General features: G+C 43.5%; 3 protein-coding genes, 2 long non-coding RNA genes and 3 pseudogenes across 7 annotated transcripts; 5 read left to right on the plus strand and 3 right to left on the minus strand.

Moving 5' to 3' along the window:
• Positions 1-6833: 6833 nt before the first annotated feature.
• Positions 6834-14832, minus strand: LOC120685624 (alpha-dioxygenase 1-like). 2 transcript variants are annotated; one of them, XM_039967665.1, is made up of 11 exons: positions 14617-14832; positions 12277-12373; positions 11329-11589; positions 10568-10717; positions 9989-10122; positions 9612-9825; positions 9300-9445; positions 8909-9136; positions 8331-8533; positions 7609-7852; positions 6834-7301 (listed from the first exon to the last, which is right to left on the minus strand). In XM_039967665.1, exons 2-11 carry the CDS (start codon positions 12364-12366, stop codon positions 7118-7120), a joined length of 1854 nt encoding a protein of 617 aa, XP_039823599.1. In that variant the 5' UTR covers positions 12367-12373; positions 14617-14832; the 3' UTR covers positions 6834-7117. The 2 variants fall into 2 exon arrangements, with proteins under 2 accessions (XP_039823599.1, XP_039823598.1); XM_039967664.1 differs by having other exon boundaries at positions 12277-12368; positions 14617-14831.
• Positions 14833-16853: 2021 nt separating this feature from the next.
• Positions 16854-19102, plus strand: LOC120685627. The gene is made up of 3 exons (XR_005679664.1): positions 16854-17178; positions 17267-18765; positions 18866-19102. It is a non-coding gene; the product is annotated as an uncharacterized LOC120685627 (long non-coding RNA).
• Positions 19103-20018: 916 nt separating this feature from the next.
• Positions 20019-22280, minus strand: LOC120685626. Of its 2 annotated transcripts, XR_005679663.1 has the most exons (4): positions 21926-22280; positions 21754-21851; positions 21024-21083; positions 20019-20354 (listed from the first exon to the last, which is right to left on the minus strand). It is a non-coding gene; the product is annotated as an uncharacterized LOC120685626 (long non-coding RNA). The 2 variants fall into 2 exon arrangements; XR_005679662.1 differs by lacking the exon at positions 20019-20354 and having other exon boundaries at positions 21023-21083.
• A 4466-nt stretch (positions 22281-26746) lies between these two features.
• LOC120686038 (protein PSK SIMULATOR 1-like) lies at positions 26747-32727 on the plus strand. Its single transcript, XM_039968197.1, is given in 18 exon segments — positions 26747-26874; positions 27003-27245; positions 27506-27707; positions 27799-28054; positions 28238-28463; positions 28557-28701; positions 28792-28983; positions 29084-29324; positions 29326-29392; positions 29474-29554; positions 29670-29766; positions 29938-30004; positions 30559-30644; positions 30730-30900; positions 31399-31515; positions 31611-31684; positions 31832-31876; positions 32335-32727. Coding segments are annotated over 17 exon segments (2274 nt in total). The 5' UTR covers positions 26747-26874; positions 27003-27228; the 3' UTR covers positions 32525-32727.
• Positions 32728-44545: 11818 nt separating this feature from the next.
• LOC120685663 lies at positions 44546-45779 on the plus strand (annotated as a pseudogene).
• Positions 45780-46171: 392 nt separating this feature from the next.
• On the minus strand, positions 46172-51381 carry LOC120684713 (protein-tyrosine-phosphatase PTP1-like). The gene is made up of 10 exons (XM_039966608.1): positions 51228-51381; positions 50070-50425; positions 48959-49052; positions 48797-48864; positions 48561-48695; positions 48330-48452; positions 47493-47632; positions 47260-47401; positions 46732-46823; positions 46172-46574 (listed from the first exon to the last, which is right to left on the minus strand). Exons 1-9 carry the CDS (start codon positions 51379-51381, stop codon positions 46752-46754), a joined length of 1284 nt encoding a protein of 427 aa, XP_039822542.1. The 3' UTR covers positions 46172-46574; positions 46732-46751.
• A 20-nt stretch (positions 51382-51401) lies between these two features.
• Positions 51402-52089, plus strand: LOC120684714 (annotated as a pseudogene).
• Positions 52090-64388: 12299 nt separating this feature from the next.
• Positions 64389-70068, plus strand: LOC120684715 (annotated as a pseudogene).
• The last annotated feature ends 1305 nt before the right edge of the window (positions 70069-71373 follow it).

Raw genomic sequence — 71373 nt, forward strand, 5'->3', positions numbered from 1 at the left:
TCAATACCACCAAACATCACAAAACAATATACTTGGATGATTGTACATGTGCCACATAGGATAAAAAACATCATAAAGTTTTTACCCCATGTGATATGGCGACGACTAGGATATGATGTGGCATCTCCATTATAACAATTTGATTCGTCATAAAATATTTAATTTTTTAAATTCAACCCATTTTATCAATCTTATAAAAGATCGAACAACCAAGACAGTCTTACAAGCAATTATAAGAAATGGATAACCGGTAGATAAACTAAGTTAAATTACAATGATGCGTCCGTAATTAAAGCTTAGTAGATCTAATAAAGATGATACTTACGAGCGAACCGGAGGTCGGACTTAACTTACACAGCCCTGCTCACCGAAGAATGTTTGAGTTTTACTCTACTCCTACTCGTAGGGTTTGGCGTGACGCCGAACAAAAGTTGTATTGATGTTGTGTGTTATTTACAAAACCCTCAGGTCTACTATTTATAGCCTGGTACTTTGATTCCTAGCTTAACACAATTTTAACAAACTTGTCCCGAAAGAGAGCAACTAAATCTACCACATTTACATGATACTTCTCAAAACAATCAGACTCCTTGATTTTCTGATGACATCACCATCTTGACAGATTCACGCCTCATTGCTGCGCGGCTTTGACTGGTCCCTAACGGCTTCTTGACCATGCTGGCGTCAGCTTTGACCATCCCTTTCATCATCCTTGGCCGAATTGGCTATCGGCATTCTCTAAATTACCCATCGGCTCCCTTTTTTACTTACTAAAATTATACTTGCAAAATTTTGGCATCAACACTCTCTAAACCTTAACTTTTCCAAATCCTAATTCTATTCTCCTTGCATCTCTATGATGTTTGAAGGCGTTCTATGTGGCCTACCAACCTTAGGACAACTCTAGCTCCATACTCTCAATGGGTTCATCCCGGACTTATGGATCTAGGTCTTCGCGCTGCCCTAGAAGGACTGGACAGACCGATCGACATATCCCGTCAGACCGGTGTGCGTGTGAGCATTGCAGGTGACTATCATATGCGATCCACGTATTCTAGTGCTCTTGGTGTGTTGACCAGATTTGCATCAAAATACTTTTTGGCGACTCCACTAGGGAACACTAGTGAGCTTGACAAGGACAACATCATCTCCGCAAACATCGAAGAGCTTAGCAAGGAGGAGCACCAAGATTACTTGGTGGCCGAGGAACATCATCTCTGCAAACCGATTACTTGAAGGGCTTCAAGAAGACTCGGCAAGGCGAAGTCACGAGGGTTCAAGATTTCGTGATGCCCTCCTTCACACTCGAAAAGAAGCAAGTTACGGTAGTAAGCAATGTAAGCACTTCATCTTTTGACACTAGTAGAAAAGATGACATCGGTCCACCTCAAAGGTACCAAAACCAAAATGACCCGGTCCCAAAACTTCTTTTGAGGTGCATGGAAAGATCCAGGGATCCTCCACCCGGTACCAAAGGCTAGACATTGGTACCGGGTGGTGTTACCACCCGGTACTAATGGATCCTTTCACATTAGTACCGGGTGAAAACATCACCCGGTACCTATGTCTAGCCTTTGGTACCTGGTGGTGTCTACCACCCGGTACTAAAAGTGCTTCACAGGTTACTTCAAAAGGAAAATATCTTCCCCTCAATCACAACTGCGTCGTAGATGAGGTGGTAAAGGAGATACACGTGAGACAAGAGGTCACGGGTTCGAATCCTAGCTATTACAATGTGCCCCTATTTTATTTTGATGCAGTGCAAAGGTACCCAAAGGTACCGGGTCATTTAACCGGTATTAATGGCTAGAGCCATTGGTCTCGGATGCCTAGTACAGGTTGTAAGAACCGGTACCTAAGGCCCTCCGTGATCGGTGCCAAAAGACACTTTTTCCAGTAGTGTGACTTGCTTAGCCAATTATCATCTATCATGGACCAGAAAATTGCGGATTCATATAAGTCTACAAATGATTTGCTCGTTAAATTAACCAACGAATTGCAAACAATTAAAAAGTGTAAATCGGAAGATGATAATTGTTCTTCCCAGCAGACCCTAGTTCATCGGCTATGATAGCATCTACTCAGCAACCATTAAACGGCATGCCGATCGGCTATTTTGCAGGACAAACACCGCCACTACAGCCGTCGCAGCCGAGAACAGCTAGACCGGTCAGACCGGTGCACTGGTGGTCAGCCCAGCAGCATCTACACCGATTGCTTCTGTACCTTGTTCGGCAGCCCCAAGCCGAACGAACGATGTCACCAATTTCATGCCGCCTTATTTCTACAGTAGCATTTCTCCACAAGGAATGGGCGTTTCTCGCAGGCCAATTCCTAATGATATATATGATAGCGATTTGAGGTGTGCACTTGTGAGTTCGATTCAGATGATGGTGTATTCGAAACCGACTGCACATCATCTTGCTTCCACATCACATACCCCCATGAATAGTAAATACGAAGCCAATGGTTTAAAATTAAAAGAAGATCCGGCTAATATGATAAAAACCAAACTTGCCATGGATTTGGGTAGTTCTATATTATATCAAAAACCATATTTTGCTGAATTCAATTTGGTTTCTTATACCATTGGTTGGCGTGTTCCTTATTTTGTAAAATTTAGTAGTGATAGTAATAGAACTACATGGGGACATATTAGCCGGTATATTGCTCAACTGGTAGATGCTAGTTTTCATGATGCTTTGCGCGTTCTCTTATTTTCTTTGTCTCTTATTTGAACTTCTTTCTCTTGGCTCTCTTCATTGGCCCCTAACTCTATTCATGCAACCAATTGGAACAAAAATTCCATGATCATTTTTATAATGGAGATAATGAAGCGAAATTGATGTTGGCATTTCATAACGTCGCCACTAGATTTTATGTTCCTAGCAACGACGCCAAGAAATGTCGTGCGGTACATCTTAACATTTACAGATGGATCCGCAGACATATGGATATACCATTATAGTATTTCACCTGGAGAGTATTCGGGTATCATTATTTATATTTTTCCAAAGGATGGTATGTGGTAAAGGTACTTTACTTGGTACATAATTAGGACAATATGTTTAGGATAGTCCACATTTGATACATGGTAAGTCATAAGAAGTGAATATCAGGGTAATGTGACACACACACACACACACACACACATAGCTAATCTTAAGGATAAAAGAGGTAAAAGAATAAAGAATAACACTAATGTTAGTGGAAGCTTAGGCATAGAAAAGGGTCCTATGGGAATTATCTAAATTAGCAATGGTTGTATGAATAGTTAGGACTAGACTTGAAGCCGTAAGCAGAAGGGGAGACTACCCAGCACTAGTCTGCTAGCAAGGGAAGCTAACAATTTAAGACACCTACACCGTACCTAAATGTGAAGGAATTCTCAAGACCCGCTGAAGCATGCCGGGTGGACAAGGCTGTCACCACCTACCGTCTACCCCTACTACTCCATGGGGGCACAGTCATATCTTATGGGTCCATAATACCCGAGCACCACGCTCGTATATACAAAACCTACTCTAGTCCGTCCGGGACTCCCACCATTCGGATGGACAAGTAAAGGATTAGAGCAAGCCCAAATGGCGCACCAAACCTTTACTTTAGCTTGAATTTTTAGTCAACATATGATTAGCATAACTTATGAAAGTACTTATCATGGCATGAAAAACTATCAAGATAGCAAGGCAACCATAAAGATACTCTGAAATGTAGATAAAACCCTGACAAGTTGAATACAAACCACTACCAAGGCCGACGGTCGCTCACCAACTCTAAGGATGACTTGTATTCGGTAAGAAGAATTCTAACCTAGCTCCACTAGCCTAACGTTACAAGTAGCAAGAGAAGGGAGAGGGAGAGAGGCTCAAATGTGGTGTGTGTGTGTGTTGTGAATGAGAGATCCTCCTCCTTTTATAGCTTCCAAGGGTGGTTCCCACCATCCCTTCACATGAAAACCTGGCAAACCGACGTAGGGAGGATAAGATCAAATCTCTGACCAAAGTTCTGGATCAGTCGAACCTGGTGGGCCCTCTAGCCACCACCTTCGGCCCAGCGACTGATAGGTGGATCTTAATCTTATCTTTGGGTGCTTGCACTCTGGTAAGGCGGTTTGCTCTGTCAAGTGAGCCCTCTTTTTAAGTGTGACGTATGATGGGATCTCCTATTCATTTCTATTGCATCTTCTGCATATTTTGCTTTTATTCCAAACTTCTGAACCTAAAATAGCTAGATGTGAAAAATAACTGTGGAACTAGGTTAGTGATACAAATATACAAGTAAGATGTATTATTCCTTTATTTATGAGTATAGTTGATCGTCAAATTTCGCACTTAAGAACCATCAACAATTGACTAAACTTGACATCGGTTAGATAAGGAAAAGATCAAAGTGTAGAAGATTACTTCAAGAGATTCAAGGACACAAAATAACATTGTTTTGATTTGTCAATTTTTGAAAAAAAGATTTGGTTGATCCAGATTTTGGTGGTTTGCGTTTGCATTCTAAGGAGAAACTTGAAGGTTTTTATTTTCTTTCAATTAACCAACATCAAGTTAGAGCCATGAGCAAGGAATACAAGCTTAAAATTGCGAAAGAAAATTGTAAGACTCATCCATCCAACACACATGTTGTTGATTGTGAATCTGATAATTCGGATGATGAGGGAAAAGAAGTTTATGTTGCTGAACTTGTATAGCCATCCAAAGCTACAACATATTCTTGTTCATCACTTAAGCTGACTCAAAAGAATCGACAAGAATAAGTTTGTTTTACCTTTGATGTTTCTAATTGTGATCGCATATTTGATGAATTGCTTAAAAACGGTTACATCAAGCTTATGGATGTAATATTTTTTGTCGACAGGTACATATTGCAAGTGGCATAATTCTTCTTCTCATGCAACTTATTATTGTAATATTTTCCATCGAGTGGTATAATCGGCTATTAATGAAGGACGATTAGTTTTGCATGAGATGCAATAAATTGACAAGATATTGTTCCCTATTCATACCATTGATCTGAAAAATGCCAAGGTGCTCATTTGGCCGAAACAAGCCGAATGAGCTAAAGGAAAGAATATGGTCATTGGTGAGGAGAGGCCAAAAATGTCATAAACACTACTACAAAAAAGCATTAATAGAGGCCTTTTGAAAACCCCTTTGCGACGGGCACAAAAATTAACCGCCTCTATTAATGCCCAGCATTAACAGAGGTGGTCATTTCTTATTAACCGAGGCAGTCACGAAAACCACCTCGCAAAACATATTAACCGAGGCGGACAGAATTAAGACGACCACCTTAGTTAATAGTCCTATTTTCCGAGGCAGTTCTTAGTAAGGAACCCGTCTCAGTTAAAAAGCCTAGCCCAGAAAGCCCAACTCGACCCGATAGATGGCTCCAAGTATATATATACTGTAGCACTTAGGGTTTTATTCATAGCTCAACCAGACCCGACCCGACCCTCCCCATCTCCTCTCCTCCCTCTCTATCTCTCTCCCATGGCGGTGGCGCCTCCCTGCCTCCCTCGTGACGCGACCCAACCCCTCTCCTCCCCTGCCTCTATCCCATGGATCGGCAGAATCCGGCGGCCGCGAGCATGGAGCCGTGGGATCCGGCCGTGGAGCCGTGGGCGGGTGTCGGCGCTGAAGCAGGCCGGCGGCGCGGACGCGATAGTCACTGGGCGTCGACGGCGGCGGGCATCAGCGCAAACGTGGGTGGGCGATGGGCAGGTGGCCGCAGTCGCAGAGGGTAATGGCACGACGGTGGCAGCGCCCGATGGGCTCGACGGGCCTGATGAGCTTTTCCATTTTTTTTTGTTTTTTCTATTCCATTAATAGAGGCGGGTGTGCAACCGCCTCTAAAAATGCGTCATCTACAGTGACATTTACTCAGAGGCGGTTAGGTCTGCCTGACTTTGAAAATCATTTTCAGTCGCCTCTGAAAAGATTAATGTAGTTGTGACGATAATAAGATTTTTGCTAGAGAAGTGGTGCTTGAGAAGACTCCCGATGAGAATGAGTCACTGCAGATTACTATGAAAGCTTCTAGACTTGTGGGGCAAGCAAGTTCCTCGGCGCCCTGCTGCTCAGGTGCAACCAATCAGGTCGCCCCGAACGGTTTTGGTCAGGGTTGGCTGCGGATGATCGAGCCCAATCGCCCGAAAGTTGGTACTTGGAAGGTTAATAAGTCAGAGGTGCAGGGGAGATTTACAAAATAGAAACCTACCTTTGATCAGCTCCTGAACAAGTACACATTTTGCATTGTTGGAACCGTGTGTACACATCTGAAACAAGGCCAGGTCACTCTCTATACAGAAAAGGCATGGCAGAGGTGATACACAATCAGATTGATCGATATACTAAAAATAGTTCAACAAGAGAAGTTTTTTACTTTATAATTAAAACAAAGGAAAAATAGAGGAAATTCTGTTTTTGGATTGTCATATTACTTGAACTGTTCACCACTTATTTGCATTAGATCAATATTTTGTGATTTGTCAAATCATCTTCATGAATTGTTCTCTCTTAGAAGTATCACTTGTATTTAATCATTTTCGCATTGAGATAACAGGAAGATATAGCGTACAGAATTAAAAAAAGGTATGTTTAATGGTGTATTAGTGTCTTATTTTTTTGGTTAGAGAGGAAGAATTAGGGGGTGTCAATAGATTGGGCCAAATAGACAATATATCATCAATTTTTTTAGGCTTACATTTGAGATCGATTTGATTATTTTAAAGAAAAAGATGATCAAGCCCAAGATTTCTTTAATTATAAGTAGATGTACAAGTATACACTGTAACCAAAACCAAAAGAGAGAAAAGAAAGATGTAATCAAAGAGAAGATTGAAGGAAGATGTTATATGATCTCCTCCTACTTATTTTCCCAGCCATATTTAATTACAATGAACAAATAATAATGTAAAATAAATTGTAAGTAAATAAGCATTCAACTTGTGTCATGCAATAATGAATCCTATTACATATATTACACTGACATATTTAACTATATTAACACTGAACAAATACCATAGTTCTGTAAACAAATAATACTTCATAAAACTTGCCAAATTGCATGCAGTAATAAATATGACAGGGGCCCTTTTATTTTTGCACTAGTAGTCTGCATCCCACACAGAGAAAGCACTAGAGGACTTCATCCACTTGGCAGTGATTTCAGGGTAGTGCCGGTTCATCACATCTCGTAGGCCTTCAGTTGTTTTGATCCATTGCATCCCCTTCTTCGTGTATGTTTTCTCATTGAAATTGCTTGTAAAAAATCGATCTGCTTCAAGCCTCCTGTTTATAAAGATGTCAAATTAATATTCATATCTTAAGTGAGTGGTTATCATCTCAAATTATTAATACTTCCACATTTAATTTAACTTCTTTTTTTTCTGGCAACATTCTGGATCTACCAGTAAAGTACCCATAATGGTCACATCGTTATGTTTTCTTGCCTTTCTGAACTTTGGTTTGGGTAAATTTTGAATCAGTCAAAATTAACTTAAGTCAATATCAGTTGTTGCCTAATACATTTAGCAAGGGCTTAAATCAAATTTGGTAATTTGTCTAGCATTCAATATCAGTTAAAACTAAATGTCACCTTGATGCCATTATAAGGAAAATGTTGAATGCTGTTTCACTTATGGCAAATCCATTGATTTTTTTCTCCGCCATAAGACCAACAAGAAGATCCAATTTCTCTACGTCATCTCCATATATTGCTCTTATGGCTTCAATTGCATCCTTGTCACTTGTCAGATCCTCCCAGCTTTTTATTGGAATCAGAAATAGTCTCCTCCTGAACTCATTGTACCTCGGTACACTTCTCTCCCTGTCTCGGTATACTTTAATTTGGAGGAAAAGAAAATGACATTAATCTCAGTGTAATCATGATCAAAGGCATTAGATGCAGTAATCCTCTTTATTTAACTTGAAGAGTACAATTTTTGCTTAACATTGTTGTTTATACTAGTATATGCAGCAATGTCCTTGTTTTTTAAAAAAAAACTGGTAGTTGTGATTGCTTAGAGAGTGGTGCTACGGTTACAAGATACAAACATGATATATGCCTCGGTAAGAGAATCTTGTATTTTCAATCTGGTTATTAGTACAGTAATAGTTTGGGAATTCTTGAAAATTGAAAAGTATGTTGTCATAAATTTCAACATAGTAGTTTAAGGTCACAATATTTTGTTCAGTATGAGTTATTTTCAATATTTTTATGGATTGGATTATTCTTGGTGGACCCTTGTACCAATTTGACATGGTGCAAAATCATGATCCTCTACTGGTAGTGGTATAAATTGCGTCTAAATTTCATACCTTCTAGGGCAGCAAGGTCGACTCTGTCAGATCGATTGGTACCATCCAAATTATGTGGTATGAGGTCCCTCAAGAAACTTGGGTAGTTCCATAGTTCAAGTGCACCACAAGCTTGATATCCCATCGATAATATTTGTTTTTCAAACCCTATTTTTGATAGCTGTTCTTCCCCCTTGAGACCAACCAACTCTCCAATATCGATGCTACGTTTTGACACAAGAAAAAATGGCATCAGTGTTTATGTCAGTTATACTAAAAATGTGCTAACCGAGCAGAAAACTTATTGTGACCAAGATTATACATTCTACTTTTTATTGTATAGTTAAGAAGCTAAAAAAATAATAAATCTAGCTGTTTGTGTCGAGTTCAGTGTCTAAAGTCAGGTTCAGTAATCCATGATGTAAGAGTCGATATCTAATAGAAGAATGTCTTAACTTTTTTTTTGTTTTTTCCTCATTTCTTTATAATCTGTATCACTCTTTTCTGTCTTATTTAATGAAAGTTGTTAGTTTGCATTTCATCTTCTACATAAAAAAATGAGTGGAATGGATGCCAAACATAATAAATTGTGTACTCACTCTTCCAGGTGTGGTGGGGAATTATTTGCATCGGGTTGCCCAGTCGGATCCCTGAGCTTGAGAGTGCTTGGTATTAGGGAGTGCATTCTGTAAACACTGGTAAACTCTTCAGTCAAAGAATAAGATACGCCATGGTTGTTCGGCTTCTTCAATCCCACAAGCCCACCTAATTCTGGTCCTCCTATGTGACCAAATGTATCTTTTATTTTCTTACCCAATAATCCATACCTTCAAAAAAGAGTTAGAAAATCAGAAAAAATGTACACAATCTCACTAATTTAATTATTTGAATTTACAGGTTTAAATAAAATTTCCGCTTGGAAAAGTAATATCAGCATCAATGGTTATTTTTTTCAGCCAATACGAGAAAATGAGATAAATATATCCTCACCAATTTGCGCGCATTGCAGCTCTCATGGTTTTAGTCTTAAGAAGCTCGACAGTCCAATCAATAGTGTGAACCTTTGCAATGACAGCAGAAGTGACCAATCTAGCATACCGATATAATTCTTCATCTGATAAGTTGGGATGTTCTTCCTGAGATTAAAACAACAATTGTAATTTTTTCTTCATATTTTCAACATAAAGGAAACAAATTAATGTATTGGTAAATAACAATTTTATTGGTGTGCTGGCAAGAAGTCAAGAACAACAAATTCTTCCTAAAAACAAAACAAATAGATAATAGTGATGCTTCTCTTACCTTTATTGCATCACAAACTGCATTGTGTTCCTTAACAAAAAGAGCTTGCAAGATCGAAACCCCAACCCAACTGTTGCGAACATCGCCAGATAATAGCACACCATTCTTCTCAAGCAAAAGAAGACCGTCATCTCCAATCACTAGTTTTCCATCAACATAAGTCCTGAGCTTTTCTGTCTTTTTGTCATTATTACCATATATTGCACTCCCGTCCCTTGGTACATAGAAATTGCAAAAAAATTACAACATTTTATGGGAAAATATGCATTGATTTATATATACTCATCAATCATCTCTATTTTTTAAGTTCATTATTTGTGCTTAAGAGAAATTTCTGATAAAAAGCTTAAATTGAGAAAATATTAGGCATTACTCACCACCAAGCTGTGCGGACATTGTGGTAACCAGTCTTTATTCCATCAGAATTCGTAGGCAGTTCTTTTGTTGCGTAGAACTTGAACGATTTGAGTGGACATTCATTGGCCACTTCTTTTGGAGCTGTGATTTCAATCTGGAAGAAACCAAGACAATTGAATTATATATCAACTAACAATTAGACGTGGCAGAACCCGACCCGAGAAACTTGCTCGACTCGAATCCGACCCGACATTTTCCAAAAAGTCAAATTGAACTGACATGACCCGATCCAAAACTGACCCAATCAGTGATCAAATAGCATCCAATCCAACTCCAAATCAACATACAATAAATAAATTGATATTGAAATTGGTCGGACCTAACCCGTCCATCACCCGACCTGACTCGACCCGAGATATTCTAGAAGGTCAAACTGATGATTCAGGCAGTCCAACCGAACCCGAACCCGACCCACCCGCCCGATTTGTCACATGTAACTACAATATATATTTCAAATTCTCAATGGAAAGATGAAGATATATTTTTAAGATTTCAACAAATTAAGGCTCTCAAATTAAGGAATGAAATTAAGCATGCACCTGTTTGGTATCCTCCATATGATCCATCCAGTCATGAACCATGAACTGTATCCATGCAGCTGCTAGTATATTGAACTGTTTCCCTGTGTCCTTGTATTCTCTCCTGGCTAACAGCTTTGTCGCCACAACAAATGGATCTGGGCTCATCAACTGCGTCGATAAATAACAGTTAATTACTTTATGCATAGTCTGATGATTTAAAAGTGTACCTCCAATTTCGTATGTTAATAGTATGATCTAATTAAAAAGAAAATGGTTCTGTTTTTAAATTAACAAGCACATTAGCTCTTATTTTTAATACTGACAAAACTCGCGTCTTATTTTTTCTTTGAGTTTCAACGTTAATTCATTCATTTACTTATTTGAAGCTTGCAGAATGAACTTCCAAACAAAAAGTTCCGTCAAAAAGAGTTTTATTATAAAGTCTTAAAGTCAAAGTATCAAACTAAATATTAAATAAGAAAGAAAAATCAAACACTTTTTTGGTGATCTTTACTCCTTTAATTGGCTTGTTTCACTTTAATTTCAGGTTTATTTTCCATTAAGTAAATTGTACATAAATAATATGGATGCAAATTGAAATCAGCAGATAAGAAGAGCAAATCTAGAGCATGTATATTATATACAACAAGAATTACCAAAATAAAAGGGAAATAAGTGCTTAATTAATTTAATTTATTAACTTGCATTGTTACAACTTGGAAATTTGGAATTTTGTAAGAAAATTACTAGATTTTTGTAAATAGTGTATAATTAAGTACCTCACCCACTTGATCAACCGGCATCATGTTTCTCCCAAAAAAAGTGTATTGGCTACCAGCCTCAGCATTATGGGGGTCATTGTACTTGCCATCTCCGGTGCGGTACAGGAACTCCTTGGGGTCAAACAGAGCACCATGAGAACTCCCAACAGCTAGCAGGTTGTATTTTTCGAGGAGGGTCCGGCGGGTATTCAAGTAGAGTAAACCAATCGGAACAGGCACCTTGTGCCACAGGTTTCTCTTGTCAAATGCATGAACGAACTACATCAAAATAAGAAGAATTAATACATTGGGAATTTAATTAGGTATGCATATGTAAATTAAATACTTCAACTAATTAGGAATATCAATTGGAAAGCTTCAATAACTTGAATAGTTAATAAGGTGGTGCACAAGCATGATCAAGGTTAAGTATATGTGTGTGCTTCTAATGGCCATATTTATGAACGTAATTTGTTAATTACCAGGATATGCAGGGAAAAATAATACATATTGACACGCATATTCATTTGAAAATATACTTAATTATAACAGATTGCCCTAATTAAATGGTGCATCAAACTTAATTTAGCACAGTTTTTTGAGATATTAAAACACACACACACACCAGAGATATTAATTAAAACTGATCAAACAATTAATATCCTGCATCGCTAACTCAAAATATAATTCAGCGTTTTGTTGCGTTAATAAATATAAGATTAAGTAAAGAAATGTTTACAAATGTAAATTATGATCAATTATTCTAGTATAAAAATAATACTTCATAAATGCCAAGATATAATTAAGTGCTCACCTATATATGTATGCATCCTATCTAATTAGCACCCTATTCTTGCTATAAAAATATGGCTACCTGGTATTCTTAAGGAATATGTATGTATGTATATTGTATGCAGTATGTACATCAAATAAATACTTGATATTTAAGAATTAATTAAAACATACTAGAAAGCCAATCTTGTCACCGAAAGACATCTTAGAGAAAACATCACGGAGCTCCGGATGAACACAAGGCTTGAAGAGACCTGAACCCATGGCTATACTTGCAATGCAAACAAATTAAATGAATGTATGATCTTGAATATGAGGGCTTACAAAGAAGTAATATAACAATGTATTCTTTGGAAGTTATAACAATCGATAAGGTGTGGTACTATATTTATAATAGAAAAGGCATGCAGATCAACCGGTTCTCAGTATGTTTCTCATACTCAAAGACAAGTGCATGATTGATTTGCTGGTAAGTTGCGTATTAAATAAATAAGATACTAGAAAAAAAATACCCCGCACCCAGCAGGACTCGAACCCGTGACCTCTTTCATCACGCATAGCTTACTTACCACCCCACCTACACACACTACTACGGAATTGAGCATTTCTATTGAGCCAGAATCCTCGGTTAGTACTTGTTCCGCGCTCGGTACTGCCCGATTGGTACTAAATGCACTAGAATTTAGTATCAGCAGGGCTGACCAGTACTATTGAATGTTTAGTACCAATCGGTAACACCAATCAGTACTAAATTGCTCACTGCTTAGGGTTGTTGCGGCCACAGCACATGACACTACCTTGGCTGCTTCCCTTTTAAGACAACCCGTGACACCCTCTTTAGTTCCGGTTGGAACCTCTTAAGATGGATCTTTAGTCCTGGTTGGAGGCTCTAACTGGGAGTAAAGAACCCTTTCATCCACTAACCGTTGGATCCGGGAGTAACGTCCATATTTGTCCCCGGGCCAATACCAGTCGGGACAAATGTAGAGGATCGTCAAAGATCCTCTGCAGTAGTGTTTATATATTGTACGAACACCATGCACATTGTTTAAAAAACAAAAATGGTACAAAATAACTAGCTGTCCAAACACCTGGCCTAAAATAAAGACAACCCCACCTCGCGTGCCCTACCCCACTACTTATGGCCAAATATTTTCTCCCCCAATATTTGTTCCTGCACAGCAGCAAGCGAGCCAGCAACTTAGGATTTAGGCTTACAATCTTTAGGTCTAAGATACGAAGAGTAAGAAGATTAGGATTTAGGATGTCCAAAAAAAAGTTTAGCCTTTGAAAATTTTGAATACCCATTCTTCAAATCGTGGGCCGTCCGAACAAGCTAAGGTGGTAGGAGCGAGTGTCATGGGCCATGAATGGCTTGGGCAGAGGCGTCGTAGAGGAAGATGGTGGGTGTAGGCGCGGCAAACTCGATCTTCAGAAAGAGAGCAGCTAGAAAGTGGCCGTCCGAGCGAGGAAGATAATATAATAGAGACCACTACTAAAAAATGATTTATACCAACATTCTTTTTTTCAAAACGAGTCAAAATGTAACATGTTCCTATAGAATGAGTGAGGTTATTGTAGCAGTTGAACCGTCCATGAAAATGCATTTCCAGGGACGGGTGACGCTATCACAGCGGCACTTGCCCATAAAAATGTCATCCATTGCAGGGGCGGGTGATGCTACAATTTTTGAACGTAGCAAGTGGGACAGCACCCACCCTTGTACTCCTTATATCATCTTATCTTATCTCATCCCTCTTTCGTCCTCCATCCAATCCTTATCTTCTCAACTCTTTCTCTCAAACTCTCTCTCTCTCTCTCTCTCTCTCTCTCTCTCTCTCTCTCTCTCTCTCTCTCTCTCTCTCTCTCTCTCTCTCTCGATGGAACAAAACATTGTTTTTCCATTGATTGACAAATTGCCCTCTCCCTAAAACTAGGTCACCTATGTTAGCCTATGTGAAAACTTAGGAAAGGAACCCGACCCGTAGGCCTGCCTCGTTTGGGTCGCAGTGGACAGCTAGTTAGCTCCATCAGGAGCACAGTTCGGCGTCATCGATGTGGTTGCCATGCCAGGAGGCAATCCACACCGGCCTTTGGGAGCCCAAGGAAGAACCACATAAAAGTTCGTCGGTCAAAAAGACGAGAAATGAATGAAATAGCACATGGAATCGATTGCAAAAATCACAACAAGAGTTGCTTGGTGCATCTGTCCCGCTGCAGCAGTTTCTATGGTGGTCCGGCTGCCTACATGCATCTCCCCGTTCGCCCTGCATGCACAGTCCGCCTCCGTGGGTGGATCGTACGAGCCTCAGAACGCGGCCATGCCAGGTGCCAACAAAACCCAAGCTACATCGGAGCTCAAATGCTACAATGATTTCCATCCATGGTCTGGGAAATTTCTTCACGCTCTCGTGTGCGGCAACCCATACAGCTAAGTACCCCAGATCGGAACAAGCAAAAGCACTCAACAAGAATTCAAGAAAGGATGTGAACACAGCAAGGCTAGCTACTTACCTGGTCGAACAAAAACCTGGAGATGATGTGCTGAGAGCTCTTAGAGGAAAGCTCGCCTTTTCGGAGAAAAGAAGCTCAATGCTAGAAGAAGAAGCCGCTATGGATAAATTGAAGGCTGGCTGGCATCCGTATTTATCTATCTCTTTGATGACTAGTGAATGAAATACTGTTAGAGGCTGCCCGTTGACCTAGAAAAACTGATGGACAGGTTTCCAGGCGAGGTTCATAATGGCATCATCAAAAGAATAGATTAGGAAGGAGGCACGAAGCGCGCATCTACGCAACACGCACATGCAAAAACCTCTATTCTATGCACGTGTACGTACGACTACTTCCGCGACATAGACTTATAAAGTACGCGGAGGCGGCTAATAGATTCATTCGGCACCAATCGTTGACTCGATATGCCCATAATAATTTACGCGAGCACGAGAATTGGAGGACCCACATCCCGAAGTAATTCAACCCACAAGATCATCTCTGACGAAGGTTGGCACACGGCTTCAAGTAAGGGTTCACAAACAGGAAGAAACAGTTTAAACTTACCGCCAACCACCGTGTACCAACTTGGGGACCCACGTGACAGTATTACATAGGAGAGGCGGCGCAAGAGACGGCATCCAGAAGTCAGTAGTATAAGTACTAGTGGATTGCGCGCGCGCATAATTCATTTGTCATCTTAGTGGTAATTATCATGATATGGTATAGTAGATGTTTTGAAGTACAAGGAGAAATTAAAAGTAGTATATACATTTTATAAGATCTGATGAGCAAATGGAAAAAAGGAAGGTCGGACTTAAAGTTTTAGACATTTCTAATTTTTTCTGAGTGTAACCTAATAAGATCATAACTGACCTCATTCCGTGGAAACAGTCCAGATAGCAGATGTAGCCCAGATATACTTAGGGTAGTAGTGTGCGTACAATAGAACCCCCAAGCGCACACCAAAGCTTAGAATCATTATACACATGAATCCTTCTCAGGAAACAAAACACAAATGGGCAAATGGCTTTGATACATAGGAGTCATTGCCTGATTCCTTGATAATAAAACAAGAGAGGTGCAGAATGTTTGATAGTTACATTTAAATTTAGAAATTATATCTCAAGTTGTGTCTAAGAGTCCACGCCATTGTATTGTAGGGGCTATATGCATGTCATTTAACTCTATGCACCGGGCAAACACCATGGTTGGTTATTTTCGCCTACAAAGATGAAAAGATTATTTCCAGTACTCATAAATCGACCAAAAGATTAATATCGACCGAAACAACACAATTCAATAAGGGCAATATGAAACTTTCTTTGCTTGTTTGGCACAAAGGACAAATGCTTGTTGCCATGGTAACAAAATATTTTGTTAGTTAAGCATGTACCATACCAACATTCTGAAAATGAAATTGAATCATAGAGTACTAACACACGGAGTTCATGTGATTAACCAAGTACTCAACTTTAGATCACTATAATGAAGCATTTTTGCAAAGAGAAAAAAAGGGTGGCTTACCTAGAAAAACAAATAATACAATAACTTGGTATACAATACGCAGACAACCAACCCGTAGTGACTGTAATCTGCTAAACTAAAACTGTAAACACATTACAAGAATAGAACAGCTTGCAAAGATGATCGTTCATAGGCAAAGATTAAGGATTACTCTGCAGCGCTCCAAAAGAATTAACAATGCCGAGATGTGTGACTAACTCCAGCTGTGGTAGCTATAATTCTACACCACATAATACAATTCTATCATCCCCAACTTCAGTAATCAGCTTGATTAAAACCTACTCACGTTTGCTCCTCTCCCCGCATCCGCCGCGAAAAAGTAGGACGCGTGTCGGCCTGCGCGATTGCTGGCTATTTTGCAAAAACATCCTTAATTTTTCTAAGAATCGCAACTCAGTACGACACATCCAAAATGAACAGAAACCACGTTCCTATATTTTTCATAACGGTCCTTGTGTTAAATTTTATTTGAACACGAAGAATAAAAAATTTGATACTGCTGCTTCTTTACAAAACCCACCCCGCGCAATTTTCAAAAAACCCCTCCCGCAGCCCCAACCCTAGGTCCCGCACATCCTCCTCGCCACCGCCCTCTCCCTCCCTACCCTGCTCCCCGCCGCCGCCTCCCTCCTCCCACCCCTGCTCCCTCTCCGCCTGCCTCCATCTCCTCTCCTCTCCCCTCCCCACCCCTCTCCCTCCTCTCCTCCTCTCCTTCCCTTCCCTCACCCCCTTCGGGCCAGCCGGCCATGGAGCCCACCCTCGACGAGCAGCAGTCGAGCGCCCACCTTGCCGGTATGGGATCACAAGGAAGCCGAGGGCGGCGAAGACGGTGAGGAGCATGCTACATGACCTCGTCGACCATGGCCATCGAGTCGTAGAAGGAGGTGTCGGCACCGGCGCCGGCCACGCGGGCCCGCTGGATCGGGAGCACGCGGAGGCTAAGCTGCCCGCGCGTCCTGCGGTGGTGCACGAACGCGCGCAACCTGGTGCAGCACGCTGGATGTACTCGACGACGGTAGGCCAATAGAGTGCACGGACTCACGCTTGTCAATCTAGGTGAGTTAGATTTCATACGTTTCCTTACCCTTTCTCTCCCATCCCATTCTCATCTTTTCTTGTCCACTATTCTATCTTTCTGGCTCAGATCCGAGCCTTGAAGTGAGCGAGACAGCAAGGGACGGCGATGAATCCATGTAGTAAGACAACGGTGGCGTGCCGAGGCGAAGGAAGGCAGCTGCGGCGTGCTAGACAGTGGGGGCGCTGCGGTGGTCAGCGAGCTCCACCCGATCTGCACCTCCGCTTCAAATTGCAGCTCCATCCGGCCGGCCGCCCCCATATTTTAGGCCTGAGTCAGGTATGCCTTCTTTGTTGAGTCGTGCAGCTACTGAGTTATTGCTGGTCTGCTTGAGAAGTTGTGGTTGTCTTGGAATGTGATAACTTAGCACTAATGTTGACAGATCTGAGATACAATGGGTATCCATCATTTCATTTCTATTTGTTCAAATCCATGGACTGCATTTCTTGATCTGATTTACTTGTTAATTTGATTTACCCATGGGTATTTGACAGAGTTGTCTGTACCTGGCAAAGTTATCCACGCTTGTGCCTTGCTAGGTCAGCATGAATACCATGAACCCGAATACATACATATCTGTCAATAATATGGATAAAATTAGAATTTGACTTGATAGGAAATATCGAGAAAGAAATGTTCCACACTTTCGTACAATTTACCCCTCTGTGCAGTCTCTCCCATGTCGTGGTCCAAGCTGCAGCCACTTGAAGGAAACGTGGTCTAGCTCCTAGGAGGCATGCCTGTTGGTTGTTCACGACTGAATGTACTGTAAAAATCCTATGGTAAAAAATGAAAACAAGGGGTGGATGGCTATATTGAATGAACAATGCTAGATTATGATATTTACCTTACTGCTGCACAATCAAGAAAGTTCATAACACATAGAAAGTTATTAGTGACTGCATTAGAAGAAACAAAAGAGCATTTGATAATTCTGATGCATATGTTGTGGATTCATAGTTTGGTCAGGAGTTACAGCATATTCAGTTTGTGATAGGTAGAAGATACACATACCGCAAAATAGTTATTATGCAATAAGTTGATCCTATGCACTTGCTCAATCTACTATATGCTAAGTCCATATTTAGTGAGCATGATCCACTGCTGTTCTAACTACTTGTTAGTATAGTTTGGCCAACTGCGAAGTCCTAATGTAGGCAAAAGTTTGGTAGCAAAAGTATATCTTGATAGTCCTATAAGAAATATTTTTGTGTCAGTTACAATAAATTTCTAGGATCTTAGATTATATTTGAACAATGTGAATACATATGTAAGGTAGAGTTTACAACCTTTTACTTGTGTGAGGCTTGACTACATAATTTCCTTGGTTCTTGTGCTGGTATTTATCACTGTCATCATTGCTGGTATCCCGTGACATGTAGCATGCTATAAATTTGGGATTGACTGTAGATATCTTCAAACCTTCTTTTACTAACACCCTGATTGTGTCCATCATAAAATGGATATAACCGGTCAAGAGAAAGTTCCAGCGGTGGCCGCATCCTCATGAGTGTTCATCATTAGGAAGAATGGGCTACACAACGCTACCACCACCAGGACACGAGCAGGTATGTGTCCACTCTCCCCCTCCTCACTGAAGGCAGTGTCTTGCTCGTACAACTCGTTGGCCCTCTAGGTCTTTTTGATTCTTGCTATTTCGAACTCTAGGTCCTGCGAACAGACGACGTGCCCTTCGTTGGGTTGATGAAAATTTCAGGTGTTGCACCTTGCAGGATATTATTGTCTCCTGGAGCCACTCTGGTGGGTCGTGATGGACCAAGCATCAGAGATTCTATTGGCCTCCTTTGTTCTTAAGCATGCTAATTTTTTTGTTAAAATAGATGTAAAAACTGGAGCGACATTGCAATTTTATTCTAACCAAATGAATTAACTATTTTGGTATCATGTTCTCTTCTGGTTGATAAATTAAATTGGATTGTTTGGTGCAGAAATAAAAAAAATCACAGTTACAGATGACCAACTTTCTTTGTAAATGTCTTGCTCTTTCAGGTGTCTTTGCTGCTTCTTTTAGTTACCTGAACTGTTTCAGACATTGAGGAGCACATGAGATTTGTTCAGACATGTATCCTTAGCTCCTCAGGTAATTGCAAAACAACTTGAGAATGATGCACACTCATGCTAACATGGATACATGGTTCTCTTTCAGGTTAACTGAAAGTTGTTTTTAAAATCTGGATACTCTTTTAAAAGATATATGTAGTATGTTGGTCCCGCATGAATGAACAAACTAAAAGAAGAGGAAGAAATAAATATAGCCTCCTGTCTGTTTGAATGATAGCCATCAACATATTCTATTCATTTCCTGATTTATATGGTTACTAAATCAAGAGCAAGAACTGTCGGATGATCAGGCTTCTTCTCATTTCCCTAAAACCTAGCATGCAGCTAGCTAGATGAAGTTGTATGCTTTGCCCCCAACCAATCAAAGTTGCTACATGTACATCTACTATTTGTAACATCAGGTCGGACTAAGTGTTCCAACAATTACTAAAATATTTTGAGCAAATGTGATTCCATGCTCATGGTGGTTCTTAAGAAATTCACAAATTATTTTGATTTTCAGCTCTCTATTATTTCATATTGATGTTTGATGTGGAATGTTCGATTTTGATTCCTGAAAAACATGGGTGTGAAGGGAAACGATGGAGTTTACCTCTGCTAGCATATGTGCAATTCTGAAGAGGATGGATATGATGTTTATTTATGATGTCATCTCGTGCATACACAAAGGCTTAATTTTCCTATTTTAGATTTAGATAAAGCCAATTGTTTCCGGTAGGGCGCGCATCGCGCGCCGAATGTTCTAGTCAAAGATTTATATGGTAGACAGTACTCGAGGCAATCAGAACAGTTTGAATGCAAAGTATATTGATCCAAGTACATTAACTTTTATCAGGCAATCAAATCAAATTAGGTCAGCAATTAGCATAAAAATTCTATTGGCAAACCTGATCAGTATCTTTCAGGTGAATGAATATCAGGCAGTAAGAAGCAACAAAACAAAACCAGGTCTGCATCTAGCACCAAATTTGAATTCGCAAACATGATCAGTATCTCTCGGAGTCTTGGGTGAAAGAATTTCAAGCAGTAAAGACTGATGTCACTAGATCTGATATTTCTCTAGGATGTTTTACAACTATTAAGATGAGAAAAATTGTTCAGGTAGAGCACAAAAAAAAAGTAGCCCCTAATACTGGCGAGTTATCAATTATTCTAATATATAAGCATGCTCCATTGGTTCATCTAAAGAATCCGAACAAAGGTAGTTTGTCAAGAAAGAAACATTTTCAGATTGTAAGCTTACTGTAATCATGCATATCTAGATTATGAACAGGTACTCATCTAAACAAATAAAATCATCAAATCATTCATAAGAGATTATTTCATACTTTTTAACAGCAACAACTTGCGAAAAGAACTCAGCATACTGCTCCATGCATCTCTGTTAGTGGAAGAAATAAAACAAATATTGGCATAATATTACCTAACTTTGCATTTCACTGCTAGTACAACTCATGAAGCCAAGTTGCAAATGATTTAAAACGTTGGAATCCAAATGCAACAGGCCAATTGGCCAAATCTCAACTATCATTTACGTGTAGGCAACGATCTAAAACAGTTACTGAAAAAGGGAAAAAAACACACATATGCCAAGAATAATATTAATGTGCTATACCAATAATAGCTAACAACGCGTATAGGAAAATATATAGAGTCAAGAATAGTTTTGTAGCTTCCTTTGTAGCTAATTATGTCAGCAAGGCAACACTGAAATAGCAGGTAATAAACAATTAGAATAAGGTACCTTAACAATTTATGAAGAGCTGGAAGCCAACTAAAATGAGATTGTTTCAGCAATTGGAACCTAGTGGAAAATAAGTAAATACAGCTATTTAAAGAACCAGCAAGAATCTAGGAATAAGAACATTGTTTACATGTATTAACAACAACAAACAGGTGAAATATAGATGGCTGTCTTGTTCCCAAATTAAAAACTAATATATTAAACTATCTTAATAAAAAAGGCAACGACAGTTGGACAAACTGCTGAGCAAGGCTAACTAAACAATGATGACTTAATTAGGTAAGTGGGGGACAGCGCATACAGGAGATATACTGGTTAAAAAACCATAAAAGGTACAAATACAAGGGATTAATCTGATATGTGTTAAGCCTCCCTGTACAAAGTAAGGGGTTGCAAAAAAAAAAGCTAGTAAGGCAAAGTGTCCACTTCTTTCATTTTTGTCATGGGAACAGTCCAGGAAGCAAAAGAGATATAGTACTTGCTTAACATGACTGAGCCACCAGTCAATTCAAGAACCTCCAATTTATTCATAATCCTACATTTGTAAGGAAAAAATGTATAGGTGAAGTCCCAGGTTCTCTTAATAGCATATTCATACCCAACAAGCAATGCTATCATACAAGAAGTTCAGGGCATCATAAAGTCACACTGTTATATAGATTGAACCCTATACATAATTACGATAAAGTCCAGGATATCAAAGTGAAATTGCAAGGCAGTGGGAACTCACCAAAGAAGCTAACTGTTGCATCTTCCCAGAGCTGGGAGGCCGTCCCCAGTCATGCTTCTCTGATGGTGCACCAGAGCCTGAACCCCCTGGTTTTGTTTCTTCAAAAATGGACTTAGTTAAGTGCATACACTATTTTCACCAAAACAACAAATGAGGGATGAAAAATGCAGACCTGGCAGAGCCTTAAATTACATCAGGATCAGGGAATAATGACAAATGAAATTCAAAGTTGGCAAACTTCAGCACCTCTGCATATATTAAACTGTCCATGGATATTTCCATTTCTGTTAGATCTTTACTATCATCTATAAAAGCCTGCCATTAGAATGAGCAACATTTAAGCCAACATTTGAAGTTTATTTTGTAGATTTCGTCACATGTATAGCAAACATGTATTATATAATCAAGTAGACCGGCACAAAATTTAGGAAAACTTTATCATGCCTTACAGGTGTTGGAATCAGGAACTAATAGTTTCACACATGCTTAATAGACGAACATCATATACAAAGACCAATTGGCTAATTAATTACCTTCTGCAATGCGTTTGGCGAATGACTGATGCCCGGATGTTGCCTTCCGTGGCTCCATCGATGGAGTTCAATCCACACCCCTTCCTGCACTGTCGTTGTTTTTGTTGTACTGGCCGTTTTTGCATTGGGGAGGAAATGCAAAAGATCTGAATTTTGACCCTGAATTAGCTTGGAGGAAGAACGAGCAGATCCGTTCATTGGTAGCAAGGAGAGGCTGCTGATTGGGGATGGGTAGTATGCAGATGGGGCATACCTATTGTAGTTGTGCAGCTCGTTCGGGCAGGAGCCCGGCCGCCGCCCACTCGTCGCACGGCACACACACACAGAGAGAGAGATGGCGGCGCCCAGAGGAAGACGGCGGCACGCAGGGACGGCGACAGTCCGTTGCGGGAAGCTGAGGCCGAGGGCTTGCGGATCCGGGCTGCTGCAGCAGCTCGTCGTGCCCGCCGCTCGATCCCCCGGCGAGGAAGGAGGAGCGAGGACCCCCGTGGATCTGGCCGCCGCCATGGCCCCGCGCGGGCCTTCGCTTTCCGCTGCCGCCATGGCCCTATGCCCCGCCGTCGAGGGAGTGGGAGGGAGGACGATGGGGAGCAGGGGAGGAGAAGGAGAGGGAGAGGGAGGGAGGGGGCGGAGGGCCGGCGGCACCTGGATTCGCTTGCCTCCGCACCGCCACGGTTGTTGTTCTCTGCCGCCGCCGCACTGCCGCACACGCGCCGAGATGGAGGGAGGAGGATGGGGAGTTCCGTCGCCGCCGCACTGCCTCCGCCTCCACCGCGGCCCGGACGCCGCGCGAGGCGCCTCCGCCCTGCCGCCGCTGCGCGGATCTCGCGAGGACGAATAGCCCGACGAGAACCATCGAGAAAAAAGCCGCGTGGATCTGGCGTTCACAAGTCATCGCGCATGCAGAGGATGGTGTGAACACGAGAAAAAAAAGCAGTTGAGCAGCTCCTACGCCGGTGTGAACGCCTCGACGAGAAAGATGGCGCTATAATTGACACAGTGAGAATCGATCTTCACCCCCGGTTAGAAATCAGAGGGACGGTAGAATTTTCGCTGACGTGGATGCCCGCAGAGCTCACGGAGCCGGGGGGGGGAATGATACATAGAAATAACATGTGAGGACTAACTGCTGATAATAAGAAAAAGAAAACCAAATGATGTGACATGTGACTGGTTGGCCAGTCTTTATCTTTACTAAACGGAGGCTTAATAATAATGGACCCGCAGTGATTTCTAGGGTCCGTAACATCCTATCCAAAACTATAATGAAAACCTAAGAATATATTCATAAAATATGTAAGATCTAATCATAAAATTTAAAAAAAAATTATATCATATTCATCCATATCTCTTTGATGTGAGAATGAAATCCTTCTACAGGCTGAGTTGACCTAGAAAAACTGATTGATCGGTTTCCAGGCGAGAGGTTCATAATGGCATCATAAAAGAACAGATTAGGAAGGAGGCACCTGCAGACCTCTACTTTCTGCACATGCATGTACGACTTCCTCCGAGACATAGACTTAATCATAAATTATTGGAGCGTGCAACACGCGGATGCTGATTCATTCAGCACCAATCATTGAAAGATAACTACTCCAAAAGAGAGAGAAAAACGAGATAGTACTAGACAAAATAATAATTTTATTATACCAAAGGATTAGTACTAGCTAGTTTAATCGCAACAGGTTAACTACCATTTAGAATAGACAGGCCGTACAATAGTTCAACACGCTATATATAAGAAATTTTCTTTAGATTGCTATCTACGTAGAACCATCCCGGTGCTGTGGCCCCACGTGCTCCCCTGCACCAGGTCAATGCGTCCAAAAGTAGTAAGTGGTGCAGAGTTGATGCAGATCTAAGACATAAAGTCCACGCTTGGACCGTCTACAATTTTAGTCGAAGTTGGGTGCACCGTCTGCAATTATGGTCTTGTTTAGATGTGAAAAGTTTTGGGTGTAAAATATTGTAGCACTTTCTTTTGTATTTGATAATTATTGTCCCGTTATGAATTAACTACGCTCAAAAGATTTATCTCGTAAATTATAGTCAAATTGTGTAATTAGTTATTTTGTTTAGCTATATTTAATGTTTCATGCATGCATTCAAAGATTCGATGTGATAAAGAATCTTATAAAATTTTGAAATTTTGAGTACATCTAAACAAGCCCTATTTTGGGTCCTTCTCGAGACCAATTCTTGGGCTTTCGTCGTCAAGAAAGTTTCATGGCACCTTCTCTGTCAGTTATTTTGTCAGCATCCTCTAGGAATCGTCGACTAGCCGTTGCGTCTCCATCTTTTGCTCTCATTGAAGAAAAAAATTTCTGTTATTATTGTATTTTTTAATGCACATCTAGACCACAAGGAAGCGGGAGAAGGCAGCTTACCAATAGGCAATAGTGTATCATCGTATTCAATGTGGAATCATTGCTACTTTCTCTCTTCTGCTTTATTAATATATTGCTGTGGAGATCTCCCCCACAGTTTCTTTCAAAAAAATTGTGGAATCATGTCTCTTGTCCCACTTTTTCTTAATATTTGTTTTCGAAATTACCTACTCCCTCCGTCCTATGAAAAGTGGAATTCTGGATTTTTCAGACAAATTATTGGTAACGTGAAAAGACTCTCGGGCCCTCATTTGTTTGGCACATGCGGTAAATTGCGGCATGCAATTCAAATCTGACAACTTAATTAGACAGACACTTGAGATCCAATCACTAGAATTGCACTCTTTGTAGGATTTTTTTTTCAAATGCAGGATTGCACTTTACATGGAACAGAGGGAGTATTTACTAATCGTGTTCGACACAGAGTCTTTGGTCATATCCTAGTTATTAATTTTTAAATTTTGAAAATAGCTATTTGTTAATCATATCTAATATGGACTCTCTTGAATTAGCTTTGACAGTTAGGTCTTCATAAAATCCACAGTAGTTTAGATTAACGTGGGAATTTATAGATCTTTCAGTGATGTTTAGATTGACGTAGAAATTTTTAGATTTTTTCGGTGAATGTGGTGACTTCTTTTAATATTCTTATTAATGTAATAGATAGATAGATCGATTTGCACAAGTTGGCAACCACGTTTAGGCAAAGTTTTCAACGTGTGTGACCAAGTTTTGGGTCCTTCTGATGACCAATTCTTGGGCTTTCGTTGACGGGGAAGTTTCATGGCACCTACCACCTCTTTATGTTATCCGCATCCTCTAGGAGTCGTCGTGGCGTCTCCATCTTTTGCTGTCATTGAAAAAAAAACAGAATTTCTGTCATTATTGCATTTTTTTTGTAATGCAAATCTAGACAACGAGGAAGCGCGAGAAGGCCGCAGCTTACCATAGGCAATAGTGTATCTTCGTATACGAGGTGGACTCATTGCTCTTGTCCCATTTTTTTGAAATTTTTATTTCTGAAATTACCTATTTACTAATTATGTTCGGCATTGACTCTTTGATCATATCCTAGTTTTTAAATTTTTTATTTTGAAATTAGCTATTTTTTAATTATATTTGATATGGAATCTTGAGTTAGTTTATATAGTTAGATCTTCGTAAAATTCAATGATGCAAATTCTTCTCATTTTATATTAACGCGAGAATTTCAATACAGTATCCTCTCAACGATCGCTGTAAATTTTTATCTTTCAAACTTATTGTTTCTACATCCTCCCAGCTAATGTGGTGGCTTCTTTTTATACTCATTTGTAACACTCTCTTATTAATATAGTACATATTCTATGGTTTGAGGTTTTAGAAGGCTTATTTATAGAAATCAATCATTTATTTCCATATATTTTCTTCATTCTAGTTATTCCTATGCGAGACAAAGAATTCTTTGTGGTACGAAGAAATTTGTTTTTTGAAATATCTTTTAGCATATCTATACTATAAAAATTGAAAATAATTGAAAATATTTTTTACCTGGACCGAGCCCACGATACCCTTCACGTTGAATCCGCCTGTTAGGGTCGAGGGAAGTGGGAGGAAGGGTAGACCCATAGAAATTGCATATTCGAGAATGTTTATACAATATATATTTTTTCTCACAGCATGTTTTGCTTACCTGCTCACGTCCCGAATTGGGAAGGAGTCCTGCGCCTCGGAAGAAAAAGGAGGCCTAGGACAAATTAAAAAGAAAGCAAAATGATTATTTTTATCCCTATTTATTATCCAAATTTCGTGCCAATTAATTCTTGCATGCATGTACACTTTTTAAATAGGGTAAGATGATTTGCAAAACCTCTTCATGGATGGATGTAGCTTTTTGTGACGAATTTAATGGTGATAATTAATTGATGATTGGCTACAGTGATGCTATAATAACCATCCTCTAATAATGCAGTCAAATGGCTCATTAGATTCGTCAGAGTTCCTAGCGCAGGGGTTCTAAAATTGGTTTTGTAAAGTTCCTTTATTTAATATCTCTAATTAGCGGTCAAAATTGTGAACAATTTCACTTCTAGAAAAATCAAACAGGCCTTATGTTTGGAGTCAACAGCCAAGTCAATGTTTTCCAGCCCCCCACTCTTATCCACCTATTCCCCAGGCGCTCATGGCAGTTGAAGTTGGGACGAGCACGTCTTGTGCAGGTTAGTAATCAGTCTCCCCCTCTCTAGAGGAGTTACCTTTTCCTATGATGAAATTGCGTTTTCTTCAGGAGTTACCTTTCCCTATGATGAAATTGTGTTTTCTTTGAAGAGTCTTATGCTTTTTACAGAAGATTTTACGGCATTTATACGCGGATATCCTTAAATTGTTTCTGTGCTGGGATATAAATTTGGTCGCTCAGATACTCTGGATCTTTTGGACTGATTTATTCATCAGATTTTACTCCTAGCTGGATAAGGGGCCTCCGATCCAGATATGAAAGATCGGGTTCAAATTTGTACAAACATCTAGAGTGATTCCTCTTATTCAAACAGCACCCATTAATTGGACGAGAGATGCTCCCTATTTTGCAGTAAATTTTACTATTAACGCTCTTTTCGTGCCGTTGGATTTTGTAGGCTTTGACTAGAGGTGTTAATTGGTGACCTTTAGATGCCCCTCCAACCCTCTTTAGTTTAAAATTTTGTACTAATTTTTCAAACTGAAGTATCATTTTAGAGAATTAGTATAAAATTTTGAATCAAAAAGAGTTGGAGGTGCACCTAAGAGTCACCTAAGATCTCATTTTGGCTTTGATGGTTTGACTTACGGGTAAAACACGGGCACCTTCAGCTTGTTTCACCACAGAAGGGGCAATGAAACTAGTAGGCGTGCTTTGTCGCTGAAGACTACGGACTTTGATACGATAGAGAGCATGCTACAAGATCCATGTGCAGAGCCATTGTGTCTGCCAATAGACTTTTTGAAAGCCATCACGCGTGATTTCTCTAGCGACCAAGAATTGGGAAGAGGTGGGCACGGTGTGGTTTACAAGGTATTCCTGTTCCCTTTTACCCACTTCACTTTTCAAATGCTACCAATTAATAATAAGAAACGCTCAAAGATATTGGAATGAGGTTGAACAGGGTGTTCTTCGAAATGGGAAGGCGATTGCTGTGAAGAAGCTTTCTGAAATGCAGCTAGAAGATACTCAGTTCCACAATGAAGTCACTTACCTTATCGGATTGAAACACCAAAATATAGTTCAACTTGTGGGCTATTGTGCTGAATCACGATGGGAAGCCACCCAAGTAAGCGGGAAATATGTTATGGCTGAAATACGAAAAAGGCTACTCTGCTTTGAGTATGTAAATAACAAGAGCCTCGATAAGTACCTTTCTGGTATGATAACGTCACTCTTTGTTTCCTATTGCATTTTTGTTAATATATAGCATAAATGCAATCATATTTTCTGCAATTCTGCCATTGGATAGCTCTACCCCTATAAAGTAGTACCACAATATTACTGTTGGATGACCTCGCATGTATTAGCTAGATTGTACGTCTATTTTTGTTTTTGTACAGCTGAATCTTGTGGACTTGAATGGCACTGGAGGTATGACATAATTAGGGGAATTTGCTCTGGTTTGCACTATCTTCACACGGAATGCCATATTATTCATTTGGATCTTAAACCTGAGAATATATTACTGGATGACAATATGGTGCCAAAAATTACGGATTTTGGCATGTCTAGACTCTTTGGCCAACAACAGTCGCGATTTATCACTGAAAGTCGCGGGGGGACACTGTAAGCTAATCCTCTGAAGAACATCCTCTTAAGAACTATATTGTTCTTTAGTCCAATTAATAAACCTTATGGTATTCTCTTGTTATATTGCAGTGGATACATGGCACCAGAATACTTAACGAATGGGCTGATATCAACAAAGTCAGATATATTCAGTTTCGGAGTTATAATCATAGAACTAATGACGGGATCCAGGGACTATCCCCAGAGTGGTGCTTTCGGTCAGTTCATCGAAAATATACAGTTCAGCCTTTGTCTAACTTTTTCCTTGTTATATAAAAGAATACTTTTTTTATTCTGACTCAATTACTGTGGCATATATGTTTAGGTGGCTGCAAATTGGAGGAATAGGTTGGAAAAGATACATATGTACATACCTTTGGAAATATACAGTCAACAAGTAAACAAATGCATCATGATAGGACTAAAATGTGTTGACCCTGATCCAAAGAAAAGGCCTTCTGCATTGGATATAATCCAAATGCTTGATGCAATAGAATGTACAAATAGGCCGACATCGGTACATGTGCTATCCCCTTCCTGTTGAATTGGTAGCAAATTTACCTAATATGCAAACATTACATGAGTTATTTTCAACATGCCTTCCTCTGATCCCACAGGAGTTACAAATGAGCATGTTATCCAACATATGCGCTGCAACCTCCAGCAATCCACAGATGTTTGGTAGAGCATTCACCTCAAAAACTGCAAACATCATTAGTACGCTCACCGTCTCTGGCAAAGGAAGACGGACAACAATTCTGGCCTTTGAGATTGCCAATACAGTTGTGAAGGGTTCCTGCCTAATGAAAACTCTCCAAACAGAACATCCAGCATGTGAAAGAGGGGGTGCTTAGGTCCAAAGGTGTCCGCCTTTTGATATCAGAGGATTACCGTCAGTTGCTACCTCTTGTTGAAGCTGACATAAGGTGATGGGATTGTGTTGGACCTTTAATCATCTGATGATGCTTTTCAAGATTTGCTTATATGCATTTAGTTGAATTATGCAGAGAAGACTTGAGTCAATTTTGCAAAGAGTTAGCTCGCTTTGGAAATCACTGTAGCGATCCCAGATGGCACAATTTGGAAAGGTATCTATTCAGGTAAAATATTACTATTATGATAGCACGATATTATTGTTTTAGGCTCCATGGCTTTGTGGTTCCTTATGTTGTGTGTCCTCAGACAATTATTTCCTGTCAACAGAAATAGACCACAGTCTGAAGTGACAACTCGGCACAAATTGCAGGAAGCAGCAAATCGCAGTATGCAAATTTTGATGACGGTTGCACATTTCACCACGGTCAGTTTGTTTCTTTGCACACACAAACATCCTTACTAGTTACTACTATTTTTTTTTCCGAATAGCTTAGAGGCATAGCCCATTTCCATTTCATGCAAAATTGAAATACCAGAGTACTACTCCTACTTTTTAATCTTAAATCACTGAAATCCTTTACTTTCCATTGTTCAGGAACTGTGTTCAGAATTGCTTGCATTGAACAAGCTTTATGTTACTTTGGAGGATCCAACCATGAGCAGTTTGTACTTCATGCTTCTATTTTTTTGTTTCAATGAAAACATCCATATATGTAGTATTCAATTAAAACAACGTGTTCTGATTGATTTTTTGTCACGGTTGCAAGCGCGCTGAGATTCTTGCACGTACTGCCACCTCTGTCACCAACTCACCGACCTCGACCTGCGTTTCTTTACTGGCTTGCTGCCGTATAACACCGCTCTGAACCAAATGCTATGTCACTTGTTATATAGATCGTCCCTATGTCAAGTGCAGTGGTGCGGTGGCAATTTGACTGGTTAATTAGGGAGGGAGACGAACATTGACATATAGGTTTGAGGGGGATAATTCTGAGGCATTTTCTTAATGTTTCAAAGATTCATTGATGGTATTTTCAATAACAAACATCATTGTGAATATATAATTGTATTTCCCACGTAGGCCCGTAGTTGTAGGGGCTATTGGGCTAGTTTCTTAGAAAATGGCAGGCTAACTGCAATATGTACAGCACCTATAGTAATAGTGCAGATATGTTACCTTTTTTTTTATTTTGACCATGCACAATTATGTACGCAGAATCCATACGAAGTCAAGTAAAGAACCAAAGAAATGTTGTGAAGAAGTTGAAAAGGAAATCATTTTGGTCCAAGTTGATGGAAGAAGTAATATATCTCTGGATAATGGTTTTGTGGTATATTCTATCTGGTTCACGAAATTACAACATTGTTCCATACTGTTCTGTTCTAGGTTCTAGAAAAACTTGAAGACATATGGCAGTTCATGCTTTTGGAGGTCAATACTGATTTCTTGAACTGTGGAGATCAATCTGTAATGCCAATGAGCAACCTTCATCAAACATTAGGGCCAACTGGACTCGCACTACACTATGCCAATGTCATTTTGCAGATAAATACTTTGGTAGGCCCGTGTTCTTATGATATCAGCTTATATTCATGCAAAATTGTTAGTCAATCCACCCAAGGCATTTGACAAAAGAACCATTTTATTGTAGGACATTGGCAACTACTACTATCATTGATTTTTTTTTTCTTTTTAGTTCCTCATAAAATTTAAACATCAGCCACAAATTTCCTCACAATTTGTAATAAATACAAAATCATGATCATTTTGAAGTGTTACAAAAATTTTAGTGTAATGCCATAGCTTATGTGTCACTGAACATCTCAAATGTCTTAGCACTTTACAAATATCAATGAAGGGCATACTTGGCAGCGAAGGACCCTTTTTAAATTTTGGAAAGAAATAATCCTTTATATGAAGAACTGCCCACAATGTTTAAATATATTTTTTTCCAAAAAAATGGGACCTGGCAAATATTGAAAGCAGAAACAGTGGTGCAATATTGTCCTAGCACTTTCATTAGTTTGAAATTTTCTCTTATGTCCATTGCTTCAGTATTGTCATGCATTGGCCTCACCAGCAGAGGTACCTGGTGAAGCTAGGGATGCACTGTACCAGGCACTGCCTCGTTCCATCAGATCGAAGTTGCGAGGGCGTTGGCCCAAAGAAAAAGTAATCAGCCCCTTTCTTCGAACTAACATTTCACAATATGTAGCCAGTTAATTACTCTGTTCGTCGATTCTGATCCTTGCAGTGGTTTCTTGTAGACAATGCTAGCAGAGGTCAGAGCTGAAATGGACAGAACACTTCGATGGCTTGTGCCGGTTGCAGAATCCACGAAGTAACGCATGTTCTAAATAAATGAACTGGTTTTCTGTGCACCACTTTCTTCAAATGAAATCTCTCTCCGATATTCTAGTTTGCTTCAAATTATCATTACGTGTTATGTTCAGTTGTTCACATGTATCTTCATTCCATGTATATTCAGACAGTATTACAAAAACGGAGCATTCGGAGAATGGGCAATGAGAGGGTAGGTACACCCCCACGACCCTCACAATAAATTTCTATATCATTATGCTATTACAAGTTTTAGACCTTGATATATAGGTGATTTCTTTTTTATTTGATAGGATTACCCCGCCCATTTCCAAATTTAGAATGGAATACTTTATTGATTTTTTAGTCCCGTTAATTGACATAGATGCAAATACTCTACTAGGATGATGCACAAGAAATGGTCTTTAACTTTAATTGACATAGATGCAAATGCTCTTCTAGGATGACACATAAGAAAGAGACAGGATAGCTTAGTTGGTAGAGCAGAGAACTGAAAATCCTCGAGTCACCAGTTCAAATCTGGTTCCTGGCACAGAAAAAAAGGTTTACCGAATAGATATTGATACAAATATCTTGAGATGGATTGAGGTACATATTCATTAATAATATAGATACTAATTCATTAATAATATCCATGCCTTCCTGTATCAGGATTGAGGATGTGGATTTGGAGGACGTGCTTCCGTTTGGAGCAGATCAGCGTCAGATCATCGTCAGTCCCATGCTGATGCATGAAAACGGCAAAGTAAACAAGATAGAGACGCTGTACTATGCCAACAAGGAGAGGACAGAAGGTTACATACTGGACCTAGTTCGTGCTCTTCATTGTCTTGTTTGCTAGAGTACTTTGGACGAGCTAGACTTTCACCGAATAGAAGTTCATAAGAAAATGTAACCTTTCACCGATTCAATCTATAATTGGCCACGATCCAACAGAAGTTTATATGTTGAAATTTGTTTGGAAGATAGCTAAGATCAAAAGTTTCTGTAACAGTTATGGCCTATTCTTTTTTATGCAAATTTTGAAACATCATTAACTGTTAATCCCACATGTGAGCAAACTATCCATTTGCTTCACTCTTGCTTGCTATCTCCCTTTCACTCGCAAAGTCTCGCGATTGGGTCTTTTGAGAAAGAGCAATAATTTCACGGATGGGATGATCACGATGGATCACCCGATATCGAGGGTCTTTGGGTTCTGAAACTTAGGCTGCAGAGCATAGCGTCTCTGTATCGGCGGACATTGAGCTTGGCTTCCGCGACGGCAACACCAGTTGAGCTGAATGGACGATCAGCTGGCTCCATGTCCCCTAGACGCCTACAAGGTTGCAGTGGACGCATCAGCTGGCTCCATTTTCTTTATAAAAATACTACTTTCGTTCAAATGTGTAAGGGATATTACTTTTGTGCTCAGTCAATTTTCTCTACTTTAAAAAAGTTATACGAAAATGCATTAATATCTAAATACCAAATGAATGCGTTATTAGATATATTTTCAGGGTTGATTTAATTAAACTAATTGATATTGTATTTATTGGTGCATGTTTCTACAAACTCGGTAAAGTTAGAAAGCTTGACTTATTAGAAAAAAAACTTTTAATATTTTAAAATTCAACGACGCATCTCATACATGTCTGCACCATGCACCAACAACTACAATATGCTAAATCAACCATGAAAATATATCTAATAGCAAATTCATTTGGCAAGCCACCTACAATGTCCTCAAGCACTGTCAAGGTGCACGAAGAACAACAGGTTTGGGAGTTGGACGACCTAGGATTTTGAAACCCTTAAATTTCGTGTTAAAAGGACGACCTAGGATTTTGAATACCTTTTATATTTATATAGAGGGGAGGTCTTACCCCACTAGGTGTTGAAACCCTTAAATTTCGTGTTAAAATATAACTCCTAAGTCGAAATGCACATCCAAAACTGGTCTGGCCAGTTTGAAATCTGATTTGACCGGTTTTCTAGGGTCATATTTTCCCGAAGTCGTAAATCCGAACTTCAAATCGGCGTTCTATATATGCTTTTCGATCGTCTCGGAGAGCTACGCAATGATGAAGTCCAATTTGCATTTGGCCAAACCGGTGACACTGGTTTGTGTACACCGCCAGGCCAGTCTATACACCAGTGTCAATTTTGGTCATCAACACTATTTATGCTTTATCAATGATAGAATATATCTACCATCCCACCCTCTCTGTCTCTCTGAGGTGATCATGGGTATGGAGTGCATATATGTATTCCCAGATTGATATGAGCACCCGTGGTTGTACTGCTACATAGTTTAGGGTTTTGAATCCATTCTTCTAAAAAACTAATATTTGTGCACTTCTCCATATATATTTTTAATTGATTCTACACTAAATATTATTTCATTTAAAAAAAATAAAAGGTGAAAAAATTAAATAGATCTTGGGGTCCGAAATGCTTTACTTTACATCCTCATTTTCTTTGGAATCTAGTAATATTTCATCTTATTTTCTATATTTTTTGAACAACTTCTTATTTTCTAAATGATATCCCCATATATGACTCATGTATTTACATATCTTGGAATCTCTACTTTTATTGCAATCTCTACTTTTATTTGCCGGAGAGTTTGGTTCATTGGTTATTGTTAAGAAAATATCTGCATCTCCATCAACACTAGCGAGATGTATGGATAATAATCACAACCCTCAGCAAACAGTACACGGCAAAAATTTGGTCGGCAAAGAGCTCCTTGCCTAGTGTTTTTTGTCGTGCACTCGAAAAAAGTTTGTTGTGTACTAAACTGACACTCGGTAAAGAATTTTTAGAAGAAATAAAAAATCCCAACCACACCTTCCGAAACCTTCCGAAACCGGCGTTGTCACCACCGTTCGCCGCCACCACCTTGCCTGCAGCCCTACCGCCACCTCCATCCTTGTCCCGCCTCTTTTGCAGCTCACCACCGCAGCTCGCCGCACCGCCCTTCCTGCTTCGCGCCGTCGCCCAAAGTCAGAGGAACCTTGCCGCACGCCACCCCAAGGCCACGTCGGAGCTCATGCTGCACCGGGCTTCGCCGCCGTTCCCTACGCCTCACGCTTTCTTCACGCCGACATGCCGCCCTGCCCCTCGCCCTTGCACACCTTCGCCAAGCCACCCCGGAGCAACGCCGCCAGAGCCCACGCGGTCGTGCCTGAGTTCAACATCACTCGGAGTATTGAAACTGTTATCCATCACATGGAGCTCGCCAAGCCGCCGCCATAGCCCGGAGTTGTTCTCGCCTCGCCGACCACTGTGCTGCCTCGCTGCCGCCGCACTGCTTCGCTAGCGCCACACCGCCCTCACGCCTGCACCCACGCCCTCCGCGCACCAGCCACCACCAGCCTCACGTCACACGCGTCTACTGTGGGGAGGGAGCAGATAAGATCAATATGAGTGTGGAGAGTGTTAGCATAGGTGTTGTGGCCGATGGGCCTTGGTGTACTGGCCGCATGGGCCTTAGGGTTTTGGATAGTTGGTTCACATATGGTACGGATCTCTTGATTGGTGGTGTTTCTATAAACCCTGGAAACCCTACCATATTGCTTTCTTGGTACAAGAGTCTAGGATCCTAACCGGATTCTTCCCCTTCCTCTGCCCTGAAGTTTGTGCCAGCCCTCCCTTTGGCTGCACGACTTCCATGGCCAGGACTCCCCTCTCACCCCAAAGGCCGCCGCCACCGCCGCTGAAGAATAGAGGAAGCATGCGGAGGCTGCCGAGGCCGAGCGCAAGGACCGCCAGGCCGCGCGATGCGGCCCCTGCTCAGGCTGCCAAGGCTGAGCAGGAGGCGGCCGATGCTGCCAAGGAGATCGATGCCCTCGCTGCTCGCCCTCGACGACACCCAGGGCCACGACGACCGCTCCAGTGACGACAGCTATCTTCACAGCGCCATGCTTCAACATGAAGCCGCCGTCGTTATCAATCTGCATGCCCAGGCCGTGGGTGTCCAGAACATCCGCAGCCTCATCCAATCCATCCTCACATCGCCACTGGCAACTACAACCGCTGGCGGGATGAGTTCCTCCTCGTCATCGGGTAGTACTCCCTCGAGGACCACGACCTCCATGACACGCCGGCACCAAACTTCCACAACTGGGTACACATGGATTGCATCATCAAGTCGTGGATTGCAGGTACTATCTCCATCGATCTCGCTGAGATAGTGGAGCGTACCTCCACAGCCCACGATGTCTGGCTAGCCCTGGAAACCCAATTCTTGGGGAACCGGGAGACTCGTGCACTCCACCGCGACCTGCAGTTCCAAAACTTCGTCCAGGACGATCTCTCCATCGCCGACTACTGTCATCGCTTCAGGACCATGGCGGACAGCTTCGCCACCCTTGGCGAACCCGTCACCGACCGCACGTTGGTCCTCAACGACATATGCGGCCTCAAAGATCGGTACAGCAACATCAGCCGCCATCTCCGTCGTGGCCGTCCATTCCTGCAGTTCAAGGACGTCATCTCTGAGCTAACCTTGGAGGAGCTGACGATGGTGCACAAGCTGGCGGCTTCCCCCATTGCCCTTGTTGCGGCCACGTCAAAGCCTTTGAGCACCGCCCCTACCTTGGGCGGCGGCCGGCCATCCGACTAGCGCTTGCATGGCTCTAGCTCCGTGGCGCCACATCCAAGTCCAACCCACGGTGGAACAAATAGCACAGCATGTCCTCTAGCAACAACTCGCCCGCCACAGGCAGCATGACCCCCTCCTCCGGCGGCTCTGGGACCTCCAAGGGGGCTGGCTCGGGTGCCTCCACTGCGCCTTGACCGTCGCTCCACAAACCATGGGCTGGATCCATTCAGATGTGGCCCGGCCCGCGGCCTCCGCTGGCCCCCCTGCCCGTCCCCACCAGCCTACCCCAGCAGCAGGCGCTGCTGGCCCAGGTGCACGCTCCGGCGCATGCGTACGCCATGTAGCAGCACGCCCAGCAGCAGGCCTAGGTGCAGGTTCAGCTACAGGTGCAGCAGGTGCAGGCGCAGCAGCTCTAGGCCCAACTACAGTGGCCACCGCCAGGGTTCCAGAACCCCTCCGTCGCCCCTTCCTCCTGGGATCAGTAGTCCTTGGCTTCTTCCTTCAGCACCGTGAACCTCCAGCAGCCTCCGACCAACTACTGGTACTTCGATTCAGGTGCCACATCCCACATGAGCTCTAATCCCAATACTCTTTCACATACTTCTTTTTCGCGGTATCCTTCTCCTTCGTCCATTATTGTTGGTAACATCTCTCTTTTACCCATCACTACTACTAGTTCTACATAGCTTCCTAGTTCGTTTTTCCTTAATATTATTCTTGTTTCTCCAAACCTTATTAAGAACCTCATATCTGTGCGCCAGTTTACTTCCGACAATAATTGTTCTATTGAGTTTGATCCGGCTGGTTGTTCTGTGAAGGACCTTCAAACCAGGAGAATTCTCGCTAGGTGCAATAGCTCGGGACCCCTATATCCACTATGTCATCCTGCAGCCACAGCTCTTCTCAGCGGCCTCGCCTCCTTGCTTTGGCACCGGCGTCTCGGGCATCCTAGTCATGAGGACATGTCCAAGCTTGCACCCATCCTACCCCTTTGTAATAAAGATAATAGCAATTCATTATGTCATGCTTGTCAGTTAGGTCGACATACTTGTCTACCTTTTCATACGTCATCCTCACGTGCATCTAGCAACTTTGATCTAATACATTGTGACCTCTGGACTTCAACTATCGCTAGTATCTCTGGTTAAAAATATTACTTGGTCATTTTGGATGATTGTTCGCATCACTTGTAGACTTTCCTCTTACGTATGAAATCTGACACATTTCCTACAATTTCTAACTTCATTGCCCATGTAGCGAAACTCAGTTCAGCGCCTCCATTAAGGCCGTCCAGTGTGACAACGGCCGTGAGTTTGACAACTCTAGCGCCCGAACTTTCTTCCTCACCCACGGTAAAGTTGAGCGCATAATTCGTTCCACCAACAATATTATACACTCTCTTTTGTTCCAGGCCAGCATGCCCTCATCCTACTGGGCCGAGGCTCTTGCCACTGCTACATACCTTCTCAACATCCTGCCCATAAAGATGCTCCAGTTTGTCACACCGCACTTCGCTCTCCATGGCGCGTTGCCGTCCTACGATCACCTCCGCGTCTTTGGGTGCGCCTGCTATCCAAACCTGTCTGCCATAGCTAGCCACAAGCTCGCACCTCACTCCACCTTGTGCGTCTTTCTCGGCTACTCTCCCCACCATAAAGGATACCGCTGCCTTGACACCGTCTCCAACCGGGTCATCATCTCTCGTCATGTCACTTTCGACGAGACCGTGTTTCCTTTCTCAAAGGAGACCCCTGCTCCCACTTCGGCAGACTTTGAGTTTTTGGATGATTTCAATAATGCAGTGCAAGTTCCCATTGGACCATCTCAACCACTACTGCCTGTAGGTACCGGAGTTTCCCCTCCCGCTCAACAACGTGCGGTCATCGCACGCCACGTGCGGCTTCCGATTCCACAGGCGCCTACCCAGCATCTCCGCTGGTGCCCCCGGTGCTCACTCTACCGGCCCCATGCGGCTTCCGGTCACCTCCAGCTTCGCAACAGCTGGACGTGGCCGCCCTGCATCCGGTCGCGACCAGCCCTCTAGCTGCCTCTTCGTCGCCTGTACATCTACAGCAGCCACCCATGGCTGCCCTTTCACCGCCTCCTTGCCAACAGCCATTGCGGATTGGTCCCCACCGGCCCCTCGAGGACTTCCAGCACGTCTACACTCGTTGGGCGCCTGTTCCTGCCGGACCCATCTCCACCTCGCCCTGTGCCTCTCCCAAAAGGCACCGTCCCTGTTCCCCATGTGGTGAACAGGCACGCCATGACCAGTCAGGCAAAGCACGGGTTCCGGCAACCGCCGTTGTACCACGTCGCTCCACTCTCGCCTGTTCCGAAGACCTTCCGTAGTGCCCTTTCCAATCTGAATTGGTGGGCCGCTATGGAGGAAGAACATGCCGCCCTGCTGCAGAACCATACATGGGATCTTGTGCCATGACCCACTCGTTCCAACATTGTCTTAGGGAAGTGGATATTCAAGCACAAGTACCTATCTGATGGTTCCATTGAGCGATACAACTCTCGGTGGGTGTTGGCATTTCTTAACGTCGCTACTAGGAGGGGTTAATTCCCAGCAACGACGCCAGAAATGCCGGTGGCGTTCCACATTACCTTCACTATGAATGGGATAGGTTCATAGCAACGACACCATGAAACGTCGTGCGGTATGTCTTAACGATTACAGAAGGATCCGCAAGCGCACGGATATACCGTTGTAGCATTTCACCCGGAAATATTCAGGGTATCATTATTTATATTTTCCCAAGGCATGGCGAGGTTGTGTAAAGATGTTTACTTGTTATATAACCATAACATTATGAGATAAGGTGCAGACTGCTGATTATACAGGGGTAAGTGATAAATAAGGATAATCAGGGGTAATGTGACACACACAGAACAGCCAACTCTCATGAATAAAGAATAAATGAATACACCTAAGGTTAGCGGGAGCATAGGCAACAAATCCTAGTATACTATTCATGTTAGCAGAGAAGTTATGTTAGCCACATGCTTAGAACTGCAAGTGCCGGAAAATTAGGGACATCGGGGAGAATGACCCACACTGGAGAACACCCAGTCCCGTTTCATCTTTGCATGAACTCCTACACGATACCTAAATATCGGGGAGTACGCTAACCAAGAAGCAGCTTCCCGGCGGACCGACAGGGCTGTCACCACCTGCGGTCTACCCCAGTCAAACCGTGGAGCGCCATCATATCCAAGGGATCCCACTTAGCCGGGCACCATGCCCGCACATGAGGTCACTACCTTAGCACCCCCAGTCCCCCACCCTTCGGATGGACAGGTAAGATGATAAGGCAATCCCGAAAGCACAACGAACCGATATCCTTACCCAGATCATTTGGTCTAGGCAAGCAACTAATACAACTTGATGAAGAACAGATCATGGCAAAGCAAGCTAAGAACTTAGCAAGACAACCATGAATGTACTTTGTATTAATATCATAACAAATGTCGGAATACAAAGCCATATCGGAGGCCGAGGATTGCTTGCCGACCCCAAGACGACTGGATTCGCTAAGGAAATGAGGCACTAGCCTAGCTCCACTACCCTAAGGAGTACAAGTCACAAGAGAGTGTGAGAGAGGCTTCTTCAAGTGGTGTGTGGTATGAGAGTGGTGGGAGGCCCCTTATATAGCCCTTGAGGTCGGTTCCCGCCAAGTTTATATATGGAAACATCGATAACCACCTTCAGGATGATCAGATCAAGCTTCCAGCCAAAATGCACCTGGACGGGAGGTGGGCCAGGTTTGGCTGACCCATGGGGTCAACCGGCCCCACCTCGCCGCCTCTGGCCACTGACCTTCTCTGGTACACTACCCCGTGGGTCCTCTTGTCTGATACGTTGGTGCCGGGTTTGTTTGGTCGGTTTGCTCTGACATATGGGCCTCTTTTGGATATGTTACACAGGACGCGATCTTGTGCGACTTCGTCTGCATATTTTTCGTGTTTTCTTATTATTCCAGACTTGTGCTCCTGAAAACATAAATCTTCCAAAACAACTATGGAGCTAGGGTAGTGATACAAATATGCGAGTAAGAGGTATGGTTTTTCTTCTTTTGTGAGTATAGTTGGTGGTCATATTTTGCAATTAACGACCGTCAACAGTGGGTTCTCCGTGGCTTCACCCAGCACCCTAGCATTGACTTCGACGAGACCTTCAGCCCCATCGTCAAGCCTGCCACTGTTCGCATAGTGTTGTCCTTAGAGCTCTCTCACGGGTGGGCCGTCCATCAGCGCCTTTCTGTATGGCACTTTATCCGAGACCGTCTACTGTACTCTACTAGCCGAATTTGAGGACCCTGTTCATCCCGACTACATCTGTCGGCTCAACAAGTCACTGTATGGGCTCAAGCAGGCTCCTTGTGCATGGTACAGCAGGTTTGCAGCACATCTTCTCACACTTGGGTTCGTCGAGGCCAAGTCCGATGCTTCCTTGTTCATCTACAACCGTGGAGCCGATCTAATCTACCTACTGTTGTATGTCAATGACATTGTGCTCACTGCTTCATCCCTGGATCTTCTTCGGCACACTATCCTTGCACTGCAGCAGGAGTTCTTGGTGAATGATCTCAGCGAGTTGCACCACTTCCTTGGGATGCACGTTCAGCGTTGTGGTTTTGGTCTTCTACTCTCCCAGCAGCAGTATATGTTGGAGATTCTGGACCGTGCTGGCATGGCTGAATGCAAGGCTTGCTCGATGCCTATGGACACCAATCCCAAAATTCCCGCGGATGGTGCACTTGTCCAGGACGCCTCAGACTATCGGTGCCTCGCTGGCGCCTTGCAGTGGCCCACCTTCACCCGGCCTGACATCGCCTATGCCGTGTAGCAGGTTTGCCTCCATATGCATGATCCTCGGGAGCCTCATCTGGCAGCTCTCAAAAGGATTCTACGCTATGTTCGAGGCACCCTTGATCTTGGATTACTGCTGCAACCCTCCACGACAGCGGAGCTCACGGTGTACTCAGATGCAGATTGGGCGGGATGCCCGAACATGCACAAGTCTACCTTGGGCTATGCCGTGTTCCTTGGCTCCAATCTTGTCTCCTGGTCCTCCAAGCGACAGAACATGGTATCTCTGTCCAGTGCTGAAGCTGAGTATTGTGCAGTCGCCAATGCTGTTGCTGAGGTCACTTGGCTGCGCCAGCTTCTACTAGAGCTTCATGCTCCTCCTCCTCTCCGCGCTTCGTTGGTCTACTGTGACAACATCAGCACTGTCTACATGTCCTCCAACCCGGTTCAGCATCAGCATACCAAGCAAATTGAGATAGATATCCACTTCGTGCGGGAACGCGTGGCCACTGGTGATGTCTGCGTCATGCATGTACCTACATCTTCACAGTACGCCGACATTTTCACCAAAGGCCTCCCATCTTCGGTGTTCACGGAGGTCAGGTCCAGTCTGAACGTCCGGAGTTCCGGCGATCAAACTGTGGGGGCATGTTAGCATAGGTGTTGTGGCCGCATGGGCGTTAGGGTTTTGGATAGTTAGTTCACATATGGCAAGGATCTCCTGATTGGTGGTGTTTCTATGAACCCTGGAGACCCTTGCCTATATATGTACGTGTGCCTATGCATCCCATAATTATCAATCTATTCTTTCCCGTGCCATATTGCTTTCAGAGAGGATAAGATCGATGCGCATAGTAGGAAGAGAATAAAGAGGAATAGAAGGTTTTCCGAGTGCCGGATTTGGACACTCGGCAAAGATGTATCATCTTTGCTGAGTGCTGGACATGGAGCACTCGGCAAATTTTTTAAAATTTTTATGCAATTATAGCTCAAATTTAATTTATGTCGGTATAGTTAATTTGTGCAGTTATAGCTCAAATTCAATTTGTGCAGTTATAGCTCAAAGATGTATTTGATTTTCTACTTATATTATTCTATTATTTTATGCAGTTATAGCTTAAGTTCAATTTATATTTGTTATAATTTTATAATTGCACTTAATAAATTAAAATTATCAAACAGTTTTAAAAAATACCAAAATTTCACATGAAAAAAGTTTGTAGTCAAACTACAATTCGACCATCAATTTGACTCCAAATCTTATCAAATCCTTCTCAACGCTAAGATTCTTCCTCTGAGATGCTTCGATTTGTAAGGTTGTTTTAAATAAGGTTGTTTTTTCTTGGTCATTGTGTCAAGGTGAAATAGGACTATCAATAGAGAATGGAGGGAGTACCACTTATCATGACATATAGGTTCAGGCGTAATGCTCCAAGATTTTTTTCTCCCAAAGAAATAGTTCAGTGCACAATGGGTGATGGTTCAACATTGGATTGGTATACTGCAATCAAGGAATTTGAATCCCTCAGCTGGCTTCCTTAAAAAAAGGAAAAAAAACTCTGACCTCAGTTAGGCAAAGAGCTGTCTAGATACATGACGCAGAGCAAGCTCATGTCCAATTTCAGAAGTTACATTTTTCTTAGATAATGATTTCAGAAGTTACATGACGCAGTGTAAGAAACTTTAGACTCAAAGGAGGATGAATAGAGATACACATAAGGAAATTGTTTCTGCTATACTTAGTTACAATTTAGATGCCGCTCCCGAGTCCATCCCCCCTGCCGCTCGCGTCGCCCCAGGGCGACTCGGGTGGATCTCCGGCACGCGCCGCACGAGCGCCCCACCGCCGCCGCCTCTGGCCCCCGCTTCTCCTCGCCTCTGGCCATCTAACCGGTGGTATCGAGGAGCGGGGGTCTGTCTGCTTCATCAGATCTTTAGATCTGCTTTTTAGGTCTTTTTTTCTTTCCTTCAAAATAATTAGGCTAGAGTTTAGATTGTCGTTTCGATGTCTTCGATCTGGCTTTCTACTTTGTACTAGATTTTCTTCATGGGATACGTCATTTTCTCCGGCGGCGTGTTCCTCGTGGAGGGATTGAGATATGTTGGCCTAGTCCTCTTTGAGAAGGGATTGGATCTATTTTCCCCTTCGGTGGAATCATCTTTCTGGCCGCTAGTATTACCACCAGCAGTGGCAGATTTGTTCTTCCGGCCGCCCTTGGTGATGGCTAATAACGGTGTCAGATCTTATGGTCGATTCAACCTTCAGAAGATATGGCTGATGTGCTTTCAGCGCTCTTTACTCCCTACAGTGGTTGAGCATTCTGTGCCTCTTTTGCGGTCTCCACGTTTGTGGAGTTTTTTGTTGGTGGAAATTGCGATTTTCGTGGCTGGATCTAGTGAAGTTCCATGGCGATGGAATTTTCTGAAGCAGTAGACTTCGCCAGATGCAAGGAAGATGAAGGATAGGGACCTAATGGTGTGCTTCAATGTAATTTTATTTTATGTTGAGATCTCAGTTGTAAAAGGGGTTCTATTTTAATGAAATCTGATCCATTTCTCAAAAAAATTTACAATTTAGATGCATAAAACTTTCCATTCTACATTTCAAGTGCCATACTAAATGTCCTCGTAAAAAAATGTGTCATACTAGGTGCTTGTTTGGTTCTTGCTCATCATAGGCTCAATACAAGGAGTCTATTCAGCAGAAAGAAGTAGGCGGCAGGAGGTCGCCGCTGGCCTCGTCCACCACTGTGGGAAGAACGTCCGATCCATCGGACACCTAATCCCTAGCATTGCAGCAGACGGATACTTCACTTGAACAAAAGAAAATCTGCTAGATGGATGGATATCGCGCTAACTTTTCTTATGGCAGCTCGCCGGAAAGGAAAAGAAGAGAGGGCGGGGGCGGGAGGTTTGTGCTAGGTTTGAGAAATCAGAGAGAGATGGACTTTTTTGTCACTTGTTTTCTTCATAAATTTCATCCACAGATAGAAATGTTATGACCTCTGTTTTTTGTCAAACACATTAGGACATCTCGATTATTAGTTCAAAAATACAAAACCCAAGGTATTATAATTTTTTATAAGATTACGCGCAAGGGAAGCTTTTAAGAGCATTTTCAGCATTCATTTCTCAATTCAACTATCATATTAAAAAAATTGTGAAAAAATAATACTCTCACTCCCCTTTTACCCTTCTTTCTTCCCGATAGTTATTAGGACAAACTAAAACTAGTACTCTAACTCTCCCCAAATATAGAGGGAGTGGAAAATCTTCCAATACAATAGTTGAATTGAGATAACATTACGGGAAACCTCAAAACCAACTCCTTCAATTATTATTAAAAATATTATAAAATTTCCATTGGCTAGTTAATGGGAAAATTTTGTTATGAAACCTGTGAATGCTCTTGTCGTCCCCGAAGTGCCTTCTCCAGTCCTTTGCCCTTCCACCGACAAGAGCACAGAGCACCGAGAATCCCTCCAGAAACTCCCCTCCCAGAATCACAGGCCCACAAGCGATTCACATTCGCGAATGCGATCTGCTCCTCTGAAGTCTCTGTTCCCCAGTCCCCAATCCCCATCTGAGGTGCCTGTCATGGCTGCCCAAGCAAAGCATTGCCGCGCCCCTATCACTTGTCACTTTCTTCGAATTCGCGTTCATGGAGCAGCCTTCTCAAGCTGACCACACCTACAACACTCCACTGACCACTCCACTATAAATCGTACTAGCTCGGAGACTCACCCAAGTCACACTCACTCACTCAACACTTACAACACTTGTTCGCACTCTAAGCTCAAAAATGGCCATGAAAGGAGCGACGCTGCTGCTCTTCCTTGCGCTGGTCGCCGCAGAAGAAGCCCACGTCGTTCACGGCGCCGGGCGGCCAAAGGAGAAGGAGGCCGTCGCCGCCGCAGCCGCCCCGACGCACCTCCACTTCTACTTCCACGACACGGTGAGCGGCAAGTCGCCGACGGCGGTGCGCGTGGTGGAGCCGCCGCCGCCGCCCGCCTCGTCGTCGTCGTCGCCGACGTCCATGTTCGGGATGGTGAACGTGATGGACGACCCGCTGACGGAGGGGCCCGAGCCGGGCTCCGCCCCCGTCGGCCGCGCACAGGGCCTGTACATGGGGTCCGACCAGGCCAGGCTCGGCTTCCTGCAGGCCATGAACCTCGTCTTGACCTCCGGCTCCTACAACGGCAGCAAGCTGGCGCTGCTCGGCCGCAACTGCCCGCTCGACGCCGTGCGCGAGCTCCCCGTCGTCGGTGGCACTGGCGCCTTCCGCTTCGCCCGGCTACGCGCTGCTGCGCACGCACTGGCTCGACGCCCGCACCGGCGACGCCACCGTCGAGTACGACGTCTACGTCATGCACTAGCACGGACAGAGGGAGTTTGCATTGGCCGATATGAGATTACAAAGATAATAATGGTGTCGCCATTGATGAAGGCTTTTCAAGCGTGATGCTTCACCATCACAGTTCAGAGTGTTTGCTTTTTACTTTTTATTCTTCACAAATCGGCCTTCCTCTTTTCAAAGTTTGTAGCCTGCGTGTTTTGTGTCCATCAGAAGGTTCACAACTTTTGTTTTCAGAAAAGAAGGCTCACACAAATCTGATGGAGATTATGTTGGTGTCTGAAAAATGAAGCACTAACATCTAATTTTATCTCTTAGTGGAGTGTGTTTTTGTCAGCCCCCACCATATATTTTCTGATGAGATGGAAGTGGCAAATGAAGCTGTATGTGCCCGCATGCCATTGGGCACACTACTTCACTCAGGGGACCGTATATACTCAGCCCATTTTCTTCTACTACCCCCAGTTCCCAGCTAGACACATGCCCCGGATCGCCCTGCTTAATACCTGCAAGAACATCATCCCAATTCCCAATCGAACCCATCATATTGTTGAACCGGTGATCAAGCAGACAATTGACCATCAGCATCACAATGCAAAATGGATCACCTCCTGCTTGGTTTCAAAGATCAAACCTCTCTTAACGCATACCCATTGGATGCCCCGTCTTTGCTATGTTCACCCCCGAACATGCCTAAACATTGGACTGAACAACAATGGATAGAAATGTTTATGGTGACAACAGAAACAACAAATATTGAATCTTTCCTGGGCATTCGACATCATGCGCCATCATGCGCCGACCAGCAAACAATACAAGTCAGGGTTCATGATACGCTCAGTAATTGGCATTCTATTATCCTAAGGAGCACCTAGAATCTAATTCATGAGGAAAATATACAAGTTAATACAGAGCAATGTACAATCAAGGATACAAGTTAATACGGATCACAGAAACCCCAATCTTCGGATAAGGTAATGTTAGAAACGCTTGCGCTTCCTGCTAAAATCTTCATCCCTTTCTACATGCTGTACATGAATGCAGTTGCGGAAGCCTAAAGAATCAGAAAGTAAATGGGGCATCAGGCCCTCTGATACATCAGAGCAACGCCTAAGCTGACGTTACTTGTCCCTGCAGGAAACGGAATTCAAATGTGAAGGTATGTAAGAGTCCAGTGTTATGATGACGTCTAGCACACGTTTGTCAGAGATCATGTACATAGGTGTTTGCAAAGTATGAAAATGATACATCGATGTTCTGCACTCGTATGGCCGTGCAAGAAACCTACCTCGAAAAGATGAAAACCACTCAGTGTTTTGATTTCAATATTAGATCTTTCAGTTCATCTGCAATTGCCTGATAGCAAAACTTATATTGATCCTGCAAAGCAGAAAAGGATACCATTAGGCTAAACCCTAGTGCTTCTAGCATATCTATTACATATGTGCTACTCTTCGGGATTGCTTGATCAAGACAAACACCGATGCACCAACTCACAACTCCCAAAGAAAGAACCCTCATACAGCAACAGCTACCTGCAAACTTCCATTGATAGACAGATTTGTAAAACAATATCCATCTGCCAGACTGCCACATGAGTAACCTATTTGTATAGCAATCGAGTACTGCAGTATCTAAAATTCCAGCTAAGTTTCAACTCTGACGTTGAGTTATGCAACCACTGTCCACTAATTCTTACAAAAGTTGCAATCACCGTTCCACGAGCAGCAGAGCACTGCACTATGCGGAAACTATTGTGCCCTTGAGAGGATTTTGTACCTGAGACCTAGAGATAAAATTAAGGAAAGAACTATACCACTGTTTGGACCATTCCAGGGCGCTGTGATCTAAATCTTTTGACAGTTTCAACAAGATCAACAGCAGCAAGTTCTCCAAGTAAAATCCTCTCTACTGTATTATGGATGGTGATATAAGCACCCGTTCTTCCAATGCCTGCACTGCAGAAAGAGAAAACAATTGTATTGAGTTAAGTGTATCACCATACAGTAAAGGTCGCACCAGAAATCAAAGCATTGATTTGAAACAAACCTGCAATGTGCAACTATTGGCTGCTGTCTTGGAACGTGATACAATCTTTTTAGAATTCTTCGTACATCAGTAGTGCTGTTTGGCACCCCATGGTCAGGCCACTCAGAATACTCAATATGGAGTGAGTGCACTACTTCTGACTGAAACATGAAGAATCACAGCCAGGAAAAATTTTCAGTAATATAATCCTTCATCAAAAAGTTGCGGCAATTCCAATACTATTATGTAAGGACAAAGAGAAGAAAGTAAACATACAAGGAAATGTAAAGACAAGAGGGGAACAATGTAAGAAACATAAAAGAATGCAAGGGGAAAAAATGAGGTAAAATTTGCCAGCTAAACATTCTGCATCATCTCAAGAAGATTTGGCATCTCAATCAGCAATAATACATCTGATTTGGTAAGGAAATACTATCTCAGAAAGATTTGGCATCTGATCTCATTCACAAGAATATCAGGAAACTTTGCAATGCCACTATCTGGCCAATAGCCTATGATAGGTCAATGCCCAAAACCTTTACTACCACAAAAGTATGCATGAGGACCAAAGCTAAACCAGAAATTATATGCAGGACTAGTATATACGAAAGATCCTATGAAACAAGATTATAATCGAGGATCTATCCTGTAGAAAGGAAATGCTTGTGAATGGAAAGTACCCCTACAAGAGCTGAACTCAAGTATGTGTTTCTATGTTTCTTTGCACAAGAACAACTCTTCTTCAAATGTATATGATATGATGCAACAGAATAGTATAGTACATGGTGAACCTTCCTATCACATCACCTAGAAGGCTAGAACAGAAGTGTGTAAACAACAGCTTTTATATATAGTTACCTCATCACGTTGCACCTTCACACCACGCAACACTAATTGACCATCTTCTCTGATCTTCGTGATCTCAATGGTAAATTTTCCAAAAATATAATGGCTCTTGCTCAATGGGAGATACTCATCGCACTGCAATTATTTTGAACGTGGGTATTATTTAATAGCCTATTATAAATTGCAAGGAAATAGATAGTTAATTTCAAATTGTATCCACACGATTATGTTCTATTTTCGCACCTTAAGACTGTCAAATTTGGTGACCATAACAATCACAGGACAACGATTATCATATACCATCTGCCAAAAATCTTCAAATGTATTGGTCAGTGGTCCTTGAGTAGAAATGAACTTTGTTTGATCTCTTCCATCAATCTGCAAATTGTATATGACATGAGACAGATGGCTACTGGAGTTACTATTCAGAAAAAGAAACATACATAAAAGGCAAACAGAAGGAAATATGCCAACTCTACCTCTACAAGGCTGGCATTGATGTAATCATTGCCTGTTGAAGACTTTAATCGCACCCTGGTTTCATCAACTAAAGAAAATAAATCAAGTTAAATAAAGTTAGCGATAGTATATGGGATCTTCCTATCTACACCTGCAACCCTATACAAGTTTATGATGCTTACATGGCAAAACATCAGTATAGCGATTTCTTGCCCTATTTTCAGGTCTCCGAGCAACAGTAAACTTTTGTGTCGACTGAAGCTCAGTTCTTAGATCCTGAAAAAGGATATTTATCAATGGCTGCTTAGCTCAGTTCAAAGAAGCATTTCCTACGAAAATTAACTTATAGAACTTTCAAACAATAATCTTGCTTGCAGAATTAGAAGAAATGGCAGAGCTAAGTGCACAAGTTCTTGGCATATTGGACTTAACATAAAAATGCACGAAGCAATTGTTTCTTTCCCATTCATTGAAATAAACTGGAACAGCAAGAAATTCACCATAACGGTTTTTTGCTAACAGCATCTAATTCATCTGTTTATGCAGAATTCAGTATGGCTAGCAGCAGTGCTATTTTGAAAACATCACCTAATTGTGATGGATAAACCCTGTTCGAACATCACTTTGTGCTAAGTTAACAAGAGGCATGGAGAATTGGAGATTATGCAAAAGAGAAGACACAGGCGACAGGAATGAATGGTTTGTGGAAGAGGGGAGTGGAGTATAATTGCACCAAGTTTTAGAATCGTGAGCCTAAGTGCTAGTTTCAATGAACGTATTCTGAAGCAAGGAGTATTGAGTTATTGACCCATCCAATAAAATTCTGGCGTGCAAGTCAAGATAATGTTCCACACTATGTTCGATGCAGTTCAGGAAAGTTAGTGCTGCAGAGTAATAGTATTCCCCCATCAAAAGACAGCAAAGCACCGAAATAGCGTGGCGCAATCATGTCCAGGACGTATCATTGCGTCTGTACACCAGTTGCCTGTCTAGACGCTTCACGTAGAAGCCACGCTACGCTAGCCTACGGTGGAAGTGGAAGATGGTACAGCAACAACCAAATCCCTGTACAAAGTTTGCCCGCTACATTCTTTGACAAGACAATTCGAGCGAACGATCTCAGCCTCCAGAATGTAAAAAACCATGGTTAAGTGAGTAATTAGACGTCTCATTTTTGCGGTGTGGAAATGAAGACGAAGTCAAAGACTCGGGAGTATGCTAAATTTGCGCGTAATTATCACGACAGCAGCAACGAGAGGCGGACAAAGGTGGGCCGCGGAGGAGCTTGGTTACCGGGAGGCTGTAGAACTCCTTGGAGAGCGCGGCGGGTGTCTCAAGCTTCTTCTCGAGCGCCTTGAGCGCCTTCTTGCAGTGCCTGACCTGGTCCCGCGTGAGCGCCCTGGCGGGCGGGTCCGCGGCGGGGTCGAGCGGGTCGAACCCCGCCGCGGGCGGCGGCGGCGTGAGGGACGGCCGGGACGGCGAGCGGCGGGGGCCGGAGCCCCAGCCGCCCCGCAGCGGCGAGTTCCCCGTGGCGGCGGCCCCGCGGCGGCGGCGCTTGGAGGCGCGGATCGTCGGGGGTGAGGGGGAGCTGGCGGGGGACGCGGCCGGGGGGGTCGTCGGGGTCGCCGTGGCGGAGCGGCGGCGGGTTTAAATAAAAGGGACGGGAGGGAGGAGTGGTTGGATCGGAATTTTCGGTGGGGGAGCAGCGGAGACTTGACTTGGGGGCGAAGGGGGTGACGGCGACGAGGGGGGCGGTGGATGGCGCTGTAGATCCGGAGCGGAGCGGGTGGTTGGCGGGGGTGGACGGGGCCGCGGGTGCGGGAGAGCTCGTCACGGGACGCGACGGCGAGGGGGAATGTGGAAACCGCTGGCTGGCTTCGAACCGGCAGTGGTGGGCCCGGACCGATGGCTGGGACTCTGTTGGTGGGACCTGAGCTGAGCTGCTGCGCGGGGTACAATTACTCGAGTGCAATCATCTGCCATTATAATTCATCTATTTCGCCACTACAAATTTCGCCACTACAAATTTACAACTCTGTGAAATATGTCACTACTTACCTATTCGACATGTTTATTAAAATTTATGGACCAAAATACTCAAATCCTTCTCCTTCCTCTCATCCCATCTCTCTCCTTCCCCTCCGTGGGCGGAACCCGTCCCCAGTACCCACACCAAGCTTGGGCGTCATTGAGCTTCATGGAGGGCCACAGCGAGCTCCCTGTCGTCCATCAGCTTCTCCTGCTCGATGCGGCTCCGAAGGGGGTAGGCGCTGCCCTGGCGCTGCTATTGTGCCGGAGCCGCCATAGGGTAGGAACGGGGTGGAATGGGGGACATGGTGGTGTTGTCTTCCCAACGGCGGAGGTGAGGAGCAGCCAAGGCCCAAGTCCAGCGCGGCGCTCTACAGGCGGAGGTTCTCCAGCTGCTACACCACCACGCGGCCGCCGACGCACTTCCACACTCGGCCCCACCGAGCCGCGTCACCATCGTAGGGCCGTGCAGCGCCGCGCGAAACGCATGCAACGCGCCGGCCTCCGACTGAGCCTGCGCCGCCGCCGCGGCCCGGACGAGCGCCACCTGGTCAGGAGCGGGCGCTCGCCATGCCATCCTTGCCTCCAGCCGCCGCGATGGGGGTCGGGTTACCGAGCGGGGCCTGCAAGTTCCTGCGCCGCCGCTGCGTGCCCGAGTGCGTCTTCGCGCCCTACTTCAGCACCGACCAGGACGCGGCGCGCTTCGCCGCCATCCACATGGTCTTCGGCACCAGCAAAGCCTCCAAGCTGCTCTCCTACCTCCCCATCGCCGACCGCTGCGAGGCCGTCATCACCATCACCTACGAGGCACAGGCCAGGCTCCGCGACCCCATCTACGGATGCGTCGCCCAGATCTTCGCGCTCCAGCAGTAGGTCGCCATCCTGCAAGCCCAGCTCATGCAGGCCAAGGCGCAGCTTGCATGCTCGCTGCCGGTCAGCAGCCACCACTGGCCGGCAGACCACGGCAGCATCACCGCCCTGCAGCATCACGAAGCCCGACGGGCCCATCGACGACTACTTCATGCCGGAGCTCATGGCCTTAGGCTTCAGGGATGACGTCTCTGCGCAGCATTGCGCCGCCAAGGCGGACGCCGGCGACCTCCAGTACCTGGCGGTGGGGATGATGAGGAGCCCCAACTATTCCCTAGTGCCTCCGCGACCCCGTTTTCGCGCCACAACACCTCCACCTCTGCGGCTTTGCCTCCACCTCCACCTCGACGACAGGGAGGGCGCCGCACTTGAGCCACGGGGGGGGGCGGCGGAGGCAAATCTGCCCACACCATGAGAGAGAGGGTAGGAAGGAGAGAGGGGATGAAATGAGGAAGAAGACAGGGGGTATTTATGTCCACGAATTTTAAAAAACACATCAAAGAGGTAAGTAGTGGTACCTTTCGAAGAGCTGTGAAATTGTGATGGTATAGTTCGAAATAGATGAATTGTAATGGCATATTAGTGAACTCGGATAATTGTAATGGCATGGATGCAATTAATCCTTTTTTTCCTTTTTGAGGTTTAAGCGGGGCAAATCTTTGGTCGTGCATCATCGATGCATAGGGTCTGTTTGGTTGTTGGGCTTAGTGAAGCCTGGCTAATTTTTGTAGCCTGGGTAGCCCAGGACAGTGTAAATGGAGCCACCCCTAGCTGTTTGGTTGCGTGGTAGATGAATGCAGGCCAGCTGAAGTTTGTGTTTGGTTCCCTAGTTAACTGGGTGGCCTGCATATTGGGAGAAATAGGCCCATGTTTGGTTGCACTTGGCTAGGGGTGGTGACTGTAATTCTGGCCCATTTCGGTGAGGTTACCGGCCGCGGCCCTTCATATCGCGCATGTACGAGCTGGCGGTGACTCGTGTCGCATTCACCTCACCCCTCCCCCTCCCACCCCCCCCCCGCCTTCTCACTCTCACCTCCCTGCCTCTTCATCTCCGTCGCCGTGCTTTTGCCGGTCCTCCTCTGTCGCGCCGTCCATTTCACCGGAGGGATGGCCGGAGCGAGGCGCGGCCACGTTAGCCGTAGCCCTTCTCCGACCGGGATGAGGGCCCCTACTCCGATGAGCTCTTTCGAGGTCAGCTCGCCGGCAGCCACGAAGGAACAGACGGATCCATTCGACTGCTGCTCCGACACGCCTTGCCTCAGGTGCGACTTCTACAAGAGTCGTTGCTGGGGCACTACCGGCGCAGCGCGGTGGTCGAACCCGGTGGTCCGCCGATCTGCCCCCATGCCTGCGACGTCGGGCTCCGTTTCCCGTGGTTCGACGGCATGGTGGGCCGGATCTGAGGGCGGCGGAGACTCCGACAATGGCGGGATCCACTCATCTTCCAACAAATCTGGCCGCGCCTCTCCGGTGAGATCTCACTGACCATTCCCTCTAGGGTTTCAAATCAAGTAGTCTGCGTTCGATCTTTGAATTAATGTGCTAGGGTTATCATTTGTATGCTCTGCATGAGAATGCTTGTAGTGTAAATTGGTAATCAATTTTTACATTTTTATCTTATGGTTATTGGAATTGGCCGATTGTGTAGCGTTCCTCTGCTAGTACGGTGCCTGATGGCATAGAGGATTCTAACTTGGGTGGCGTTGTGCATGAATCATTGGTTCTGTGCCGCCACGGTAAGCATCCTCGTCGCCTCTTTGCCTGGGACGGCAAACATTGTGGCCGTCGTTACCTTGGATGCCCCCTGAAGGTAATGGTTTGGTTGTGATTTGTTGACTGTTTGGGTAGTGTCAGGCCTACTGTGCGTTCATGGTAATGCAATTGTAACACTTTTTGCTTGCCTAATGTTCAGGACAAATCTGAGAGGTGTGGCTTTGTGCAATTGATGGATGAGGAGTGGCCAAAAAGGGCTCAAGATGTCATCCTGACCATATGGGACATGGTTAACCAAACCATTGAGAAGGCCGACAAGAACCTGGTCGACATGATGGCAGAGAAAGCACTGAAGAATGAAGCCAAAGAAAAGGTGGAGCTCCTGGAGGGTGAGAAGGAAACCTTAGCAAGGGAGAAGCCGGAGCTGGTTAGGGAGAAGGAACAGCTCAATGTTAGGTGCAGGTTCTCTCTGTCCTGTTGCTCTACATTGCAAGCAGTTGTTAGGAATGAATTTAATGACAAGAAGAGGATCTGGATAGTTGCTGTCTGCCTGATCGGCTTGTTGGTGGCCATGCTGTTTGGAGTAGTTCTAAAGATGAAGTGAAGTAGAAGTGCTGGATGGTGTCAAGATGAAGTGAAGTTGAAATGGTGAAGGTGGAGAGCATTTTGTTTTGTGTCATGCTCTGGTAATGCCTAGGTGCAGGCCCTGGGTAGCGCTGCCCTTAACTTTGTGCTGAACATGCAGTAGTTGTCCTGTTGATGCTTCTCTTTTGCTTGTGACAAACAAGTTCTATGCCTGGTATGAAGTGTCATCTGATTTGTGTATAGGGTTGTATCCCCTGAACCTGGTTTCATATTATGAAATGTTAGTTTATGTTCAGATTGACGTGTGTGATGGTTGCAACTTATTTTATCTTACATTTGCCTACTGTTGCTGTTATGGTCCACCTAATCGAGTGAGAGGCCAAACTGAATAATATGAATTGCAGCAAATCCTAGTTTTAGAGGTATGCAAATTGTTCATACATGAAACGTTGTCCAATAGTACATGAGTCACTACATTAAGCATTACATCATAAGCTAATAAGACCTGATGAACACTACTTTAGGAGCCAATAGGGCGTGATCAACAGAACTGCTACTAACAAAACAAGTCCTATGATCACAGGCTTGCATGGGTTGCGGTTAATGAGCTTGGGTTCTAGTTCCTTTGTAGTTCCTTTACAAGCACCTTGATCATCCATCATGAGACCGGTTGCATGTACGAAGGCTTCATATGCATGGAAAGCTTGTTCAGCTGTGTTGAACTTCTTGTAGCTCGAGTGACTGAACCTAGAAACTTGTGCCTGGCATAATCCCCAGTTGTCATACACCCCAGGACGCTTCCAACGAAAAACAACATACTAAGTCATTGTTTCCCAAACAAAAGGTCAATTGAGCAGAAATCATCATCGACAATCATAGATCTAAACTAGAACTAGGAAATGTGAAGCATACACACATACAAAAGGTAAACTCAGCACATGTCTCACAGTTTAACCAGCAATCTAATCATCCTCTGACTGCACATATGTCATGCATACATAATTAGTTCTAGTATGCATCATGCATAAGGTGCATACCTAGTGTTCAGGTATGCAAGTATGCATGCTTCACCTGTGTTAAGTTACATGCTTAATGAAGAATAGTTCTGAAACCTTCTGGCACAATGGCCCTAAAACTAAAGAACGACCAATCCTATGTCAGAAAAATACTAGGTGGAAAATTTATGGCACATAAGGCCCTACACCTGCCCCATTACAGAAAACACCCCAAAAAGCAGTCAGCTGCACCATCTTTGACAGCTAGAAGGATCTCAACCAAAGAAGTTGGTCGTGAGCAAATGGTCCCTCATCCAGTAGTCCTTGTCTCCAGCATCCATCTCCAAGAAAGTCTCTACTATGCCCTTGTTGACCATAAGATAGTTGAGGCAGGCCATCTGGGCATCCTTGGTGAAGTCTGGTACATCCATCACTGCCCTGTATAGCCCTAGAGTTCCAGCTCAAATAGCATTGGACAGCCCATCAACAGACTTGGTCAGACCACCATAAACCTGTGGCGGAACCACCCAAAACTATTGGGCCCGGGTGCACTGATCTTTGTTGCTAAGCAACTCTGACCCAAATTGGCACTCACCGGTAGTTCCTCGAGTGAAGCCTCGATAAAAGCCACGCTCTTCCAGGATCAGCAGACAACACTCACACGAGGGTGAGCCCAGAGATTACAACACAGAACATTTCATACATCTCAGAGTTTGCAGCGGAAAGGAAAATTTATTACAAACCATGTTCAGAGTAGCAAAGTACTACAGAAGTCCGAACTACACAAATTATTCAAGTGTTATAGTCTCAGCGGAAGCAATAAAACATCTAACGAAAGGAAGTGACGTATCAATAAAGCCCATACGAAAAGCGTCACTCAGTGGGAGGGTGGTCAGCACCAGCTGAAGGGCCATCCCACTCAACAGACCAGCCCGGAGGCAAGGTACACGGCCAAGTAAGACTTGCAAACAGATCTTCGAAGTTAGTACCTGAAAAACAGTGCCACAAGCAAGGCTGAGTATACTAATACTCAGCAAGACTGACCCGTCACCGGATATAACATAGTCCGATAACTAGACATGCAAGGCTTTTTGGTTTGTGGGGTTTGTTTGCCAAAAATGCCACTAAGAGTTGGTCCTTATTTTCAGATTTTATCTAGCCATCTTCTAGTTGGATTAACCATTCTAATTTGCAACTAACTCTACACAAACATGGTAGAGCAATCATTTAATCAACCAGCAGTATTATCATCATCATGTTCCACTTGTTACTCTGTGTGACCGAAAACATTAAGCAGTCTCATGCCGTGAGAGGCGGACGATTCTGAATCGGATTTCAACCTAGCCAGGGGAACCTAGACCACACGTATGGGAACCAAGTCACCCACACAACATTTCCCCTTTCTTTCCAGTCCGTGGATCCGGAACACCCTCCCCGACTACAGAGCCCGACGTCTCTGCACCCGTACGTCCGGACAAAAAAATAAAACCTACTTCTACCAAGAGGGTGCGAGATCGTTCCACTCGCTGGTCCAATCAGGTACTTCAGCTTACCGATTATCATATTTCTCGGCATGTGGCTAGTACTTTCAAACGCTTAACGAAATGAGCCACACACCGCGACCTTAGCCATTTTGCCTACACCAGCGGGGTATCACAACTACACAACCCCGCCCGTTGTCCTTATATTTCAGCAGGAATTAAAGTAAGTCAACTCCTATAATCTCGCGAAAGGCAGGAAACCTCTCGACTTTTACCGTACCTAGTTAGCGGGGCAACTAGTCGAGAAAAAGATCCGGATAACAAACATAGGTACCTAGGGATCATGCACCTAAGGTTTTCGATCAACTCCTAGAAAACATAAATGCGCAATAAAAATTATTACAACATATACAAATAGTGAGATGAAGATAATGTGTAAAATAATGAGATTATGCACCGGGGCTTGCCTTCTTGGGCACTGTTCAAAGGTAGCCTTGGGCTCTTCCGAACATTGGTTCGGGTCTTGATTCAAGTCAGTACAACTAAGGGAGACACTCTCCGGAGTGGTAGTATTCGCGGGCACCAACTCGTAATCACCGCCGAGTAGATTTACCGTTTCTATATGCATGCAGAAATGATATTGTTACAACATGATATAAACATATTTCTTTCCTTCTATATAAAGTTGTAGTCCGATATAGCATGTGTTTGTTGTGGTGGTCTTAGTTAACTTTATTTTCTGGGCAATCGTTTATAGAGTAGTTATTAAATTCACTTTACTTCATAAAAGAGCTGTGTGGTTTGGTTTTCATTTTTATCATTAAAACATAGCATGCTTTCACTATTTCATAACAACAAATCTACTCATGAGCTAGTGATGAAAAATTAATGTAACACAGATCCGAATTTAAGCATTCATGTATAAATTTCAGCATCTAACCATAAAGCAATTACCACTACTAACTCATGTAGGTAGATTACTCTAGTTGCTTCACCTTTTTGCACAGAAGGTTTGACATGGTTTCTGGTGCTACAAATTTTATGGGAGTATCTACCAAGCATCTACTCAGCACTGTAATTTTTCCAGATTTTATTCACTTATACAGCTGAGGTAATAAAAAGAACAAAAACAACAAGCCATTAACTAAGATTAATTCACCAGAGAGTTGTGCTAGGGATATGATTCTCTAATTTTTACCAGAGCCTATTAATGAGCTAAACATACTCCAGAAATATTATCGAGCTTTATAACCACCAAATAAATTAGTTATGCATTTAACTTAACATGAATTAGCATAAATTTCTCAAGGTGCATTTAACCAGTACTGCATATGAAACTTTTACCATAGCTAGTTCTCATTATAACTAGTAACTTGTCCAAAGATGAAGGCCAAAAATAACAGATTTCTTCCAGAACAAAAATAGCAAAACTAAACATGATATCTCAAGCATGGATTATAACTATAATAATATTCAGTAAATGGTGCTCAAAATTTGTAGGCATGTTTATATGACTAAAAAAAGGTTTCAGAAATAAACCTAGATTTTTCTAAACACAGGAACTATATATCACAAATAAATCCTACTTATCAAGCATTAACTCAAATATATAGTTAATTAGTTCAATAATTTCTCAAACTTTCACAACAGTAATGATTTAGTAACATTCATACACAGAAAAAGTTTCATACATAGATCACTAACATTTCTACCAGAATTAATATATGGGCAATACTAGTAGATTTAGGAATCTTGGAACTTTGACCTAGTTAATTGTGTCACAAGGCATTCAAATTTTTACCAGGTACTAGAAACATTGCAAAACATCACCTAGCCAAAAACCAGCTATGGTTACTGAGCACAACTCCTAGAACAAACATAGCCCATTTAATCTAATCTTTTTCGTAGATTAAAATAAAAGCAAAATATGAATATGTGACTGTAACAAAAGTTGTAGTTCTTGTTTCAAGGATTCTAGAACATTTTAGTTTGCATTTTTTGATTTTTATACGATTTTCTAGGCATTTTTGAAGTTTGCTGTTTTGAGTTTAGGCACATTTTGCAGTTTGACCCCTGGAAGTTTTGGTTCTTCTCAAACAAGGTCCCTGGCGGAAGTTCACAGAACAGGGGAGGTTTGGCGCGGCGTTTCCCGGCGAGGGGCTTGCCGGCGGCGAGGGCCAGGTGGGGGAGGAGTGAGAGCAGGTCGTGCTCTACCGATTTGAGGGTCTTGGTGGCGACGAGGATGACCGGAGGGGAGGGCTCCGCGGTGGGGGCGGCCGACGGTGCATCTGCTCCGGCGCGGCGGCGCTCCGGTGACGCAGGGGCTAGGAGGCCGGGCTTGGGGGCTTCAGGAGGACATGGAGAAGGTTGTGGAGTGGTTCATTTAGACCAATCGCAGGCGGAGGAGGCTGTCGACGACGAGCTCGAGCTCGCCGGAGTTACCGAACGGAGCGGCGGCGGTTTCTGCGCGCGAGGAGGCCGGCCTAGGCTTTTATAGGCGCATGGGTGTCACTGGGGGCCGGTTTCCTTCGCCTGGGAGGCAATGCGGGGCTGGGGGAGTGCGGAACCGGGGCAGCTCGGCCTGGCGGGCAGCGGTGGCCGGCAATGGCATCGTGGCAAGCACAGGAAGGGTGGGGGCGCGTGTCGAGCTCGGGTGCTGCCAGGGAAGGCCGGTTTCAAGCAAACCAGGGGCACGGGGCTGGTTTTGAGCGGAGGCGCGACGCGTGGGCGGCCAGGTGGCCGGCGCCGGCGTACGGACGCCGTCGTAGGCGCGGTGCAGGGAGACGGAGGTGGAAGAAACGGTCAGTGGCAATTTCGTAATTAGACCAAAGTTCCAAAACCCAGTTCTGTAATTTCCATTTTTCTCCCTCATCTTGGCCTCAAATGAAAAAGTGTTGAATACCACTTTTGCTCAGTTTTTCGAGATCTACAACTTTCGTGTTATGCACTTTTTCATTCGAGCAATGGTTTGAGAGTTATTTAATTATTTCAAAAATTGCCATTTAAAGTACTTATCATTTCATGTGAATTTTGGCACTTTTACTCCTAGGCTTCAACTAGGTTTTTGTTGAACATGACATGGTGAATATGTAGATTCATTTTCCTATGCATAAGTGCATTGGTTTGAAAGTTATTTTTAACTTCCTTATTTCTAGAAATTGAACTCTTGTTTATTTAATTTGTTTGAATTAGTAGCTTTTCACAAATCCAAGAATGGTTCCAATAATCATTTCATGTGATGGTTTTCCAGTTTGAATTTGATTTGCATAGAAAGTTTATAGATCATTATGAAAGGTGTATTTTATTACCTTATTACCACACATGTCAAGTTAAGTTTAAAAGTATACCAAATATTGTTTTTCAAGCATTGCACTCAAACACATGCACTCATACATTTACACACAAGTTTGGAAGAACTAGACATAGGGTTCTTATTTAAGTTTTCTTAGCTCATTTGGGTGTGAAGTTATGTTAATTGCCTGGTTTTGGTTAAACTGACACCAGAGGTGTCACAGCTCAGCTTCTTCCTCTAAAAATCCTCTCTTCCTCTTCCCAGTGCCTGATCCAACTCCCTTCCCCTTGTCATTAGCAGATGTGACAGCACTTAGTTTTGGAGTCTTGGGAGCTTCTGTATCCAGGTCAATGGTCTCTTGATCCTGAGGTTCACCGAGTGGCTCACTTGAACCCATTGCAAACCTCCCAGTGGCCACCCCACTCCCAAAGATGTTCTGCATGTGGAGGTAGTGCTGGATTGGACAGTTGAGAAACTCTGCATCTTTTGGATGATCCTAGAATGAGAGAAATTGTATCAATTGAATCAATGCTGCAAATTACCTTTACAGGTACAACAAGACAGGGACAGACTGGTGCTTACCTTGATGTGTTCTTTGAAGTGCTCATCATCCAATGATATCATGTAAACATCTTCCACCCATAAAGCTCCACTGAGGTCCTTGAGCCTGCAGATCTTCTGCCACTTGGATCTCCATTTGTGCAGATGGTTGTAGACTTGGTCACTTGTCACCTCCACGTTTGCAAACTCTGCCAGGTTCCTGGCCACCTGGTTTAGATGAACTTCCTTGAAACCCTTGTCAGTTTTCAGCCCCTCACCAACCAGATCTGAGAAACGGCGCAGAATGAACCCAGACATCACATTGGTCCATGTTAGTCTCCCATGAGCTGCATTGCCTTGGCCTACATTGCCATCGACCCCACCCATATCGACCTCAGCCTCAGGTGCACCAGCCCCCCAACATTTGTCATGTTAGCCATCCCTATAATGGAAATGCAGACACCCAGTTCCAAGTGCATGAATATAAATAAAATGAAACAAAGCATTCAATGATCAAATCACTGGAGGCAAATAGTACAATTGGTTCATCATTGCTCTAATAAGTAGTCTCATGCAGTAGCATCTGCTCATTACATCATAGATGAATGAATCATCAGTAAACAGGACTAACAACATGCAAATTAAAAAAGAAACAGCAACAGTTCAGTTCTTGCATGCCCTCCTATTAGCCCACATCTGGTTTGCCCAATCATCCCTCTTGGCAGCCCAAGTTGTGTTGTCCATCATCTGATCATTGGGGACAGCTTCATCTGAAGGATTAGGCTCCCATATATCTTCTGCAGGTACATGCTCATCTACACCATGCCTGAGAATCTAGTTGTGTAGGATGCAACAGGCCAGAACTTGTTTCACTTGGGTTGGGTAAGGATGAAATGGCTTGTTGCAAATAATCTTAAACCTATTCTTCAAGGCACCAAATGCCCTCTCCACAGTGACCCTCAGGGATGAATGCCTAAGGTTGAACAGTTCCCTCGAATTTTGAGGGACCTAGTACCATGCTCCCTGAGATGGTACCTTGTGGCTCTGTAAGGTGGCAGAAATCCAGGTCTGCATGCATACCCAGCATCTACCAAGTAGAATTTTCCTAACAAATATAAGGTAACTTGGATCAAATGATATCAGATAGTACATGCATTCTAATGATTCATGTGGTGGTCTATTAGTTTGTACCTTGAGGAACCTTAAGACCATCTGTCATTTGCAGGGCATCAGCAAGAATGAGAGCATCATGTGCAGAACCCTCCCATCCAGCCAAAACATATGTGAACCTTAGATCAAAATCTACTGTAGCTAGAACATTCTGTGTGGTTGTGTGCTTTCTTCCCAAAAATGCAACTCTATGTTTTTCTGGAACCCTTGCCAAAACATGAGTCCCATCAATAGCACCTACACAATCCTACATAAGTTTGGAATTAGTCAACAATTTATTTAAACTTAGCTTAAAATTAACTAAGCCTAGATTATTGCATACAGCTAACCTTGAAGTAGGGATACCACCTCCGAATGTTGTGGATTTTAGAGGGAACAACAGAAGATGGAGGAACTATCATCTCATTTCTCAGCTCACCCACAACAAACAAAACTTACTGGAAGTGTCTACTTATGGTCTCAGTGGATCTCCTAAATGTAAGTTTTATGCAAGTGATCCATTGATTATGTCCTACAACATGTAGGAACATGTCAACTTGCTCCTCAGTGCAGCAGTGAATTGTGTCTTTCAGCAACTCCCTACTGCGGAACATGTCACAAAGCTGGAAGAAATGGGTTCTTCTCATCCTCAAAAGTTCAACACATTGGATATCAGAGGATTGGTAGATGAAGGCTAGGTTGTTTTGCCGCTCCTCATCTCTTGCAGACATGGGGGCATAGGTGATGGAAGGACGAGATCTACTTCTAAGCCTGGCAAGGAACCAAGTACACAGAACAACCACTACTGCAGCTCCCCTACGCACCATCATCAGACGCAACTCAGCTGGATCCATGGCTACAATAGGAAAAATAACAGAGGACAAAAATGCTCAATCAATTCACACAGAAGTAGTGCTGTTACTGATGAAATATTGCATCTAATGTAACAAACTATGGCACGATTACGACAAATGCGCCACCCAGTGCCAAAAACATCATTGACCACTTCATAGAGCTCAGATATATCAACTTCTTCACAACCGAAATGAGTTCATGCCATAGATCTACCGAACCAACAGCACATAATACCAGATCCAAACAACCAAGACAACGTATTAGGCATACGAACAAGCAAAAAATGCAGATCGAGGATCTAATCGACGGAAACAAGTCATCTGCAAACAAAAAGTGGAGGAGACAGAAATCAAACGGGGATGCTTCATATGCGAACTCCATGGCCACACCATACCAAAGAGCCCCCTTCCCGCCAAACCCTAGGTGCCGGCGGGAGGAGTGCTTCAGAGCTGAGGCAGGTGACGCGGTCGAGAGCTCGAGAGCGGAGAGGTGGCGGCCGAGGAGTGAACAGTAGCGGAGAGGAGGTAACCCTAGCGGATGGTGCATCGTTTTATATGAGGACCACGGGGAGCCAAGGTGGTGAACACGGGCCGCGCGCGGGCTCTAGACATGGCCTGGCCCCGGGAGTACGCCCGATTCGGTCGTTCCCGTGGAGCCGGGCCAGGGGGCCTCTTTTGTACAACTCGGGCCAGGCTACAACCCTTATGCAGGGAACCAAACATGGGCTGGGTGTCCTCCTAGAGCCTGTTTGGGGGTTGGCCACCCAACCAAACAGCCCCATAGTCTCTTCTGGCGTGTTTGGATTGCAGCCACAACTCACCACGGCTAGACCTGGGAAAGCTGTTATTTGGTTGGACATTAGCTTTTAGCTCACACAGTTTTTTCAAGTTGATATTCTCGTCAAGCTGTAGTGGTCGATTTGCTCACCACACATCGCCACAATTTCGGTGGCCGCCACTACTAGAAAAAGTGCCATAGGCACCGGTTGAGATTGCCCTTTGGTACCGGTTTCTTGAACCAGTACCCCGAAAGTGGTACCAATGGCTCGAGCCTTTGGTACTGGGTAAAATAACTGGTACCTAAGGCCTCCAAAATGAGACAAAATATTCTTTCGCTGGGATTTGAACCCACGACCTCTAGCCTCGCACGCTGCCCCTTTACCATCTCAGCTACACAGTTATTTTGATTGAGAAGGAGATATATTCCTTTTAAAGTAACCCATGTATGAGCATAAGGTACCGGTTTGTGTTACCAACCGGTACCAAAGGCTCCTAAGGTACCGGTTGGTAACACCAACCGGTACCGAAGGCTTGTCTATAGGTACCGATTGGTGGTACCACCCGATACTAATATAAAAATTACCACCCGGTACCTATGGAGAGCATTAGGTACCGGTTGATAATACCAACCGGTGCCTAAGGCCCATTCAAAGATTCCATCCACCCCAAAAGTACCGGTATGGAGATGAACCGGTACCTATGCTACTATAGGTACCGGTTCATCTTGATACTGGTACTTTTGGGGTGGACCTAAGGCTTGTTTTCTAGTAGTGCGCGCCGCAGCTTGCGTGGCGAGTATTGGCTGTGAACCAAACAGTCCTTCATCTTTTTCAAAGAAATTCATTAATGCTAACTTTTATGAGATTTTTTATTTTATTTTGCAAGCAATGCCAAGTGTTATGAGGAAATAAATCGGAAAGAACCACCAATTCAATTGGAAAAAAAGACTCTAAACCAGCGGTTTCATCGGAAAACTACATAAAAAACGTGAATCAAGGGGTGTTTGAGCCCTGATTGACTGGTTGAAACCCACCACCCCTATAAACCACAGTTTGATTGAAGAGGAATATGCACAAAATATATAGTAGTAGTGGTATGGTCCATCTTTGGTTAGACTTTTGAACCAGTGAACCGGCAGTCTCACCGGTTTGATCTCCAATCCAGATTTTCATGTTCTATGCACGCGAGAGAGGGTTCGGATCATGATCTCATAGATTCTTGAACATGGCTCGTGAATCAACTGTTATATATCCAACTTCACTTACACGTATACAAAGTTAATGCCTAGCGAGATACCCCTGCTATTAGCCATTGCAGGAGTGACGATGGGCACATGCTTCTATTACTACATCCCTACTAGAAGTGCTATTGTCATTCATCATGAGGTAATAGCCTTTAGAGTGGTTATTGTCATGCACAGAATTGAAAAGCCATGTTGCATGTATGAAAAGGTTTGGTTGATACTTGATAGCATATTTTGACACTTGATGTGGATAGATACTTTAAAAATACTAAAAGTTGTCGTTATGGTGCAACAAGGTGCGTCACGAAACCATGTAACCTATGTTCTTTCCTAACTGTAATAGGGTACGGTGACCGGCCTTAACCATTAGACTATATATCAAGCTGTGTCAATTTAAGCTTACCATAGCATGGATAGACTCCATCCATTTGGAAGACCCATATATAGCTTGTGGCATTGCGCAAGCCAAGCCATCTACCACCTTCTTTAATTAAACATACATAGCGCTAAACTATAACAACTTGTAAGGCAACGTATCTGGTGGAAACCATAACCTTCGTGAAAACCCATGCAAACTACGGCAAAAAAGTCGTCTAAATTCACTATAAAAACACACATATAGATGATATGATGATACACAACTTTGTAAAATATCGTGTCCAAACTTAATTTTATTTGTGAGATATAAAAATAACAAATTTCAAGCCAGTTATTTTTATATCTCACAAACAAAGCCGAGTTTGGACAAGATATTTTATAAGGTTGTGTATCATCATAACATCTACATGTGTGATTTTTTTGGTGAATTTAAATGACTTTTTTGCTATGATTTGCACGAGTTTTCATGAAGATTGTGGTTTCCACCGGATATGTTTCCACTTGTAAATGGGAAAACAGAACAAGACTGCAGCCTCAAGTGCTATATTAAAAGGCATCTAAACATACATATCATTAGAGGGATGATGCATCTAAATACACTATGTAAGTTTGTATGCTAGTAATAATAAAAACCTGATAGAGTAGAGGAAGTTAAAGGCACTGGACAAAGACCAAAAATAGAAAAACTAACTGGCATGCTCCAGGTTGGGCCGGACATAAAGCCCATCCAAAACTGTCTGGAGACGGGCATTCATGTTGGAATGCTCTAGCTGGCCCATTGTCTCCTTTTTATATTTTCCCTCTCACACAAAATCCACACGATTCAAAAAAAGGGAATATTTTCCATTCTAAAACACCAATACAATTAAAATACAATAAAACATTAAGGCTCCAAATGCAAAATAAAGAATGAGTCAGAGTGACTAATTAGCATTGTTCGGTTATTCTTTTAGTTGTTTGAGTCCTTTTTCCTTACAATCAGACTTTGACACGTCAGCATGTGCCCCTAACAAAAGTTTTTTGACTATAACAGAACAATCAGAACCAGACTCGGTCGACCAACCGGAAAATGAGGAGAAACTCGTTCAAAAAATGAGAACACACAGAGTCTTGCTTTCAAGTCGCACAATCTAATCGCAAAAGCAGTTGACAACAAGATGGACAAGGCCGCGTCGTCACTACTGCCGCCGGAGCTTAGGCTTGTGCCTGCGGGCTGCGGCCCGGCGCTGGTGGAGTAATCCTCGAAGGCACTGCTGCTCATCATCGTCTCCACCACCATAGCGACAGCTTCTAGGCTCCACATGTCTGTGCAAGTTTTGGTGATTTAATGCTAAACTTTCAATTAAATGCAAATAAAGCTAATAAAATAATCGATTACAGTAATTAGTGCAAAAACATGGAAGTGTTGACAACTCAAACATGAAGTTTCACACATGTTTGAGTGAATTCTATCAAACAAAGTTTGAATGATTAAAGGACCAAATTTCCCCTAGTGTTTAAGGCTGAAAACTATTGCAAGTAGCTATATTTGACTGATTATTTGTCACTGATACATATAGCTTCAAAGTAGAAAAAAAAATGGAAACTTCATTCCATCTACTGATACATATAGCTTCAAAGTAGAAAAAAAAAATGGAAATTTCATTCCATCTACTTTCCAACGGTATGCTACATACTTGCTGGAAATGAGTTTAGCTCATTCAAAATCATGGTCAAACTCAGTCAAACTGCAGTTTTGAATGAAACTAAGAAAATTGTGGTTTTTTTTTCTCCAAACTTTGAAGACCTTGATCTCTCAAATCGTTGAGAATTAGAAAATGTGCATATAACAAAAGTTGTAACTGGTTACTTGCTATACAACTTTTCAATTGGAGCTCACCCAAATTATACTTATTGTATTTCGAGTTATACTCGATCAAAGTAGGGTAGAACTCGCGATTTTCGAACCAGTCATGCTAAGGGAGGTGGCGTGACTCAGCTTGTCACGCCATGGAGTGGCGTGACTAGAAAGGCTACACTTGAAAATTTAGTTTGGAACGGGTTATTTTTAAAATATTAAAATAAAGAAGATTAAAATAAAAAAATTCACCAGCAAGCTTCCCTCCCTTGAAAAACAAAAAGAATAATTAAAGAACCTTGAAAAACAAAATACCCTTGTCAATACTAGATTCACAAAGTACTCACTCGTAGCGGTAAAACTCGATCACCGCAATGCTAAGCTCAACGAGTTGTGGGGATCTAGATCTCCGATCTAGCATTTAGTACCTTACCGCGTAAAACTAAATTAAAGGACCTTACATCGCCCAAGTCTTTGCTGAAAATGAGTGAAGCTCTTAATCTAAGCCACTGAAAGTCAAGGGTACAGTTTCATAACATGTGTTGATCCGTTTTCATCGACCACAGAATCAAACAACAGCTGGAGCCATGTGGCCGCATTTTAAACTAGGGACCAAGTGTCCGCATTTAAACTAGGGACTATTGCATTCTTCCCGGCCCGTTTGCAGCTTCCAGTTCATTGTTGGCTGAGTTTTCAAGCTGGGAGAAGCCTCCTGCAAGTAACTGGGAAATTGAACTCAACTCAACTCGGCCAGGAACAGATCGAGAAGCAGACACATGGTATGCCACTATCATGAATAATACTATAGCTTGATCTTTTCCAGTGAACATTTATTTTCTGCCTTTTTTTGTTTTAAATGCATAGGCCCTGCCAATCTGCCAAGAGCTATCCAAATGATTGCCTAGCTTTTAACCAGATAACTCAGTGCCGATCCGATAGTTTTCATGGCATGTTTTCTTCATTTCGAACAGAACTAGATTTAGACTTGCTACCTAGATCTCCTCAACTCAGTCTCATGTATCTAATGACTATTGAGCGAGCCACTCAAATAAATAGTTACAGATAGGGAGGCTTCTCTAAATTTGGATTGTTTGAGGAACTGAACATTCATATCAAGATGAGGGATTTTGATTTATCAACTTATAGATCTAGAGTATAGACAGCATAGAACTAAAAGAGTATTTTCGAATCTGATTATTATGGGCTAAGATAGTTTTGGTGTCACATATGTATATGTGCTCGCAAGTTTTGAATTTCTTCATATTGTGAAATATAGTCTGATACATATTGATCTCCTAAACAATAGAGTACAGTTCATATACTAGTAGAAACTAAAAGTGGGACGATTGTGGTTGAACTAGGAGGCTAACTTACAATTGATCCTGTTCTTTCAAGGTGGGTTGCCGCAGGATAGGAAATGTGGAGCAGCACTTGGCAAATGCAACGTCAACAACCTTGTTGCATCAGCTGAGGGATCTATGGAAGAGCCCTAGGGGAACAGTGCTCCGTATCGAGGCACTAGCACTGGTGGCCATCATCCTCTCCTTCTTTCTTGCATTCTTTGGATGCTGCCGCCGCTGGTCCAATCGCTGGATTGTCCAAAAGCGATTTTTGGCTGCACATGTGTTATCTACTTATCTCTTTCCCTGGGAACATACAGCATTGGTCTAATGCAATCTTCGTCGGTGAAGAGTGAGATGTATCCCATAAGAGCTGTGTCCTTACTCACCCCTCTCTGGCTGCATCGATCAAGCCACATCCTACAACGGCCTTGATTACAAGGGCCCATTCTCTAAGATGATATTTCAGCTTTGCCTCTATTGTGGATATGTCCTGCTGATGAGCTTCTCAACTATCTCGACTGTTTTTGGGAACCTGGCCATCAGCACGTTGTCTGCCATCATCTTAATTGGTCAGGGGATTTCATAGGTCATTGGCACTTGTGCTGCCAAGCAGAATACGGGAGCAGATAGGTGATCTTTACCCTAAGGAAACAATTGCTTTAGCGGGTAATGATTTTTCCAGACTGATGGTCCTTTTAGCTAGTTATGCTTCTGACAACAATATGCACCACAACGGTAAGCTTATTCGTTGCACGATGGTTGATATATATAAGGGCTGCACTGCAATGCTGAGTGAGCTACAGTTAGAAGCCAACAACAAGACCACCATTGAAGACGTGTGCCTTGGGTACTCTCTGTCTCATTTGTTACAAAGGCGTTTCCTTGGTATGGACAGCGTTAGGGAAGTGGACAGTAAGCGAACGGACTTTGAGCGTTGTGTACAGCGTTATCGTAGTGGGGCCAACGACTATAAGTGGACCTGGAAGGCAATAGAGTTTGAGTTAGCTTTTCTCTACGAGGTATTTTTCACCAGCAATGAGTTCCTTCATTTCTATCAAGCAAAGGGTGCTAGTATTTGGGCATTGGCTTCATTCATTGGGTTATGCCTTGTCGGGGTAGCGACTGCCATTCCTGGGACAATGGCTAGTCGCCACCGTGTCGCCTCTACAGGTCCTCCCAATGCTGGCACTGTGGTTGTTGAAACCACAACGGCAGACTTGATCATCACTCTTGCCATATTGGTATCCCTGGCTCTGCTTCAGTTGGTGCAGTTGATCCGGTGCTGGACGTCAAATTGGGCAAGGGTCACCTTTGCCTGCAAGTACTCAGTGTATTCGAGGTTGCATGATCGGGGGTTATTTCCTGCGCTGACAAAAAAACTGGAGGCGGTGGATGAGACTGAGGGCGTTTGTGGTTACAAGGATGAATTGGTTTGACAAGTACCTCTGGCAAGATAAGCTCGGGCAGTATTCACTAGTTGATTCAGAGAAGACCAGGAGAGTGAGAGTACGACACTACAACGATTCATCCTGGTTTCACTTGGTTAAGATGGTTGGGGTTCAGTACATTGGACAGGTGGTCCGGGAACTATTGTGGGCCAGCGACATGAACGAACCTCCCCTTGGGTTGCACGACGATGTGAAGACATCCGTGGTGTCGGCGCCGGAGCTGCTCCCTGGACCGACCGTCCAGACAAAGGAAGTGTTCTGTGATGCTGAGGAGCTGGTAAGAGGAGTCATGTTGGGGACACACCGCCACGAACGGACTGCTGCGATGGTATTGGAAGTTTGGAACGATTGCCCGAAGACGACTTCAATAACAACCGTCCAAACGACACCTTTTGGATGGGCCTGTATTTGGGGATGCAGCTTCGCGGTGAGCTGCCGGCGCCTCCTCATGAGTACACGCGGCGCCGCTCCGATGCCCCCTGGGAGGTGCTGGCGCTCCTGTGGGTGCAGACGCTGCTCTACGCCGCGCCCTACGGCGACATGGAGGCGCACAGGCAGCGCCTCTCGCAGGGCGGCGAGTTCATCACCCATCTCTGGGCGCTGCTCTACCACCTCGGCATCGACAGCTGGGAACATGAGGAGGACGCCAAGCAAGAAGAAGAAGAAAAAACCGTCGAGCGGGAAGCTGTGGAGGAGACGACGATGAGAGCGTCGTCGTCTCAACAAGCTGCAGGCTGCACAAAAGGTACTAGCTAGTAGTACGACTGCGAGACTAAGGAGAACAAGGTCTCTTCCTACCGCCGGCCTGGATTACTAGCTAGCTCCACGATCTCATCCTGCTCTGTTCGTCCCTCCTCTTTATTAATCTCCTCCGATTCATTTCGTTCATCTCTGCCTTGCTGGCAATGTGGCCTGGTGAACTCCAGTTTATTTGTGTTGTACGTTTGTTTTATCATGTCATTTTTGTATATGCATGCATGATCCCCGCACTCTCGGTGCTGGCCATTCTTTGCTCGATATGTATTCGCAGGCATTTTATTTGGCTTCGAATATGGATGGGAATGGGCCGGCCCGGACTTGGCCTTGGATCTGGCCCTATTGGCCTCAGGGCCAATTTCTGAGGCCATGGGCCGACCCAAATCAATGTTTTGCCTATGGCCTTGATGGCTCAATGGGCATCACGGGTCGGCCCAATCAAACCTATGCATATGCAATTATTTTAGGCATTATTATGCAATAGATATCTCTACAATTGGCAAATATTATTACAGTAAAAAATCTCCACAGTTAAAAGTCATTGCAGCAACAACAAAGATCAATTCTTCATTAATCATCTACTGGATGTCGCCTGGTGGTTAAAGAAATTGCAGATTAATCTCTTGGATGTTAATCAAGCGGGTCATGTCTTATCAGCCTCCTCCTCATCACCTGCATGTTTAGTACAAATGAGTTGATATAGAGATACTGTTATACAATTAGAATGAAAATCATACTTGAAGGCTGATATATGATTAATATAATCAACTAAAAGTGATTATCTTGCTTGCAAGAAAGCATAGAAGCCTATGATCCAAACTAAAATCGAGGTAAGTGCCTATAAAGAAAAGCTAGGTAACACATATGCTATATTTAGCATAATAACAAAAAAAACAGTTATGTTGACATGTACTTGGCAATGAGCTTGCAAATCATATAGGTGTCCTCAATGTCACACGCACTAAGTCTGATAGTATGGGGCTAGGTGCTTATTAGCTTGCGCTGCTTGCTTGCGATCCAATTAAGCTTGTGTTGGCTACTGCATCGATTGATTAGGAAGAAGATCAAACAATCGCCCACAAGCCTCCTGGCAACGCAGCGCAATAAACAATCGCCCGCCGTGCCGCGCATCCAACCCACGACCAATCACCCGTCAACGAGGGAGACCAATCACCCAGGACCTCATCCCCTCTCTCCCAACCCAATCCCAACAGATCATGCCGCGCCTAGGACAAATCCTGCGGCAAAATCCTAGGACAACCACTGGAGAGGAAAGAACAGAGATGGGAGAAGCTCACCTGGCAG

The sequence above is a fragment of the Panicum virgatum genome, chromosome 8N (genome assembly GCF_016808335.1).
Source record: "Panicum virgatum strain AP13 chromosome 8N, P.virgatum_v5, whole genome shotgun sequence".
In the NCBI taxonomy this organism is placed as follows: domain Eukaryota; kingdom Viridiplantae; phylum Streptophyta; class Magnoliopsida; order Poales; family Poaceae; genus Panicum; species Panicum virgatum.

Excerpts from the sequence above, each read along its gene's own strand:
- LOC120685624 (XM_039967665.1), bottom strand. The coding sequence starts at position 12,366 with ATGGGTTCAGGTCTCTTCAAGCCTTGTGTTCATCCGGAGCTCCGTGAT. Across the intron at positions 10,123-10,567 it reads ATATGGAGGATACCAAACAG|ATTGAAATCACAGCTCCAAA; the intron begins GTGCATGCTTAA and ends GGTTTCTTCCAG. Across the intron at positions 7,853-8,330 it reads CGACCTTGCTGCCCTAGAAG|TATACCGAGACAGGGAGAGA; the intron begins GTATGAAATTTA and ends TCCAAATTAAAG.
- LOC120684713 (XM_039966608.1), bottom strand. The coding sequence starts at position 51,381 with ATGGCATGGCGAGCGCCCGCTCCTGACCAGGTGGCGCTCGTCCGGGCC. Across the intron at positions 48,453-48,560 it reads CCAAATTTGACAGTCTTAAG|TGCGATGAGTATCTCCCATT; the intron begins GTGCGAAAATAG and ends AAATAATTGCAG. Across the intron at positions 46,824-47,259 it reads CTGGAATGGTCCAAACAGTG|GATCAATATAAGTTTTGCTA; the intron begins GTATAGTTCTTT and ends TCTGCTTTGCAG.